Consider the following 72089-nt stretch of genomic DNA (forward strand, 5'->3'; position numbering starts at 1 on the left):
AAAATCAATTGTCACAAGGCTATCAATTATCATGATTCACCAAGTTACTATACTAAATGAGCTCTCAACCTTCAAAGGATATATTGAGTCTGTACTAAAATGAATAGGAGACTTTAACTTATGAGTGAGAACCTAAAGTGGTCATGTATCCCTAGGATTGGGTCATTGTTGATGGAGGCTAGTGACAATAGGTATTCTCAATAGAGGTACTATGATATCTCATGGGATTAAGATAGTGTGTCCCCTTGGCTGATTTAAAGGACATGTGATCATGAAATATATGACCGTAGTAATTTTTTTTAGTGGAATTTGACATATATTCCTTAAAGTTAGAGTATGTTATTTGATCAGATAATAAGTGGGATCAGTAACCCAATGATTTGAGAGGTAATCTTTATAAGTGATAACACTACCTCATTGGATTACAGACACCAACTCATAAGGAGTTTGCATGCAATGGATAGTAGGTCATGGACCCGAGCACTTGGTGTCTCGTTGTAATATATATATAGGGTATTGGAGTGCAGTTGATTCTCTATAGTGAGATATTGAGTCAATTTTAGAATTTGATTCTAAGAGAGCCAATACTTCTATGGGTCCCAATGGTCTCCACTTTGAGATCATATTCCTTTAGGGCATGGTTTATGAAGGTTGGATAGGTTTTTAGTTCACTTTTGTGCATAAGGGAATTTTGGTAATTATGCAAGGTGTGTAGGGATAAGTGAGTGGTGTCTCTTGATTGGACTAATTGATTAATTACAAGCTTGTATGGTTAATTAATCAATTAGTAACTTTTTTTAGACTAGATTAAGTGACCCAAGTCTACTTAAGCCTAGTAGGAAGCTTATAAATGCCCCTTTAGAGGTTAGAGTTTCCATGTCTTGCCATTTTCTTCCTACGGTCCAGAGAAAGAACCCTAACCTCCACGCTTGAGATCTCCACCATTTCAATGCCTAGACATAAGGAAAAGTCATCAGGCGGAAGATCATGATGTTTACGAGATCCATTACGACTTTGGAGTTATCTACATAGATTGAAATCAATCCAAGAACATTTGAATCAAAGGTATGTGGTTTTTTTCTCTAGATCCATGACTTCTGTGATATCCATATTGTTTTTTAATATCTGTTTATTCGCTACGATAGATTTAGAGGGCCTATAATAGATTTGCATGCACACTACACAATCCAGGGCATGGGAACATAGTTATCCAAGGTTTTCCCCACACCTATATGGGGTTGATTGTAATATGTCACATGGGATAAGAAAAAAGTTTTTTACGTTATTATGTACGAATTCTTCTTAACTGTATAATCACATTTTAAAGTTGTGAGGATCTCTTGAACTTGGAGTAGACAATATCTACATAGTTAAGAGCGATTCATTACATTAAGTATATTGAATTTTTTAAGTGAATGTATTAATAAGATAAATTCCTCTTTATGACAATCTCTAGATTCACCATTAATGACTTTATCTTTATTATTTAAATATATATTATATCATCCCAAATCTATAATGAACAAGGTGGGATGAAACTAGAAAATTAACTCTTATATCTATTTAAAATTTTTAGTTATATTATAATAAATATAATTTACATATTAATAAACTTATATAAATTTTTATATTTTATTTTTATGAGAAATTAACTTGTATTTTGATCTTATGCAAGGCAAGAAAAGAAAAAAATTTATTTAATTTATTTTACATGTAATTAGGGCAAGGAGGTATAATACCTTAACCAATCCAAGATTTTAAAATAAAATTTCCAAATATGGTCTTACTCTTAATATACCTATTCTTTAAGGGTGTAAAGAAGGCCAATTTGGTCAAGCTTTTGGGTAAAGAATGAGTCAAACCGATATAGTTGGTTTTATATGTGATAAAAACTTAACTGACTAGATTTGAAGTAAAAAACCTTAACCAAACCAATCTTTTGAGGTTGATTTGATTTGATTTTCATGGATTGGTTTCAATCTAACGTAATGGCCTTTTTTAGTCCTCAACTAAGTTGTAGATTTGTATTTGTTTTGAGCTTAAAGCTTATTAATTTGTGTTTATATTATACCTTAAATCTAATTTATTTTTAAAATTATATGAAACCAATTTAGATTTGATGTTAAAATATATTAAATGCATTTAGAATTAATTCGACCATAATATACAAATAATGAATTACTTTAATAGAATCTAATATTAAAAAAATTATCAAATATTAAACAAGTATATATAGCCTTTAGAATATCGTTTAGTTTGGTTTTTACTGGTTTGGAGACAAGAAAATTGAAAATTGAATTGATAAGGTCAATTTTCAAAATTCTCAAATCAAACCAACCTTTTTTATTATTGACAATTGAACTAATATGATCAGTTTTGATTGCTTTAGATTGGTTTGTCGGTTTTTTCGATTTTGCTTACACTTCTACCATTTATTAAAAACTTTATCTCTCTTCCATAACGCTTGTTCAACTGGTCGAGATTGAACCTCAACTGGTTAAGGTTCGATCGAGTTCTGGTTAAGGGGTGGTCAAGGTCCAACGGTCACCTGTCAAACATTAAATGTTAATGGCTAGTCAATCGGTTGACCCTCAGCTCAATCGGTCAAACGCCTAAAGACTAATTTAACATTTTTTCCTCTATAAAAAGGTTCCAATCTTCATTGTTTGAAGAGCTTAACTTTCATAAACCTTTCTTGAATATATTTGAGCATTGGGAGAGTGTTTTTTAGTACACCATTGTTCTAAAACTTGCATATCATTAGTGCACTTTCAATCCTAGTTTTGCTTGTACATTTAAGAAAAAATGTTGTACTAGGATTTTGTGATATTATTTTTAATTTTTTTAAATCTTTGAGATGAAGAATCTAAGTGTGAGGTATCACTTAAAGATTCTCAAGTGTGGGGTATCCCTTGAGGGGTTGTTCAAGAGTGAGATATCTCTTGAGGATTTTAAAGGGTGCTTGGAGTCAAAAGTCCAAGATGGTGGATTGGAACCATAATCCAATTGTATTGCTTGAAGGTTTGGTTTGGAAGCCTTCAATTAGTGGAACCTTAAGCTTGGAATTGAAGTTACAGGAGAGTGGACGTAGGCCAGGTTACGTCGAACCACTATAAAAATCTTGTATTTGCATTCTCTCTTTCCTACTCTTTTACTTTATATGCAATTGTTTTTATATTGTTTATTATATATTTACATATAATTGTCTCTTGTATTCACATAAATTAAATTTGCAAAAAAAGACCATCACTCTATTTACCTTTCTCTTTCTCTCTCTTCTCCCCCTCCCCCCTCCCTTCTCCTAAGGTGATTACCTTAGGTTGGATTAGCCTAATTTTTCTAACACTATGGACAGACGATCATGAAAACTATAACCACAATAGTTCCTTAAGTGAAATTTGATATATACTCTTAGAAAATTAAAGTATGTCAGTTGATTACATAATAGGAAGATTTGAGACTCAAGGACTATAGAGGTTAATAACATTCACTTCATTAGATTATGAATATCAGTTTATGGGAAGCTTGCATACAGTTGTTAGTAAGTTTTGAATCCAAGTTTCCTATTTCAATATAATATTGTAGGATATTGGAGTACAATTGACTCTCTGTAGTGAGATGTTGAGTTATCTTTAAAATTAGATTTCGAAGGGGTCAATATTTTCCTATGAATTCAAGTGGTTCTTGCTCGAGTTCATACCCCTTGATGACACATTATTTGAGGAATATTTGAGTTTTTTTATTCATATATGTGCATAATGGGATTTTAGTAAATTTGTAAAGTTGCATAAGAGCTTATGAATTGTCCTTTTAGACCGGACTAATTGATTAATTGGAGCCTAATATGGTCAATTAATTAATTATGACCTAATGGGTTAGATTAAGTGACCCAAGCTTAAAATGAGCTAGAGTCACTTAAGCTTACAAGTAAGCTTAATATAAACCCCTAAGGGTTTACGATTTGGAACTTTAGCTATTTAGTCTCTTAGAAAGAGAACACACCATTCTCACATGCCAAGGTCCAAGAGAGAGTTATCCGGTAAAAGATTGTAAAGTTTTTAAAAATAAAAATAAAAAAATTTAAAATTTTAACTTAAGAAAATCAATGTCTAAGAAAGTTATCTTTTGAAAGCAACATCATTAATGAAAATTAGGTATTTATAAAAAATTAAGCTTTCAATTTTTTTTTTTAAAAAACAACTTTGCTGAAAATTATTTATATTTTAATATTTTACTATTTCATTTCTTTCATAAATCAATTTACTAATTGTTCATGGAAAAGACAACTTTTATAAAAAGAGTTTTATTATTCATATTAAAGTTGTTTTTTTCAAAGTTATATGGAATTTGTATTTTCCTCTGTTAAAAGTATAAGCATTTGGCACAAGACCTAATTGCATTTTGTTATTTCAATGTAAATATGAATTATATGGGAGTTCTCACTTGAACAACATGGTCAAAACCAATTTAGAATACAAGTGCATTTCACATTATTTTTATTTGAAGTGCATTTAGTAAATGCTTTTTCATGAAATGTTGTATGAAGTTTTTTCTCCAAAAAAAAATTGATTTTTCAACATTATAAATAATTTTTAAAAATTTTAAAAGTGTTTCCTAAATTTTCCGACACTTGATTTTTTTTTTCAAAAACACTTTTTAGGCTAAAAGTATTTTTTAAAAACACTATTAAATGGATTCTAAGAATATATTTGATAGTCATTTTATAAAACGTTTTTAATTTTTCTAACATTTGAATGATAAAAAATTTCAAGTGTTAAATTTTTAAAAAGTGTTTCTAAAATTACTATCAAATGAATTTTAAGTTTGACAGTAATTCTAAAAAACGCTTCTAATATTTTTAGTACTTAATTTTTTTTTAACCGAAAAGTTATTTTTAAGTGTTAAAAAAAGACTAAAAACCTTCTTAAAATAACTGATAAATAAACTCTTAAATTCCTTATACTTCTACAAATAACCCTTTTTAATTTTTTTTTTCAATTTGAAATTTTGGAATAACCCATTTGATAAAAAAATTATCCGTTTTAGGTCTCTTTTAAAACTTATATTCAATATGATATTTTTTCCATTTCCATCATGTGAGTGCCACATCATCTTTCCACAAAAATAAAGTCTCAATTGATAATTGAGATTTTAGTTAAAAAATAAAATCGTAATTGCCAATTGAGACTTTAGTTCAAAAACGAAACCTTAATTGTTAATTAAGGTTTTATGTTAAAAAATGAAATTGCAATTAACACCTAGGTTTCATGTTTTAATTGAAGTCTCAATTTACAATTGAGGTTTTGACTCTTATGTGATAATGAAAAAATCATTTTAAATATAAGTTTGGCAAAGTGATTAAATTAATTTTTTTTTGGTAAGGGTAGTTTGGCCCAAAACTCTTCGATTTGCCTTGGATACTAAAAATAAAAAATGCCCCGGATGCCAACCAAATTACTATTCATATAAATATTTTATTACAATTTATTTTCCCCATCTCGCTGGCACGTGCATCGGCTCTTTTTTGTGAAGCAAGAAGTTGCTCTCTCACAAAGTGTCACGTGGCGAGAAGATATTCGAAGCTTGTGTATTTCCTGAGAGTTGTGCTTCTCTGCCACACACAAGCCCTATACCTGTGCCTTCAGCTGCTGCTACTCCTATGAACTCGTTGATTCTACAAACTTCACTCCAACCTGCCTTGTAAGTGCCTTAATATATATTTCTGTGGTTTCTATTTCTGTGTTGAGAAACCAATAAATTTTTGCGCTTTCAATTGCTGCATAGATTGGTATTGATTTCGTTTTATGTTTTAGGTTGTTTGTTATTGGAACTTCAAGTTAGTTCACCATATGTTTGAATAAATGCCAATTCCAAAAAAGGCGTTGTAATTTTGGTACTAGTTTGAACTAAAGATTTTCAAATGACGCGTTTCACGGACGCCCGTTTCTGGGTTTTATTCATTATTGAAGAATTAAGTAAAGGTGGGTGGTTTGAGGAAGAATGGGGTAGGACTAATGCGAACCAAGGGAATGTATTTTTATCATTTTGGCCCATGCAATAGTGGGGTTTGTGCCTCCTGTTCATTCGCCTAATTCACTGCAAATGTAGTGCACCCTTAATGTTGGGAATTCATCTTGAGTTCTTATTTTGGTTGGGTTTCTTTTTATGGAGTTTTTCTTTATATTTGGGAAGGTTATACTCTATCTTCCAGAGAGTTTCCCAGGACAGTGGAATTTATCTAGTGATTTTGGTAGGCTGTTGACGAATTTTTAAGTTTTTTGAAGAACTTTTTTTCACCCACCCTTCCTTTAATTTAAAATTGTTGCACCAACTTTCTAGTGGTTTGTGTTGTGCATTCCATTGCATGTTCCTCCTTTTTTTACTCTTAATTTTATTTTTTCAATTTTCTCACTGTTGGAGTTAATGCTTTGTGTATTTTGAAACGAACCAACAGACCAAGAAGCAAGGAATCCCAAGTTCTCTTGTTTGGTTTGAAATGAAAAATATTAAGGAAAATGGAATATAATAAAAGTTATTTAAAAACTTTACATTTTCAGTTTTGTTTGTTCTCTATGTGAAAGGGGAATAAACTTGGAGAAGGATTGAAAGAAAAATTTATTGAACTCCAGATTATCTCTTTACATCCTTCACATTTTATTTCTTTCATTTTTCCTTTCATTGATGTTGTGTATCATACATTTTGTGATCTAAATGGAGCCTAAGGATGGTTTATTTGCTCCTGAGAGTAGCAGGTGAATTGGAAGAGTTTAGACTTCCAAAGTTAGTACTTTAATCCTTTTTCTTCAACTAAAAAAATGGCATTGTATTTTGGTTATTCAGCTCATACATTTTCAAGAAGGGTTCACTTGATATAATTGTATATATGAATGTCTATTTGTTTGTTTCTTTATTTATTTACTTATATTTATATGGTGGAATATTTTATGGTAGGTCATGACAATGGTGATATTGTTGTTAGAAATGGGGGAGGTTGGTTTGGCTGCTGAAGACTTATTGCTAAGAACACTCTTGGTAGTGATGGTCATGCTGAAAATAGACTTGGCTTCAGTTCGTTTCTCTTGTGTTTATATTTTATGCCCAGAGGGGCTATAGACAAATTTAAAAATTAGAAATGTCCATACATCTAAAGATGGAAACACTGTCAACCTGGTTCAAAGGTGAAATAGGTTAGAAACCTGCACAAACACAACTCAACACAGCCTTTATTTTAACTGCATGGATCGGCTGCATGAATTCGTTTTTGCTATACAACTATATCCAGGGTCATATCTTCTGTTAGGGATAATCATATTGTTCTGAACAACCTATGCTGATGTCATTCTTGGCTTACTTGGCCTTAAATATAGGCCAAATAACTCATCCATACAAATGCATTTGCAGGTCCTTGTTGAACTTGTTAAATCATCTTAAAATTATATGCAGGAGGTGATGACAACTAGAACAGAAGTAAAAGATAGGGGTACATAGGGAGCTGGAAGATGGGATTTTCTTTAGGGCTTGACAATTATGGTGTTCTCTACTGTAGTAAAATATTGTGGTGGATCTTCTCAATCATCGATGTAGGTAGGTTTTGATTAAAATACATTAAAGCCTTGTTTGGGTAGTTTCTTGCTTCTGGCTTTAGTTGAAAGCTAAAGGTGAAGTTGGAACCATAATTTCAACAGAGGCAACCCTGATATTACGAAAGTTCCATTGGAAAGTAAACAGATTCCTGGTGAAGCCAAAAAAAGTTTCCATGAAAAGCGAGAATTTTCTTGCTGCCCTATTATGCTCTTTTTCAAGCTAAAACCTTTTCAATAATATATCCAAATACTGGTTTTTAAAAAACTATTTGAATTATTAAAAGCTTTTTAAAAGCTCTCTCTCTTTTTTTTTTGATTGGTAAATTTTTGTCCCCATTTTAAAAGCTTTTTAATAATATAGAAAGCCCTTATTGGGCTTAAGGAAGAGCTTCTGGCTTTCAAAAAGCCAATCCAAGCAGGGCCTATGTTTTCTTTCTCTTGTATTTGCATTCAATGTTTTCTAGTTATTGTATTACTGGTCTTATATAATCTGCTGTTGGGCTGGGTTGTAACACAAGGGCCATAATTTGGTCTATACTTGCTCATATGTAAAGGAGAACAAAACAGAAACATAAGAATGATCAAGGAAAGGAACCCCTGGTTTGAAATGTTTGCTTTTTAGCATAAAGTTGTTATATGCTTAAGCATATTTTCCAATAATCATGTTGAACTATTCTGCATATACTACTGGAATTCAGTGCTGTATAGAGTGTTCAAAAGTTAACAACTTGATCCCAGCTTCATGGATTTTGAATCTGTATCTCAATTTTGGGAAGAAGACATTCTTGGTTTTAGGTTCAACCCCCATCATAGCTTTGTGGACTACATGTAGGCGAATTTCTAAGAGATCGTTACAAAGTGTTAAGGAATATCTCCTAACATGGTTATTTCATGGTGAATTCAGTGTCCAAGTCCTGAGAGATCTTAGTCATGTCTGAAAAATATTCTAACTAGAGCATGCTGTCAAATTGTTTTTGATACATAATATAATGCACTTGTTTTCTGTACATGTATTACCTGTACATGCCTCATGTCAAGAGTATACTGGAATACATGAATGGTACACTATGGTACAATGCTATCAAAAAATTTATAAAATTGATGAATGCCTATACTTACGTCTTTTAACCATATTGTCCTTTAGGAAATTGATTATACATTGTTTTGTACAATTGTACTTTTTCTTGCATATATTATGGTTGATGTATGGAAACATTTTTTTTTGTATTTATTTATTATTATTATGTAAAAGCTTACAATAAATGATAAGATATAATTCTAATGCAACAATAAAGTAAAACAACATAGGATATGATCTATGAATTGAAAACTATGATCTAGAGGCATTGATTAACTCAGTTTCTTGGAACATGCATCAATTACTCAGTTGCTTCACATTTGATACTAGCAAATAATATGCTACATTAATTTTCAATGCCTATTTGTAGCAACTTCACTCTTTGTTAAACATGGGTTTGTCACACTTTAGTGGCCTTCCATCCTTGATTGTAGTACTGTTGTATATCAAGCAGTTCTGTTTGAATTCATGAGATTTCTAATTTAGTATGTTTACTTTCTTAAAAAGTTTTCAATATGGAGTGCCATATGATAGGTATTTCAAGGTAAACATCTTCAATGTGCACTTGAGAACTGAATTTACTTTCCGTTTTTAGAAAGTAATCTTGCCTTTTCTGCTATATAAAGTTAATATTATACAAAAGCGTTAGAAAAGGTAAAACCTAGGTGTGGTGGTAAAGATGAAGCACCCATTACATTTAGGAAATTACAGAAATTCAATGAAAAATCAAAACATCAACGGTGCAGGATATACCACCCTTGGCATCTTAAATTGCATACAAAAATCTCAACAATTTCTTTGAGCTTGATTACATAGTTTTTAACTCGCTCAAAGATTTCTCTGTTCCTTTCGTTTTAACATGCACCAGAGACCTTCTTCTATTGCTACTGATCAATTATCATGCGAGCTTTCTAGCAACTTTCTGATCAATGTCAGATGCAATGAAAATCCCAAAGAGCACTAAAAGTAGCCCACAAATACTAGGCAATTGGACAATGTATCAAAAGATTGATTAACTGAGTTGTTACTTGATTTGCACATACACATGCAATTTGCCATGCTCCATCCACTACATTAAAAGGGATCAATAGTCAAAATCTTCTCTCAAACTGCTCTTCAAACAAAGAAGAAACTTTTTGGAGGAATTAAATCTCAAATCTCTGATGCTGGTAGTGATGCAAAACCACCATCCTTTAGAAGCTTCCAATCTCAAGCCTTCCTCCCCTACTCAGGTAGGCTGAATGCCATATGTGGCCTTTATATACTCCACCACCATGCCCAACTCTTAATCCCGAAACTCCCTCATAGAATGTGGATTTTGATGTGCAATAGTCCACATGCTTCTTCATTTCATGACTTCCTGTGGTGTTCTGGGAATCTCACCTATAGAGGGCAAGTCCTACAACATTCATCATGTTAAAATTTTATTCCTTGCCCATTGCTCAGCAAGAAGGAAACAGATATGGAGAACTCCTGAATCTTGTGCATAAATCTTTCATGACAAATCTGGGGAATTACCTTCTAAACTTAAACAAATGTTTTGTTATATTTTGATCGTTTGATAATAGTTTACTGGCTTCTCTGCCTTCTGCTCTAATTCTCTTAACCAAGCCTTTACTTATTGTTCGGAAAGGTAAAAGTTATATGGATATCAATTTAGCAATATTATTAATATCTTTACCTTCCGCACCCCTCTTCTGCTTTGCTTTTGATAGGGGTTGTCCTGAAAATCAAGTGTCATGGTTTTCATGGAAATCAACAAATTTAGATTGGGAGGATGTGCGTGGTCTTCGATGTAATGTGACTCGCTGGAATTTAAGGGTGGGCTCTCAAAAGTGTGCTCTTACATGTCAAGCTTTTGTTGGGAAGCAGTCCATGCACCAGAAATTGTGGAGAACATATTCTATGCCCATTAATTTGGATAAGGAATCTTCATCACCATTTTCGCAAGATTATTCAAGTGATAATGAAAATGCTTCTGAAGATTCACCTGAGGAACTTCTTGACCAACCGCTGGGCAGTGATGAGGTAAAGTTTTACTAACTTTACTTTTTATTTTTTATTTTATTTTTATACTGCATTGGAGGTAGGGTGTTGTTTCTGTGATGTTGCTTGCCTTGGTTTTGTAACTCTATATGGCTTGTCTCATTTTCCCTTGCTTACTAAGACATGTCAATCTTGGATCTTCGAAAAATGCTCCTTTACCAAACTGGTTGTGGACTTGGCGACAAGTTTGGTCTATTTCTTGATTGGTGCTGAGAAAGGATATGATTGAGTAGTACTCTGTAATCATGGATTATTTTCTTATCTAGGACTTCTCCCTTTGTTACTTGTGTTGCTCAAGAGTAGAAATAATCTGCCTTGTGTACTCTCTCTCTCTCTCTCTTCTCTCTCAATTTCTCCCTCCCTCCCTTGGGAATTATCTGCTGATATACTTATTTTTTTTTTTTGATGAATAAAGAGAAATATATTAATAAAAAGAGGCACTTCAAGGAAGCACCCCAACGTGTACAGGAGGTATACAAAAAAGAGAGAAAAAAACCTTTACCCATGGCCTAACCAATCAACAAAATCTACAATGAAAGTGGGACCAGAAACAAAAAACCCCCTGGTCCACGCCCACAGATTACAAAGTAAAACCGATTTACACCCTTGAATCTAATGCTCTACATTTTCAAAAGGCCTACTATTTCTTTCCTTCCGAACAATCCAAAAAAGGCACAAGGGAACTGAATGCCACACTTTCTTCCTTTCCTTTCCCACACAAGGCCCCAACCACCCTAATAACGCCTCTCTTATTGAAGAGGGGAGCACCCAAGAAACTCCAAAGAGGAAGAAAAGTAAGCTCCATAAACTTCTGGCCAACCCACAATGCAAGAGAATGTGATCAATAGATTCTTCCTCTACCAAACACAAATAGCATCTATTAGCCAAGGAGAACCCTCTTTTCTGAAGACGATCCAAGGTTATGGACTTTTTCCACGTGGCCTCCCAAGTAAAAAAACTTACCCTCGGAGGCACCAAAGAATTCCAAATGATGCTTGTAGGAAATTCTTCACGTCTTTCCGGATCCAATGCCTTGTAAAGAGACTTAACTGAGAATCTTCCGTCCTTTGCCTTAGTCCAAATTACTTCATCTTCCACATCACTATAAACCCTCCTCCCTTGCAACCTCAAAAGAAGGCGTTCCACCTCGATCACCTCCCAATCATTAATTCGCCTAGAGAACCTAGGAGCCCACACTCCCCCTCCAGAATGACTTACAATATGTGCATCTTGTAAATAAGTTATATATGACTTACTTATTTATTTACAAGATTCACATATATAACCATATCTGCATCATGCATCCATAAATATGTGTAATTGCTAGTTTAGATAAAATAAGTTAAAGGCTATGTTACATGCACTTGGATACACATTTTGGTGTACGTCTTTAGTAGTTGCATTCTTTTGTCCTTCCAATTCTAGGACACTGGTAGAGAAGCCCTGTTTGGGAGGTTTTCTCAAATGCAAAAAGTAGCATTTGAAGGTTGAAGGCAAGTTGTAAGAGTGTTTGGATTGGATCCTAAACCACAGGATCCATATTTCCTGATGTAATTTATCTGCGTTTTGAAGAAGCTGGAAGGTACAAGCTTTTCCTCAAACATGATGTAGGAAACATACTTTATTTAATTATAAATTTTTAGAAATGTCTTAATTATCTTTATATTTGATAGAAACATTTATAAAATATAGTGCCCAAACATAAACTTAATCGCATTGCAGTAGTAATTTCTTTTACTTCTTTTTCTATTGTTAAATGTGGAAGTTAAACACCATCCCAAACAAGCTATATAGCCTAGCCATGGTAATATCTGCTGATGTTAGTACACTTATTTGTTTACAAGATTCACAGATGTAACCACATCTTAATCATGCGTCCACCTATATATGTAATTCTTGATCTAGACAAAATAAGTCCAAAGCTATGTTATGCACTTGGATACACATCTGGATGTCAGTTTGTGCCTAGCAGTTGCATTCTTTTGTCCTTCAAATCCTACAACACTGGTAGATAACCTAGTTATGATGAAAAGAAGTTTTCTGCATGACATGGCATTCTACACTTATAAATATCACTCATCTTGACATTATTATGTGATATGCTGACGTGGTAAGAAATTATAATTTGGAAAGTAACAATTTAGCAAGGCATTCTTCTCTTTCTTTGTTGGACATTCACATTGTATACTTATTAAATTAGGATTGTGCCAATATATAAATTTAGACCCATGTCTGCATTGCATACCTGAAATGTAGTATGTGCTTATCAATTTCTATAATTTTAAAAGCAAATGCTGTAATATACAGGCATTTCTCTTTGTTCTTGTTTGTCATGAAATTTGTCTCCGTTTCCCCCTTTATTATAACTAGTGACATTTTTTTGAAGGTAATATGTGACTGAACCCACCCCATATACCTTATGATTGTAGAGTAGCACAAGAACCAGCTTAACTATGCTTTCACCCATAGCGGTTCCTTTTCACGTTGATTTTATTAACTATGGTGCAAAATTTCGTAACAGTTGAAAACACTGCTGGTTGATTCTGAAAGAACGAAACTTATTAAGAAACTTAGTGAAGCCAATCAACAGAATCGAATCCTCAAACGACAGGTGTGTATAGATTTCGTCTGGACTATTGTTTCTTCTAACTAATTTATTATGCAATTTCATATTCATAAATGCTCAGCACCCACATTACAATATTTACCTTATTTTAATGGATTTCAACATGCAATAAAAACTATTATGCAATATTGCCTGTATCATGCAGGATGCCTATACCATGAACATGATGCCTAAATTAATTTTTGCACGGCCTAATGGTGGAGAATCAAACATTGAAAAACTTCCTCTTTTGCTGCAATGGGCAAGCCCTTTAAATGATTATTTCTCTAGGATTTTTCCATTTCTTAGAGGGAGAAGGATTTTCTGATACCTAGCATGCCAATCTGGAAATTTAATATTTTGGAACCTCAACCCCATCATGATAGGGAAATTTATAACTTCACTTCCCTCCGAACTCTGAAAAATTTTCTCCTAACAAAGTACCAAAATGGTAGTCGGTGGTTGCTTCACAGTAGAGGTGTGTTTAATAGGCTTCTAACTTTTGAAGCCTCAATTATCTTTTATCTAATTAACTTGATCTAGAAACCCAACATTCCACCTAATATTGAAGTTGTTGCTTAGCTGTTGGTCTATAACAAAGTAAATCCTAATGTTAATTTTTAAGCCAAGAGATTGTTACAAATCCCTCAACTTGGACATACATACTTACATACGTGCATATATATATATATATATATAAAATATATGCACAACAAAAAGAGTCGGTTGACATTTTATTTATCAATATCCTTTCTGCTATGTAGTATGCTATACCTTCTTTTCTTGGCAGGCATTCCCTAGTAGCTCCAAGGGAGATTATTTGGTGCTTGTAAATACCTTAGGAGGGCTAATGAAGAATGAGACAATTAAATTGCATGTTTTCCTCACTTGTGCTCTTTTATCCACCGTTTAAGGAATTTGGTTTGAGAGAAAAGCTAGTGTTTCTTATGAGAAGGATGTGCCCTTAGAGATCTAGGATCATTCCTTCTGCATGGCCCCTTGGGACTTAATAACTAGAGTTTGAGGAAATCTTTCCCAGTATTATTATGATAGACTGAATTAGTGTTTGACAATATAATTTTTATTGTTAAGGGAAAATTACACTTACCATTCTTGATGATTCTAATGCCTCCTGTGGTTTTAAATGTTACATAGACACCCCATTAAGTTTTGGTCAACTAACATGAAACATGAAACATGATTGCTGCATGTGTCATGGAACCATTTACTGAGGCAAGTTTTTTCTAAACTCAGCCCTTCTTTTTTGCTGGAAAATGCCCCAAATTTTTATTTTCAAACTAAACGTAATTCAGCTTGTAACCAAACAAACCAAATAAAAAAATTGTAACCAAACAAAGAGGTACATTAGGATTAGCTCCAAATCATTAATTAAGCTGACTATTAATTAACCCTAAATCATTCCTAAATTTTCTTCTCCTTCCCCAAAATTCCATCCGAACCTTACCTTTTGAAACTAGGATCAAATAATCAAATGGCGGAATTCACTTCTTCTACCTCATAGCATAATACAATTAAAACTGTAATTAAGAATTTAAAGGAAAACAAAAAAGAAAAATAGTAGGTACCTCCCTGGCTGTCCAACTGTGACTGCATCTGAGCCATAGGTTGAATTACGTTTTTATATTTAAAAATATTAATAATTTTATTTATAAATTTATATTTGTTTTGTATTTAATTATTATATAAAAAACATAGTAAGAAAATTAAAATTTATTTATTTATATAATTTTATATTAATCTATTTATAATATATAATATATAAAAGAATGTCTTATTTATTTATATAATTTTATATTAATCTATTTATAATATATAATATATAAAAGAATGTCTATGTATGCATATATGTGCACTGACACTCCGTTGTCCCAATGTTTCAATCACCTTTTTGTCCTTGCTGTGAATAGAGATGCTACGATTGAGGAGATGTGGGATCAGGATTCGGGTCAAGGAGATTGGAATCTTGTCTTTGTGAGAGACTTCAATGATTGGGAGTTGGATATGGTTGGGGAGCTGCTTCACACTTTGAGGGGCCATAGGCCCTCCAGGGAGGATGATTCAGTTATGTGGAGACAGGGAAGAAAGGGTTTGTTCAGAGTCAAAGAAGCGTATAGGCTGCTAGACAAGCCTAATGCCATAATTTTTCCCGCAAGGAGAATATGGGTGGATAGGGTGCCAACTAAAGTATGTTTTTTTGCTTGGGAGGCTACGTGGGGGAAGGTGCTTACTCTGGATAGACTACAGTTAAGAGGGGTGCAACTCCCAAACTGTTGTTTTTTGTGTGGTTGTGCAGAAGAGAATGTAAATCATATTCTTTTACACTGTATAGTGACTAGAGCCCTATGGGACATTATTTTTGGGTTGATAGATGTTAAGTGGGTCCTCCCAGAAACTGTAAAGGAGACTCTTATCTCTTGGAGGGGCTCATTCGTAGGGAAGAAAAGGAAACAGATTTGGAAATCCATTCCGTTATGTATTTTTTGGACGGTTTGGAAGGAGAGGAATAGGTTAGCCTTTAGGGGGGGTGAGTTGAATATTCAGAAACTAAAGAATTCTTTTGTCTGTAATTTGTGGAATTGGGCCAAAGTGTATTTAGGTGAGGAGTCTGTCTCCCTTATAGGTTTTTTGGAGTGGATAGCTTCCACTTAAGGGGAGGTAGTTCTCTTTGGTCCTTTTTCTCTTTTTGAGGCTTTTGCCGTTTTGTATACTCCCTGTATGCTTTGTGGCGATTAGCCTTTTTTAATGCATATCCTATTTACTTATCAAAAAAAAAAAAAAAAAAATATAATTTTATGTGCATGTTTAATAGCAAGACACGTTTAAGGTCTCTGGTTCAAATCCCTTCATCTACTTGTGTAAGTGGTTTTTCTATTTAGCATTAAAAAGGTCATCCCACGGAAATTGAAGAGAAAGTAATGCCATATTTAATAGGCAAGTGCCCCAAGAAAAGCCACAATTGACTTTGGGCTCAGGTCTGCAAGTGCCTGTATTCTACATTTGGATGGACCACTCATTTGGTTCCATGGTCTGAACAGATTCATTCTGCCATTTATGATCTTTTTTCATACATATTCTAAGTGTCCCACTTGTGAACTTCTGCTTTTAGCTATAACTGGTTGTTAGAGATTGTTCATTCTGTGATAGTGTGAATTTTCAAAGTGCTATGGGATTGATTCATTACTTACAGTGCCATGCTTCATTAACTTTATCCCTTCTAAGGTGTTAATGTTAAAACTTTAAGATCTCTCTAGAGGTCCTGTGTCCTTAATCATTGTTGTTTATTTGCCATGGATGTTTGATTGTCTGTTCCACTGATGCTAGTGAGAGAGTTAGAGGTAAACTTAAACTTAATCCACATGTTCTTAAGTATATTTTGTTGGCATGTTTCTGTTATTTAGAAAGGATACAACTGTTACCAACCCTCTTTGAAGAAAGGTTTTTAGCTTAAATGTTTACCTTGTTGAGTCTACTGCCTACTGCATCCTCACTGCTCAACATGTTTGTAGAGGAGAGTGCAAGGTAAGAGTTTCTTATTCTCCTTGCCCTCATTGTACAACACTTTTGCCGAGGAGAGTGATAGGGAAGAGTTGTCTCATGTAGTTCCTTGCATCTTTTTCTCCTCAATGCGTGACACTTCTGTAGAGAGCGCAAGGGAGGAATTGTTTCATGTAATTCCTTTCCTTGAACCAGTTTTTACCATTTTTCTGGTTTGTTTTGATTGTTGTCTGCAATCTCAGCTACACACACACCACAAAAAAAAAAAAAAAAAAAAAAAAAAAAATTGTAGAAAGGCATAGATGTTTCAATGAGTCTGTGTTAGGTGTTTGAGAGGTAAGGTCACTGAGGCTCTTCGACCTCCATGTCAATCATATTCTTCAGATCCAGCCCTTATTGCCTCAAATATTTATTCTTCCATTTCTCCTTTATTAAATTATTGTTTTCATTGGAAACAAATATTTCATTACCATGCAATTGGTAAATACGAAGAAGGATGAGAAATCCTTTCCTAAGAACACAATCAATTGTACAAAATCTGCCCTAAAGAAAGAAAATAAGTTTGTACTGCTCTAGAAAACAAAACTAACTGCAGAAACTGAAGGCGGTTAAGTATCTATCCAAAAATCACTTGAAACATCTTAGCGAGGTACAAAATTCCCCACAAAAGAAGTCAATGCTTTGCTCCCCACTTCGCTAAGTGCATGTCACGTGATTTGCTAAGCAAGGAACAAAAAGAACACCCTAACTCTGAAGTAATATAAAAAATTGGGCAAAACCACTTACCAGACTTCCCTGAACCTGTTTCTTTCTCAGTCAATAAGACCGTGAAGGGGTAAAATTTACCCATTAATTAATTGTATGCATAAATAATGGAGAAGTCATAAGATGACGTGTGTCCAAAAGTGGCTAAATTAGAAATTGTGACATGTCACAGGACTTATGATGCAAGACACATCTAGCAGATAGAACTCCAATGGGATTTATGTCCTTTGAAATCAAATGATATCTCATGTCATAAAGCATATGAGCTAAGACACCTAGGGTATATCAAGAGTTGCCATGTGGTATTGGGTCCCTTAAGATAAAAAAAAGAAGGGGAATTCCATGTGTCACATTGGGGGGGGGGGGGGGGGGGGGGGGCACAGAAATTTAAGCCAAATAAAAATTGATTATTTAATTAATTAAAGTGTGATTGCTAGTTAATTAACTTGATAATTAAAAAATAAATAATCATCTTAATAATTGTAATTGTCCCTAAAAATTATGGGTAGTATTTGAGGTTCAAGACAAGCCAAAAGTGAAATAGCAGGACCTCCTACTAAGCCTTCAAATTATACTTCAGCAGATTTAAAATGGGCATGCCTTCAAGTTTCTCCAAGTTCTTCAAGATTGTTTTTAAGATTTTTCTAGATTCTTCAAGTTTCATCAAGTTCTTCAAGGTTTCAAGCTTGGGATTTGAAGCTTTTTGTAGATCGAGATTGAATATTCAGAGGTTTTCAAGAACAAATTCAAAAGTGGTAGATCCTCAATTCCAAATTCAAGTCCAAAGCATTTTTTTTAATCCATAATTACAAACTATAGTGATCGAGTAGACATTTTCATATTTTCTAAGGGAGAATAAGGGGATAGATTAGACATTACAAATTTCCAATTTTTTCAACTATTTTAATTAACAAGAAATCTTTGTGTATACAAAGACAGTAGCAAAATCTTCCTCCACTGGAAGGTCGGAAAGATCCGTGGTGTTGGCCTGCTTTAGACCCTCCAACAAGGACAAAATCTCAGTCTAAAGTCTAAATCCTCTCCAGTAGGTCTAGAGAATGCCTTTTATCATTATACCAAAATTAAAATTTTACTGATACATGTTGACTATCGTTCAAATTGCAGATGCTATTCCTAGTTTCAGATATTTTGCAAAAGTAGTCAAGGGAAAAATGGGCATTCTTCTAGAGAAATAAAGAAATCAAAACTAGTTTACTATAATGTGTCATGTGCAAACCTTACTTATGGCCAATTTGTATAGTGTACCCTGTTTGATTGAAAAGTTATGCTGTTACCTGGTTGATCCCTTGACGATTGATTGGAGCAGGATTCAAACTCTGGTATCATGATTTGAAGGATACACCTTTTAGCCTTTGGGATCTGAAACCAAGGCGTATTGAATGACAAACTCTCTGTTAGAATTTTCAGTTAGGAAAACCACCTTTCTACTGACACCATATTTTAATATTTGTTCTCTACAGTTGTACATAAAGGAAGATGCACTGGTTAACTTCAAAAGCGAACTGGCTGTCATGGAACTTGAAGTTCAGGTCTACATCTTTAATAACTGTTTCATCATCCTTGTCTTTGTATTACTCAGTGTAGGATATGAATATCTTCTTGTCATTTGCTTTATTAATTGGTACATCTTATTGTAGTTGTTAACTCGTAAAACATATAGTGTATTGCTTTTCTATTTTTTAATCGTGTATCGTAAGTTTTTTTATATAGTGAAAAATAAATAAATAAATATATATCTATATACACTATTGAAAGTATGAAGTGTGAAGTAATATATAACCAATTTTATGAAAGATAGTGGAATCTAAAGAGTTAAACTATATCATATCATATAAAACATAGAATATTAGTGTTTTGACAAGTTTAAATTAACAAAATATGACTTTAATATACAGATTCATCACATAATCCACAAATATAAAATTTTTAAATTGTTTGGCTATGATTTTTAGTTACAAATTCTAACTAGGCATATGCAGTTATTGTGTTGTTGATTGATATATTTATATATATATATATATAGTTCCAATTTTATCATGTTTGTCATCCTTTCTTCCCCATTGAAAAAGAAATTAAAAAAAATCTAATATATTAAGTAAAATAATTTTATTCCATAATTACTATCATTTTCAATGTCAACATTTAAACCATTCAAATGAAAATTCTTCAATATTCGTTGTAAAAATAAACTTACTGACTTCTAATCTAGAATTTGACAACAAAAATATAGCTTTTCATATAAGATTATTTTACCTATGTCTTCTTTTTATGTTCAATTTTTAATCTTTTAGTACATTTTAAACAATTAATATAATAAATTCTTTTTTTTTTTTTTTTTAAATTTGATTTTTCTTAAAAATTATGGAAAATAATTGAAGATATATGTATCATTGTATTGTTATATCATGTATTGTATCGTGTATCTTATATGTACCATAAGATATGCTTTAAGATAAGATATATATTGCTATAAGTATCAATTTCTATAAGAGATTTATCGTATCATGTATCACAAGTTTTTAACAACCATTCATCTTATTGTGAAAAATGGTTAATATACTATTATTATATGATTATGCTACATGAATATATTTTTTTTGGTTTGCCATATCTAACAAAATTCAAATTACTTATGACAAGTCACTTAGTCCAAACTTTCTCAAAGATCACTATTCTTGGTTCTGAGGTTGGCTTTATCAAACCTATTGGTTAGTTATTTGTAACTCAGGATTACAATAATTAAAGATCTTTTTGGAAGGACCAGAGAATCCTAGTATTGATTATTATGTCATAGGGAGCACAATGATCAAGTTTGGCTGCTGAAACCGATATTGTGTAATTGGTCAGTACTTGTTCTTTTGGCTGATGGTATTATTCAGAAACTACTAACGTTTAGGCCTTATCTGACTTAAAGATATTCCTCTGCTGCTATCATGCTGCAAACCTATATGGCCATGCCAAGCACACCTGCTTTTTCCATGCTAATAATGTAGCTGCTGTGATCTGGACTATTTGGCAGGATAGAAATGCTTAATTTTTATTAAAGGTGGAGATCCATGGAGGCTTGGGACTTTGGTTTTATTTGTATACTTCTTTGTGGATCCCTAAACATAGATACCTTTGTTGATATCCAGCTTATTAATGCTAGGTTGAAATCTCATGCCTAGATCCAAGAAGTTGATGGGGAGAATCAACCTAAGTTGTTTTCAAAACCTCCAGTAGGCTCTATTTAAGTTTAATTTTGATAGATTTTCCTTGGGTAATCCAAGACAAATTGGAACTGGAGTGTTTGTTTTAGATATCATTATGGTACAATGCTTAGAGCATTTTCAAAATAGGTGGGAAAGAGTATAACTATTAAGGTAGATTCAAGTTCTTTGAGGGATTGTTGCAAACCAAAGCTTTGAGATCTTTGAATTTATAGGTGGAGGGTGACTCAACTATTGTCATTTCGTGGGTGTCCGAGAGGAAATGAGGTCCAAGGAAGTATGAAGGGTGGATCCATCAAGTTACCAATCTAGCAAGCAACCTGATATGTCTTTTTTTTCTCTCTCCTTTCTTAGGCTTGCTGTGTTGCTAACCAAGAAAAATGGGTTAGTTAACTAAAAGGAGGGCTATTTTCAGTCAAATCTTTCTATTCAGTCTTGGAACCCAGAAGGTCAATTCCCTTTCCAATGAACATTATTTGGAATCTGTGACTCCCTATCTAAAGTGAGCTTTTCACTTAGGAAGCCAGTTGGAGAAAAGTTGACTGTAGATCAACTCTAGAAAAGAGGGCGGGTGCTAGTGAATATATGTTTTCTTTGTAAACTTGAGGGGGGTCCATTGATCGTATTCTACTTCAATGCACTAAAGCACGAATTCTATGGCAACTGGTGTCCAAACTTGTCTCCATACCTTTTTACAAGAGAGACTCCACAGGTTTCAGATGTCATTGTCCTTGCTCATAGGTGATACATTTGATATCCACATTGCTCTTTTTGTCAGGAAAGTAATGACCTTGAGCACATATTGATTGAACTAAGAGTAAAGCAAAAGGGAGATGTTTGTTGTAGAAAATAATTTTTATGGTGAGCATCAAAAGGATTGATCTAAATTATCATATTCCCTACTAAGACAGGAGATACTGGTGATATTTGTGGAACCTTGAGTCTGGTGTTTTCCAATTACTCCCCCAAAAATAGTTATAATTTTTGCGCTAATAAGAATCACCACCCAGGCAAAGAATTGAAGTGTTATGAAACCTACCTCCATGAATGATTTTAGCAAATTGAAGAATTAAGAGTTATGAAACGAGTTTCATCATAGATATACCAGTATCAAAAGGTTTAAATCCCATTTGCTTGCCATGGATCTATAAGACCTAAAGAGTCTGTTTCAGTGGGTCCTGATCCTCCAAGAAAATAGCCTGATTCAACTTACCTTTGAATTCTGCATTTGCATTAGAGAGGAAGTTTCCTGATATCAAGAAAGGTATTTAGTACTCGGGAATAGGAGATAGTTAAGTTTTTGATATTGATAAAACTTGGAAAATTGACTGAAATTTATTTGAAAACAAAAAAAAATATAGATTTAACTTCAACAAGTGTTAATCAAGACAGGAATTCATTCTTTAGATTAAAAAATAATGCAAAATACCTGTATGCATGTTATATATGTGTTATGCAAAGTGCAAAAAGTGTTTGCTATCACCCATACATAGAGCACCGATCGTCATACGTTTTCTAAATGTCATACCATGATCACCATGATAAGATACAATCTTTTTACACATTAGAAACATGGAAAAATCAAACAAGAACCAGATGAAGTTCCTTGTGGCTTTGGATATGTCCATTTATTGGGAAAGAGACCTTGACCATGAAGAGATCTTGAGATATGTGGAGAAGGGATCTCATCCTTCTTGAGGAGACGGAAGACCATTACTTAGAATCTGTCTGCAATTGTACGTTCCCTCATCAACTTATAAAGTAGATTCCACAGAATTCATTGTGCAGATGCTTGGTTTTTCTGGGCAGTATCAAGTCAATGGCTCTCTATTTTTTTTTTTATCTTTTATTTTTATCTCATGACAGAACAACATGCAAATTATTTTTCATCTTATTTGTTACTCACTATTATTTTTATTGCCAGGCTTTGGTTTCACTGGCCCGAAGAAATAGCTAAATCTGGAATCCCAAAAGGTTCAAGAAAGATTAATGGGAAATACATTCAGAGTCATCTCCATTCTCGGCTAGAAGGTATGATTAACCTGCCACGTTTCTTTGAATGAACAACCCTCTCTATCGTAATTAAGCATTGTCACTTTATCTTTGTACTTCCATATGATGATTTTAAGTGGTGAGACTGACGAGGCATATTGTAGGATATTAAAGCTACATTTAGATCTTGGAAGGAATAATGAAAGAAAAGGAAAATGCGGAAATTACTAAGAATGGATTTATTTTCCAATCTATTTTCAGAATTTTCATTTTCTCCTCGTTCTTTCAGATACTTAAATGGAACTCATGGATTTTAGCCTTTCTTTTGCCTATATTGTTGTGGGTATGACGGACGTCAGGATCAATATGGACTTCCAAAATAGTATTCTATGGGTTTGATTTGAAATATGATAGGTTTTTGCACACGAACTTGGCAATATATACTTTATTAGGTATCTCAAGGCAATCAGGTACTCTCCTTGATAAGATACTGCAATTTTTAGAACTTTCAAATGCTTTATTAAATGTGTCAGCAATCTTCAATTTTGCTTTATACAGTACACCCCTGTAGTCTTAACATAAACTGTGTTGGATTTTTCCATTTAAAGCTGTACATGAAAAATTGAAGGAACAGATAAAAGATGTAGATGCTGCGCAATCCAAGGAGGTTTCCATAATCTGGTGTGGCATGGCAGAGGTATGTTGCAGAAAGATCTTAACCTCACACTTCAGTTCTATCTTCACTCATGAAAATAGATTTTTTCTTTGTTTATGTTTGCTTAGTTTGCCCTGTGGAAATTTAAGTCACCAAGAAGAAAAAGAAAAAAAATGGAATTTAATGTTGAGCTTAGGTTATTGCAAAGTAAAAGTCAAGCCATAACCTAGAAATGCTTTAGGCAATGCGATATAAATAAATAACACACAGATCGATGATTTTCAATTGGACTTGGTAATTCAACCAATAGGTTCACAGATTTATCTTGATTCAGTCACTCCTATAACCTCAAACCTCAAGTTTGAACATAAATTGAGAACCCTGAACTGAGTTAAATCTTTAAAAAAAGATTATGACCCCAAACTCCCACCCATGCTAGGATGATGAGAGACTGCCGATAAAATAATAAAAAATAAATAAAAATAAGCATAAAACCAAATAAATATATAATAAATAATAAATTAATAAATGTAAGAAAAAAATGTTGTGAAATTAGAAATGAGATACTCCACCCTCTATCTCAATTTTGGACTGTTTTATGGTTGCCTTCAACCCTTGACTTTCCACAATTTTTTTTTTGATAAGTAAAAAAGAACTGCATTAAGGCGATGGAAAAATGTTCTCCTGGGGATGGAACAAGTATGGTCAGGTATGATGCTCAAACAAACATGAAGTATAATTTGAAGTGCTTTTAGTTGAAAAGCCTCATCCAACGGAGGCTGTTTACGCTGTCTTGCGAGAAGCAGAAGATCGAAGTGTTGCACCAATTAATGAGTTGTGATGGGAACATGGAGGTGTTAGTGAACAGAACTTCCGTTATTGAATTTCTCTGGCAGTAGTGTTTGTGTTTTGAATCTTGTTTGAAAAAGATGATTCGTAATCAGTCGGTTGTAGTGGAGAGAAAGGTTTTCCAGGTGAAGTCTGAAGATTGCAATGGAGGAACGTGGATTTCAATAACAGAGAGAAGTCGAGGTTTTGTGGTTTCTTTAGGTTTTGGAGAGGAGTAGACGGGTTGGTTAGTGGAGCAGTTAGAGAAAGCTGTGGATTTGGAGGCTTCCAGGGGTTTCATTCGAAAAATGAGGGGCAAGACTAGGATTCATCTGATGGAGATATGTTTTAATAGCAGAGGGAGATATATGAAAATCACAGAATATGTTGCAAAGAGAAAACCTTTGGTCTTAGTTGTTCCAAGAGGTGTTAATGGCTGTGGGTGGAAAATCTTAGGAAGGTGATTGTTTCAGTCCAAGAGTTCTCTGTTCAAGCTAAAAGAGATTCGAAGGAGAAGCAAAAAAAGCCTCAAGAGAGCAAAGGAATGTACAGAGGTGAGAGGTCCTATGCTGATGTGGTTGCAGAGAAAGGAACGAGGAATGGTGCAGAGATGCCAGTTGGAAAATGGCCAAGAGCTGTGGTTTGTGAAAGCAAAAGAAAAATACGAGACGGGTGTGAGGTTGGAAAAGCTATAGCGAGAAGGGTGGGGATGAAAGGAATGGTGTCTGTAACACCCATTTCTGCTTACAAAGGGTGTTTTTTTGTGGAATCTGCAAGGAAAGCTCAGTGGATTCAAGATCAAGGGAGCTTCACAGCGAGAGGAGAGGTTATTGCTCTGAGGAGATGGTCACCAAAAGAGAACTCAGTTGTTAATGGAAAATTTAGACGGGGGTGGTTGGAACTAAGAGGTCTCCCTTTCCACCTGTGGGATGAGGTGCAGTTGAGACACATTTTGCAGCAGTGGGGGAGGGTAACGAAGGTGGCGAGGAAATCATTGAAGCTTGTTGATTTGACGAAGGTAACATTGTGGGTGGAGATGCTTCCAAATGTCATGCTTCCAGCGCTATTAGAGGTAGAAGATGGAGATTGGACATACATGGTTGCAGTTACAGTCACCGGAGAAGATGACGGAGAAGACTCTATCAGGCCTAAGTCGAATCGCAGCAAGGACGAGCTGAGGTCAGCCGGGGGTTGCGTCTTTTAGAAGCCACAGAACGTTGAGGGGCTACGAGCTATTGACAGGACCATTGAGTGCCATAGCTGGATGCCTCGTCATCGTTCCCATTTTCGTTCTTCAGATTCAAAATCGGCTAAGGGGGAGAAAGGAAAGGGAAGGTGGATGTTGGGCCCAACGGCGGGAAGCAACATCTGGCCAACACTAGACGCCTTTGAAGCCCTTTCTGATTGGGCCCAATTTGGGGCGAAAGATTTTGGGCCCCTAGCGGGTCCAGCCCATAAAGGATCCTCTAATGGCGGCCCAGATGCATCTTCGTCTTCAAAGCTCCTAAGACCAGGGCTCACTGCAAAGAATAAAATGCCGAAAGGTCTTCTTCAAGTGTCATCAAAGCCGAAAGGATCTTCAGTCTCCGTAAGGCGTAGAGCAAGAAGTGGGCCGCCGAGATTTGAGGAGGTGTCTTCTACCCCGAAGCGAAACTTAGAAGGAGGTGGCTCACTGGAGACAAATCGAGACACTTCTTGGGGCAAATCTCACTCCAGAAAGAGCGATCTCTCCACTGGTTTTGAAACATCCAAAGTTTCTACCGGCGAGACAGAGGGAGAAGAGGGGGTTCTGCAATGCAAATTGATCAATGAGGTGCGTACTCCTTTCTCAGCTGTATCTGAGTGAGATCTTCCTCTGTCTGGGGCTTTTGAGCCAAATTTTATTCCCGAAAACCTCTGTTTCTTTGGTTCACCCTTTCTCGCTGTCAGTCTTTTTCTTCGATTCCGTTGGAGTCAAGCTACGCCGTTCAACGTGGTTCCGTTTTATCTCTCCTGTGGTGAATAACAACCATCGTGGTGGTGCGTCCTGTTCGGAAGGTGTGGTGGTTCCCCTAGAACCTCTAACCGAAAATTTAAAGACCGGCCTCTCCTTAGGGAAACTCTCAGCAACCCTGAGGTGCGTGGTGTCTCAGGTGAGGCTTCGTTCCCAGTGCTAGAACCTTCCACCCTCCCGTTGGAAGGTTTTCAGGTTGAGGGGCTTACGCCTCGGAAGATGGTCAAGGTTCAGTCGGTTCTGGAGAGTTTGAGGGTTAAAATTGTCAGGGATAATGGAAAAGGTGTGGAAAGAGAGAACAAGAGTGCTCTCTCTGCGGACAAGGTTTATTCCAGAAGAAAGAAGAAAAATGACTCTGGAACTCGAGGAGAGGATTAGTTCTGGGTGTGGGTTGTTTTTTGTTTTCATGAACCTTGACCATCTTCCGAGGCGTAAGCCCCTCAACTTGAAAACCTTCCAACGGGTTGTGTCCAAAAATGACCCTTGCCATTTTTGGAGTTCAGTGGGTGTTCCCAGAGTTAGTTAAAGAGGTGTTACTTAGCTGGAGGGGTTCTTTTATGGGGAAAAAAAGAAAAAAGATCTGGAATTCCATTCCGTTGTGCATATTTTGGACGGTTTGGAAGGAAAGGAATAGGTTAGCTTTCGGGGGGGGGGGGGGGGGGTGTCGTTAGATATTCAGAAATTCAAAAATTTTTTTGTATGTAACTTGTGGAGTTGGGCTAGGGTGTACATTGGTGAGGAAACCTATTCTCTCTTATGCTTTTTGGAGTGGCTTGCGGCCACTTGAGGGTGGGTGAGGTTTTTCCCCTCTTTTCTTTCAGCTCTTTGTTTTGGGCTTTTGTGTATACCCCCTGTATACAAGCGGCTTCTTAGCTTTTTCTAATATATTTTGTTGATTATCTATCAAAAAAAAATATTAACAAGTGTTGAAAGAGAGAGAGAGAAAACCTTAATTCTCATTCATATATATGATTAACTTCTTACAATAGAGAAATATATATACAAGGCTAGGTTGAACTAACTACCATATATGTGACCTATATTAAGAAAGGAAAGAAAGATTGTATACTATAAATACATTATATTCAACACTCCCCTTCAAGCTGGAGCATATATGTCATATGCACCAAGCTTGTTACAAATGTATTTAATCCTAGGATCTCTAAGAGATTTAGTGAAGATGTTTGCTAGTTGATCATTTGAGTTAACAAAACTTGTAGCAACACACCCTAATGCGATCTTCTCTCTAATGAAGTGACGGTCAACTTCAATATGCTTGGTCCTTTCATGAAAGACTGGATTGGATGCAATATGTAATGCGGCCTGATTGTCACAGACTAGCTTTATCTGTTCATCTTTTCCAAATCTCAATTCCTGAAGGAGTTGCCTCAACCATATGAGTTCACATGTTGCCAAAGCCATAGCTCGATACTCAGCTTCGGCGCTTGATCTGGCCACTACTACATCTTGTTTCTTACTCTTCCAGATATTAAGTTACCTCCAATAAAAACACAATACCCTGAGGTGGAACGTCTATCTGAGGGTAAACCAGCCCAGTCTGCATCTGTGTAACCAACAATTTGGGTATGACCTCTGTCTTCATACAACATGCCTTGGCCTGGTGTTCTTTCAATATATCGAAGAATGCGGATCACAACATTCCAATGGTTGTCACATGGTGGCTATAGAAATTGACTAATCACACTCATAGGAAAAGAGATGTCTGGTCGAGTGATGGTGAGGTAGTTTAGTTTGCCTACAAGTCGTCGATATCTCCTAGGATCTCTTATAGGCTCCTCCTGTCCTGGTACAAGTTTGACATTTGGATTCATAGGAGTGTCAACAGGTTTACATTCTAACATACCTGTTTCTTTCAAGATGTCTAAGGCATACTTCCTTTGTGACATAACCACACCTGAACTGGATTAAACTATTTCAAGTCCTAGAAAGTACTTGAGTTTGCCCAAGTCTCTTGTTTGAAAGTGGTTGAAAAGGTGTTGCTTTAGTCTTTAGATACCCTCCTGATCACTGCCTGTAATGACAATGTCATCCACATAAACTACCAAATAGATGCATTGGCTCGAAGAGTTATGATGATAGAAAACTGAATGATCTGCTTCACCCTGAAGCATTCCAAACTCTTGAACAATTGAACTAAAACGCCTAAACCATGCTCGAGGAGACTGTTTCAAGCCATATAGAGAACGACGTAACTTGCACACTAAACCAGACTCCCCCTGAGCAACAAAACTAGGTGGTTGCTCCATATACACTTCCTCGAGAAGTTCACCATGAAGGAAAACATTCTTAATATCCAACTGATAAAAAGGCCAATGACACACTGCTGCCATGGAGAGAAATAAGCGAACATAAGCAATCTTGGCAATAGGAGAGAAGGTGTCACCATAGTCACAACCATAAATCTGAGTATAACCTTTAGCAACCAAGCGGGCCTTAAGGCGATCAACCTGACCATCAAGACCAACTTTAACAGTGTAGACCCAATGACATCCAACTGTAGATTTACCAGGAGGTAAAGAAACAAGATCCCATGTGCCATTGGAGTGCAGAGCAGCCATTTCATCAACCATTGCTTGTCGCCACCCAGGATGAGAAAGTGCCTCACTAGTGCTTTTAGGAAGAGAAACAGAGGATAAAGTAGAGACAAAGGTAGAATAGGATGGAGATAATCGATGGTAGCTCAAAAAATTATAAATAGGATGAGGATTACGAGTAGATCGATTACCTTTCCGAAGAGCAATAGGCAAATGGTCAGTAGATGACAGGGGCGGGGTAGGAGAAATCGGTGGGACAGGAGGTGAGTTATCAGGTACCTCAGCTGAAGAGAGAGGAGGAGTAACAGCACGATGTCGACGATGATAAACCTGAAGAGGGCGAGAGAGCGCATTTGAAGGGGGGGATATATGGGGAAGTGACAATACTTCAGAAATGGGAAGAGATTCAGAGGATGAGAAGAATGGAGAGTCCTCAAAGAAGGTGACATTAGCGGAGAGAAAATAACGATGAGTGTCAGGGAAATAACAACGATAACCCTTCTAAAGTCGAGACTATCCCAAGAAGATGCATTTCGTAGCCTTGGCGGAGAGCTTGTCTTGTCCAGGTGTGAGAGTATGAACAAAACAAGTATAACCAAAGACACGAGGAGGAAGGAAATAAAGAGGTTGGGTAGGAAAAAGGAGGGAATGAGGGATTTGGTCATGTAATATAGATGAGGGCATACGATTAATCAAGTAACAGGCTGTAAGAACAACATCCCCCCAAAAACGAAAAGGAACATGACTATGGAGAAGGAGGGTACGAGCTGTCTCAACAAGATGTCGATTTTTACGTTCAGTAACCCCATTTTGTTGAGGAGTATGAGCACAAGATGACTGATGGAGGATCCCATGTTGGGACATAAAAGAGGTAAAGGGTGTAGAAAAATATTCCTGAGCATTGTCACTGCGTAACACTCAAATAGAAACATTGAATTGTGTTTGGATTTCAGCATAAAATTTCTGGAAAATAGAGAATAACTCAGCTCGATTTTTCATAAAAATAACCAAGTATATCTTGAATAGTCAATGAAAGTGACAAAATACTGAAATCCTAAAGTAGATGCGGTCCGACATGGACCCCAAATATCAGTGTGGACAAGTTCAAAAGGAGACTTTGCCCGATTATTCAAATGCTTTGGGAACGAGACACGAGTATGTTTCCCAAGTTGACACGACTCATATGCAAGTGACGACAAAGTGGAAAAAACGAGGGACCATCTCTGGAACTTGGAGAGACTAGGATGACCCAGACGACTGTGAATGAGAAGAGAAGCATTGGTGGAAATGCAAGCTGCAGGAGATGAAGGTGATGTGAGGTGATAGAGGCCTTGAGACTCACGCCCTATACCAATCGTCTTCCCCGTACTTTGGTCCTGCAAGATCATAGATTTATCAGAAAAAGTGGTAGAACAGTTAAAAGTGCGAGTTATATTGCTGATGAAAAATAAGATTAAAAGGACACTCAGGGGCATAAAGGACAGAATGGAGAGGTAGGGAAGGGAGAGGATGAGCCAAACCAATACCTTTAGCCATAGTTTGGGAACCATTAGCTAAAGTAACAGTAGGTAAGGCAGAGGTAGTAGTAATAGAGGAGAAAATGTGTTTATTACCAGAGATATGATCCAGAATCTAGAATCCATTGGCCAAGAGAAGGAGACTGAGTAAAGCAGACAAAGACATTACCGGTCTGGGCAACAGAAGCAATAAAAGCTGATGTGGTTGCCTGATATCGGAGATAGGCATCATAATCACTACCAATCAATTTTTCCGATGTGATAGTAGGAGATCCAGAGATGACGGATGTAAAAATAGGATTTTTAGTCGCCATATCCACTTCACCTAAGATTGAATCATGTTTGGATTGAAGAGAGCCCTAAAGGGAGGTCGGATCACAGTTGTGGAAGAGGAACCTAGTATATCGGGACCCAAACAAAGTAGAAAAGTGATTGGAGATGAAAAAGAGGCCTTAAGGCACACACAAGTCTCGGCCAAGGAAGGGAGCTGCCGTCAGAGGCCGGAGGAGGCTGAAAGAAGACCCGTGGAGGCTGAAATGCCAAAAAAATGGAGAAGTAGGGTTCAGAGAGGACTGACGGAGGCTTAGAAGTGCAAGACAGCGCTAGACGAGCCTGCTGGTAGAAGCTTGGCACTAGAAAGTGGGCCACGCGCCCTCACGCGCCTGTGCATGGGATTCAGGCTGTCGGAGAAAAACGGCTCGTGGATCTGTTTTTTTGGCTTCGGTGCTTTGAGAAAAGTTGGAGATCTCCTCTTTGTGCTCCTGATGATGTGGTCGGTGTCGGAAAATATCACCGAAAAAAAAGAGTCGTCGGAAAAGTCTCCAGAAAATATCGTCGGAAAAATGTTGACGGTGATGAGGGTTTTCTAACCACGATATGGTTGATCGGAAAGCTTTGGGAGATGAAAAAGGTGACCGGAATGAAACACGGTCACTAGATGGATTCCTGGAATTAATTACACGGGTAAACCAAAAAGAATAAAGTTTTCTCCCTTGGCTCTGATACCATGTTGAAAGAGAGAGAGAGAGAGAAACCTTAATTCTCATTCATATATATGATTAACTTCTTACAATAAAGAAATATATATACAAGGCTAGGTTGAACTAACTACCATATATGTGACCTATATTAAGAAAGGAAAGAAAGATTGTACACTATAAATACATTATATTCAACAAGAAGTTATTAATCTATCACATATTGAATAAATGATTTAAAACTGGTTCTTGAACCCAAATCTGACCTGTTTCTTTTCCGCACTTCTTAACATTATTAGAAGGTATTGTTTTTTTCCCTTAAATGAGAAAGATAGTTGAGCTTTGTGTGTGTGTGTGTGTGTGTATGTGGGCATATGGGTGAGTGTGTAACTCTCTCTAAGCATGCATGCACACACACATGTAACTCTTTCTGGGCATGCACGCACACATACATTGAGTTATCTTTTTCAAGTAAAGTCTAGTTACCAAATTAGTTCTATCTGCCCAACTTAAAAGCTCAGTTTGTGATGAAAACTGAAAAACTAGTGTAGCTACTAACTATCTAAGTAGATTACAACCTACTCCACACACTGTTAGAGCAAAGATCTCTTAAAGGAGAAATCTCAGAAAAATCTTTTGCATAAACTGAAAACTAGAAAGTCTTGGATAACCATTTAGCATATTTCTTTTGGAAAAAAAATAATAATGAAAGTCCTTAAAATAAGTAGGTTCTTCCCTTTAATAATGTTAACCCTCAACTACTTAACAATGGTTTCTAAGATACAATTAGTAGCCTTTATATATTCATTTACTATAGTTCTAGTAAAAAAAAAAAAAAAGAAAATAAAAAAGGACTTAACCTTTTGATTTCTAATTTAATAACAAACTCTTCTCATGCAATCCTTTGACTATTCAAACTTGCTATCAATTCGCTGATAATGATTGCTTCAGTTTAGTTAGTTTTGAAGTTCCTTAAGCTGTAGATTCTTTTCGTGAATTTCTATTTCACCAGATGCGATTTGACATCACATAGGTTTATATCTATTAGAATTTGGAATATGTATAAATTACTTGCATAGCACTAGAATTATTCAATTTGATTGTAAGGTCTAGTTTTAGTCTTTAAAGCAACAGTCTCTGATGTCAATTGATTGTTACCCTTTTAATGATAACTCGATTTTTCTTTTGCTTTTCCCAAAACGAAGCAAATATAAAGGGTAGATTTCATCTTCCAATTCTAGGGAAAATAAAATGTGATGTAAACCAAGTGCGATAACAAGTTGGTAGCAGATTGCTGACTGATACCAATCTGATGTAAACCAAGTGTGGTAACAAGTTGGTGGCAGATTGCTGACCTCACACAATATGCAGCAGTGGAGGGACTGGAAGATGCCACAAGGTTGACTCCTTAATTGCATCCCCCCTCAAAGACTTTCATATTCTCGGCTTTCAACCACCTATTAATGTTTTATAGAAATTTTATAGTATTCGTTATACTTCCTAGAATGATTTAATGATTTTAGATAACCTAGATTGACTCTTTGACTACCTACTTAATAACACCTAAGTCAAAGAAAATAGAAAGACTTCAAAAAAAATAAAAATAAAAAATGCGTCTATCATTCTCCCCCGATTATAGAGAGAACTCGTCTCCGAATGAGTTGCTATTTTTGCAGCTTGACACTTATCAGCATCTATCTTCATAAACTCATTTTCCTTCACCAAAGAATTTTCACAATCTGGTTTCCCCTACCCATTGGACAAGAAACCTATAGTATGAACCTGCTCTTGTTTTAACTTCTCGCACTTGGATCACCCTTTCAACATCTACTTCTTCACACCAGGCTCGACCCTTTGCTTCTGCCCCAGCATCATATGATTCCCTTGGTAAATCTCCATGAAAAGTATAAAGATTTGATACATTGAATATGGGAGATATGTTTAATCCTTGTGGAAATGCCACCTCATAAGCATTTTCCCCAAACTTGCGCAATATTTTGCAAAGGCCCCACTTCTTGCTCATTAACTTATGATAAGTGCCAGCAGGGATCCTTTCTGTCCATAAGAACACCATGACCCAATCTCCAACTTAGTATTCTTTGAATCACCTATGTTGGTTTGTAGCTTCTTTATAGTGCTTATTCATCAAACACTTTTCCGAATCTCCTTTAAATTCTCTGCAAAGGCAATACCATCATCGCTAACTTGTGGGTGGCTGTGGATCTGTATAATGAACAGTTATAGACAAATTCAGCTTGTGGTAAAATTAAGTCCCATTGCCTAATGTTGTTCTTTGAAAGAAATCTCAACAAATTACCGAGGCTACGATTTACTACTTCTGTTTGGCCATCTGTTTGCGGATGAAATCACTACTAAACTATAGTTTTGTAGCCAATAACTTCCACGAAGTTCTCCAAAAAATGGCTAAGGAACTTTACAGGTCTGTTTGGTAATTGTTTTAAAAAACAGTTTTTGAAAACTATTCTTTGATTGTTGTAGAACAAAAATCTGTTTGGGAACTTAACATATTTTTAATCTTTTTTTAATATTTTTAAAATATTTTTTTATATCTTGTATTTTATTTTTAATCATTTTACATGTTTGTATACTTATTTTTTAAAATAGCTCTTAGAAAACAATTGAAAACAATAGAAAACAATTAAAAGATGTTATTTTTAAAACACCTTGTTTTTAACAAAAAACAAAAAATAATTTTTGATTGTCAAACATGTTTTCCTGTTTTTTGGTTCTAGAGAACAAAAAACTGTTTTTCAAAACAATTGCCAAACAGATCCTACATCTCTATCAAATGTGATTATTTTGGGCACTCCATGTAGTCGAACCACTGCCCAAAAGAAAAGATTTGCAACATGGGTTGCATCAAGGGCCTTTTTACATGCTATAAAATGTGTCATTCTAGAAAACCTCTCAACCACAGCAAATACTGGATCTGCACCTCTTGTTGCATGAGGCAATCCTAATATAAAATCCACACTAACTTCCATCCAAGGGACTGTAGGTACTGGTAGAGGGTTTTATAAGCCAGTATATTTTTTCTGGCCCTTGGAAACTTGGCATACACGGCATCTATCTACATGCCTACACACATCTCGTCACAAGGTAGGCCAAAATTACCTTTCAGAAACTAAATTCAGTGTCTTATTTCTGCCAAAATGTCCCCCTAAACCACCACCATGCAATTCTCCAATCAATAGCTCCTTCAAAGAACCTTCAGGTATGCACAATCTAACTCCCTTGAACAGATAACCATCATTAAAGACCAATTCTGCAAGTACCCCGCTATCTTTGGCATCATATTTCTCAAGCACTTCTGGGAAAAATGAGTCTTTCATGTACTGCTCCTTGATAGCCTCCAGCCCAACCACACTGTTAGTCATTGTTTGCAATAAATAAACCCCTTCTACATAACGCATCAGCCACCCTGTTTTGTGAACCAGCCTTGTATCTAAGTGTGAACGTGTATTTTTGCAAGTATGCCACCCACTTTGCATGTCTATGGTTCAGCTTTTGTTGCGAGTTGAGGAACTTCAAAGCCTCATGGTCTGAATGTAGAATGAACTCCCTCTGAATTAACTAATGACGCCAAAACTTCAAAGCTTGAACAATAGCATAAAATGCAACATCGTAATTTGAATAATTCTGCCGACTCCCATTAAGTTTTTCACTAAAGTATGCAATTGGCCACCCCTCTTGATTTAAGACACCCCCGATTCCAACTTTGGATGCATTACTCAAAGACCTTATCAAGATCTAGTAAAGCTAGAACTGGTGCTTGTGTCATCCTTCTCTTAATCTCTTGGAAACTTTTCTCAGCTTGAGAGTTCCATCATCTGTATTGGCCCCCCTTAAGGCACTCTGTAATTGGTGCCATTAAAATGCTGAAATTCTTAATAAATCTCCTATAAAATGTGGCCAAACCATGAAAACTTCTAGTTTCAGTTAAGGTTTTTGGAGTGGGCAAACTTGTAATAGCTTCAACCTTGGCTGGATCAACATTTTAAGCCCTTTGCTGAAACTATAAATCCCAGAAACTCCAATCTATCCACCATAAAGACACACTCCTTTATGTTGGCATAAAGCTGATTTTCCCTAAGAAGCTATAACACAAACCTCAAATGCTGAACATGAGTCTTGGAATCTTTGCTATAAATCAGCATGTCATCAAAATAAACTACAACAAACTTTCCATGCATGGTTTAAGAACCTGGTTTATAAATCTCATAACAGTGGTCAGGGCATTTGAAAGACCAAACAGCATGACCAACAACGATTCATAGAGTCCATCCTTGGTCTTGAATGTTGTTTTTCACTCATTCCCTTCCCGAATCCTTATTTGATGGTAGCCACTTTTCAAGTCAATTTTTGAGAAAATCTAAGAACCTACTAACATATCCAGCATGTCATCCAACCTTGGTATTGGAAATCTATATTTAATAGTGATCTTATTTATAACTCTGCTGTCAACACACATTCTCCAAGTTCCATCCTTCTTTGGTGTGAGAAGAGCTGGGTAGCACATGGATTTAAACCCTCTTGAAGAAAGCCTTTCTTAAGAAGCTCCACAACTTGTCTATGAAGCTCCTAATGTTCTTTCGGGCTGATTCTATAGTGAGGCAGATTTGGAAGAGTGGCCCCTGGCACAAAATCAATGTGGTACTGTATTTTCCTTGGAGGAGGTGACCCATTAGGCAATTCAGTAGGCTTTACATCTATACACTGATCTAACAATCCCTACACACTTTTTGGTACCATCTGAGGCTTGATGTCTTCTTTTCTGACGGGCATAAATAATTTCAGCCTCCTTACTTTCCTCCACAAAGTCGCTTAAATTCAAAAACGAAACTTGTTTTCTTTCTTGGCAGCCACCTGATCTCTCATTGGTTTCAACACAAACTTCTTTCCCAAGTAAAAAGAAAAGGTATTCTTGTCATCATGGTGGACTGTTTTCCTATCAAATTGCCATGGACAACCTAGAAGAATGTGGCATGCATCCATTGGTACTACAGTACACCTCCTCTTTAAAAGAATCCCCAATTGAAAAGTTCACAAGGCACTTTGATGACACAAGTACTTCATTTCCTTTGTTGAACCAAAGAATGCTATATGGTTGTGGATGCTTCTCCATTTTCAGCTTTAGTTTGTCTACCATCTCTTGAGAAACCAGGTTCTCACTGCTCCCACCATCAATAATGAAATTACAAAGTTTACCTCCTGAGGTGCAACTTGTTCTAAAGATATTCTTGTGAAGCCAATCATTCTTTTCTTGAACAGGAGGTGCAAGCATGGACTGCCAAATGAGCAGCACATCACCTACCATGTCACCTTTGATCCCCTCTTCTTCATCATTAGTACACTAGTAGCTTCACTTTTCCCAGGTTGTTTTTCCTCCTCTTCAATTACAAAGTTTTATTTATAATCTTCCTCTTGATCTTCTGCAAAATTAACTTGAACTTCAAGTTTTCTCTTTGGACATTCATTAGATTGATGCCCAAACTCTGCACACCTGTAGTACTTCATCAATTTTTTTTCCTTGAGCATTGTTGTATGTTTGAACTGTATTTCCACCTGTTCTTGTGGGGGCCTTTCTTTGTCCTCCTTGGTTAATATTATTTGTTTTCCTAGTTGTTGCCCTACTACATTCAGGTCCAGATTTCTTGGAAGAACCCCAAATAAATTGAGCTTCAACTTTAAGAGCAAGTTGATAAGCATCACTAACCTTGTATGGACGTTGGAGGCTCACTTGATCTTGGATTGCTAATCTAAGACCATTCATATGATGATTGAATTTCTGGTTTTCAGTTTCAATCAAGTTGCTTCTCAATGTCAACTGATGGAACTCGTGTATACTCTTTCACAGTCTTGTCACACTACCACAAATTCTGCACCCTTTGATACAATGTTTGCTCATAGTCTCGAGGCAAAAATTGTGCTTTCAGCTTATCTTTCATCTTGCTCCAACTTCTGATTTTTCCTTTACCCCTCATTTCTCTGTCATTTTGATAATGTTTCCACCAAGTAGAAGCTGCTCCTCTCAACTTTGCTCCAACAAGATTAACTTTCCTCTCCTCTGGCACTTCTTTCCAATCAAAATAGGTTTTAATGCTGTCAAGCCAGTCCACAAACTCTTCCAGTTCCATCCCACCATCAAATTCTGAAATTTGAGCTTGTACACTGTACTCCCTTGAATTTGTAGGGCCTGTACAATGCAATCTTCCCATCATTAAGGTCTCATATTTCATTGCACTGGTCTCCTTACATTGTTTGCTCTGTCATCAAAAGAGCTGTCACTTTCTTTCAGATAACTGATAGAGTGCCTCTTCCTCTTCCCTTGAATGATCTGGGTCACGATTACGACCATTGCCACGATTACCAGTTACTTGTTCAAATGCAGCAGCCAGTTGTTGGATTTGCTCCTGCAGCTCTTGAAACATCTCCATTGTGACATAATTCCCACCTCTACATCCTCTATGTCCACGTGCATTCCTTGCAGCCATAGCTTCCCAATATTCAGACCTTTTCGCTCTGATACCAATCTAATGTAAACCAAGTGCGGTAACAAGTTGGTGGCAGATTGCTGACCTCTCCCGCAATATGCGGCGGTGAGGGACTGGAAGATGCCACAAGGTTGACTCCTCAAACCTAATCTTCCTCCAATGCTGGAAACAGCCCTTCTTGTCAAGAGAAAATCTGGAAAAAAAAAAAAAAGGAAAAAAGATCTCTTTCCCTTTTCTTTCTTCGTCCCTTTTGTTTTTTTCAAAGAAAAAAAAAATTAAAAAATTGATTACATCCCCCATCTGAGACCTTCATATTCTCAGCTTTCAACCACCTATTTATGTTTTATGGAAAGTCTATGATATTCCTTATACTTTCTAGAATGATTTAATGTTTTTATATAACCTAGATTGACCCTTTGACTACCTACTTAATAACAACCAAGTCAAAGAAAATAGAAAGACTTCAAAAAAAAAAAAAAAATACAAAAATACAAAAATGCTTCCATCAAAATGGCACAATCCTTTGCCTTGTGGCATTGACAAACCCTTTGATATATTAGGATAAAGCTGAATTATCAAGTTTTTGGTTGGATTGTGTGGAAGGAACTGAAGAAAGAACATATTTTGGATATAATATCATATTTCTTTTCTTGTTTTTATTTTTTGTTTTGTTATTATTGTTATAATTCTTTTGTCTTTTTTGGTGGGCAAAAGAGTGTGCAAGTAATGGGCACCTTTGATGGTTGGAGTCAAGGAGAGCACTTGTCACCAGAGTACACTGGTTCTTTCACTAAATTCTCGACAACGTTAATGCTTAGACCTGGACGGTACCATTTCACCTTTTTCTTTTCTTTTTTTTCATCGTCTTGTTATCTTCATGATCCTCATCTTCTTTTAACCTAATTTTGCATTTCAAAGGTATGAGATCAAGTTTTTGGTGGATGGAGAATGGCAGCTATCGCCAGAATTTCCTACTGTTGGTGAGGGTTTAATGGAAAATAACCTACTGATAGTGAAATAACTCGAGTTCTGTAGGTAGTTCTTGTCACCCTTTAATATGCAGAGCAATTGATAATTCAGCCTTCCCACTTTAAGTTGCTTTGATTTGAGTATATATTTCTTCTTAGTTATCGTTTGATCTCGTCTTTAGTTTTGTAGAAAATCTGTAAAACAGAGAATTTTCAGGCCATTTTAGTAGATAAAAGAAAAGGGGGGCAGAATCCAGTCCTGCATTACATTTTTAAAGTATTGGGCCAATCTTTTATTGCTTATTTATATTGTTTAGGAGCAGTAACAAGGTTTTAAGTTTTAAGTTTTTTTACTTAGATAGTTATTGTTTTCCTAATTCTGCTGCTCTGACAAGCGAACTGCTCAAAATTTTGAATCAATTTTGTTTGGTTTTATGAGCCTTTACATTTTGTTCATAAATAGTTGTCAAAATTTGGGATTTTATTTATTTATTTGGGTTTGTTTTTTGTGAGGGACTTTGAGATGGAATGAGTTTAGTGTAACTAGAATGGTCTTTGATAATCTATCTTGATGGGATATCTTCCATACTATCTTTTCTTGCTTTCTTTTATCTCCTTTCCTAGCTCTAAATGCTGCAACTTAGCATCATCCACAAATTTAGGAATGTTGAGACTTCTTTCTGAAATAATAGGGTAAGATTGTCCTACAACTTTGCAAGAATTTTGACTTGAGAAAGTAGCTGTCGAACTTATTCCAATTCCAAGATCTTGGGTTGAATGGATACATCGAATCAATATCGATTTGATGCGAATGTGAAGGCTAAAGTCTTACTTTTGGAATCTAGCTTGGGAATTAAAATTTAGGAGATGCTCCTCTTAGAAAATTGAGTGCAGCAGGAATGAGGAGTTGGGTGTTGAAAGATGCTTAAGCGACAAATTAAGAAAAAGTAGAACAAAAAATGAACAGAGCAGGCTAAATGCAGCAACGGTTGAGGATAGGATGCGGCCGAATCATTTGGCATTATTGGGAGAGAGGGATTGGAGACATGGAGATTTTAGTCTAAGGTAGCATATCCTACTGATTAGGGTAAGAATAAACTCATAGCCTGATATCAAAAGAAAAATATTGTCAATTTTGAGTGATGTACTTTAATTAAACTATTACCAGATTAATCTGATTTAATGCAATTCACTTGGAAGGCAAAATCTGAGACAAAATTATTTCAATTATCCAGAAGCTCAGCTATTTCTCTCAAAGGATCTCTCACCATTCTAAGGAGTTTGAATTGTTCTAATACAATTGCTAATTTGCAAATCACCTAGCATCTATTGATAGACATGACATGAAAATTTTCTTTTTATTTATTTATTTTAAATAGAAATGAATTCGATGATTTTAATTTTGTGTTTGGATGTATATAAGAATGTCAGAGTGAAATAATTATTTATTTTAGTTTCATATTAAATAAAGGGGATGAGGATGAAATAAATGAATAAATTGACAATAATATTTATACAAATAATTTTTTATTTTCATTTTTGAAAAAACTGTCATGCTATAAATAGTTTAAAATAATTTTTTAATTTCATTTATAAAAAGGGACACCTTTGAAAGTATTTGTAGATAAATAATAAGAACCCATTTGGACTTGCAATTTGAAAACAATTATTTTTTTTAAAAATTAATACTTGGTTTTTGTTCTTGATAATCAACAGTTTTTAAGTAGCATTCCTCTACTGACTTGATCATGAATGACTTAAATAATAAATAAATCCTATTACCTGTGTTGATTTTGTTGTGCAGAGGCTTTAGGCCAAGCAAAGGCCTGATTGCAAAATGGTTGGTTATGACTTATGACAATAAAAGAAACTCATGTATGCGAAGAGGATAAACAAATTATCGTCCTTCTTCTTGATTCTTTGTTTTCTCAAGCCCATTCTCAACCACTCATTCTCAGTCCATTGAAGGCACAATGCCACAATCACTCTTAGCCCATCCTAGGCCCATTCTCAATCATTCATTCCTACCCTCTAGTCACTCTCGGTGGTCCAATATGATTTTAGCCCTCTTCCTCTCCTAAGCCCATGTGCTTTCTTTTTTTTTTTTTACCTTCATTTTAGTTTTAATGGTGCATTTTGTTCTACTCTTGTGGGGAAAAAAGATGAGGGAAGGTTGAATTGGAAAAACAGAAAGAGATGAAATTTTTTAGTTAGCAGGAAGAGGGAATTAGTGGTCAAGTGAAGAAAGGAAGGTAATAGAATGAAGATTTTGAGAGGAGGTTGACTAAGGAAAAGGAAAAGGAAAAGAAGAGGGGAGCATAAAGAAAGAAAGGAAGATTTGTAGGGTATCTTGCTGACTTTTTAACTTCGTTTTATATCAATGTTAACAAAAATTAGAAAATCATTTTTATCAACTAATTTTGTAAGGTTATAAATTAAACAAAAAATTTATTGATTTATTTTGTTTTTTATTTTATTATTATTATTATTTTCTATTAATTCTTTAAATTGGGAATTTATTTCATTGATCAATTTTCTACAGTTCTGTAACTTGGACCAAATTTTATTCTATAAATTGATATTTTGTGAATTGATGTTAATAAAATCAAAACTGAGTTGTATAAATTAAGCTCCAAATCAGAAGTTTACTCTATCAATTGACTTGTATAAATTTTTTATTAAAAAAACTTGAATCTTGTTTTTTAAATTGATTATTTATAAAATTTAAAATATTGTTGTTTAATTAGATATCATTTATACAAATAGGAGCATGCAATTCACCATGCTTCTTTGATATATATGTTTTATAATATGTCATTGTCCACTTTTGATATTGTATCCATAAATTAATTAAATGAATGTCAAATTTCCTTTGTTCATTAATAGAGACTGAATTAGTCTTGGGCTTAAATAGGTGTTATGACTTATCATCGTGTTTTCTTGATAGCTAACTTGATAGTTGAATTCATTCTTCATTTGCAAATTAGCTTTTCCTAAATGGAACCGGATATGTATGAGAATTCCAAAATCTTTTCAAAAACCAAAATAATTTTTATTTTTATTTTTTACAAAAAAAAAAGAAAAATAAAAACTATTTATAATAAAATTGTCTCACCATCAAGTGGGGATTGGTGTAAAAATGAGGGTCGACAAATGATTTATCCTATATTTTTTCATAAAGAAAAACAATTCCTTTATGCTATATTTGGTTTTCAGAAAATTTGATAGAAAATGCAAGAGAAAAAAAATAGCTTTAAAATTAATAAATTATTTTTATATACAGTAACCCATTTCCCTTATCTTAATTCTTCCATATAAAAATTAAATAATTTTAAAAAGCATAAGTTCTAATTAATTTTAATAATATTATATTTTCTTTGGTATTTTCCAAAGCACAACCAAAATCATTTTTCTTAATATTTTTTTTTCCTTTTCTTACTATTTTTTAGGCACCATAACCTTAGTTACCCATGTATATAATTTATGTATACTACATTGGCTTTTCTCAATAGATGCATATCCTCCTTTTCATCTTCTTTTTTCCATGGATGTATGTGGACCCCGCATTTCGTGCTCAATGCGTTTCCCACTCGATGGCGAAACTCGCTTTTTGATTTGAAAATTTGATTTTTTTTTTTTATTGTTTGAAAAATGACTTGGAGTCGCCACTTATTTTTGTTTTATTTTTAAAGGGTAAACAAAATAAGAAAGAAAACCCTAAGTGTGACTCCTTATTTTGGAAAAGACTATCTACGAAAAACCGGATCGGGTTCGGGGGTCAGGTTACTTATCGGGAAGGTACAGTAAAGACCGTAGCACCCCTCTAAGTCCCTAAAGTCGGGTCTCTACTAATAAAAATGAGGTTGATGTGGCAATGATGAGGAAATCAATGAATACCCAGAGCAATTATGCACGTATGAGAATTAAAACAAGCATAAGGAGTGACCATGATGTGAGAAAATATGTACCTGGGTGGCGAACCAATATGCGCTATCAAGAGAGGGGGTTAGTGCACAATAATGAATATAAAATATAGCCCGCGAGTCACTAAACAGATAAAGAATCATCAACAGCATACATGGCGTTTCATTCAAATTTAGTTTTATTTTGATGAAAATTTATTTGATGTTGGGCCCCCACCAAAGCCCATTTTATTTTGCATGAATTAATTCCAATAACTCCATTACTTGAAATTACGGAAATTAATTCTTGCTTATTTTAAAACATTTCAAAAACAGAGGAAGTATGAAAATTACTTGACAAAAAGAAAAGTGGCAACAAAAATTCCTTTTTAATTGGGAAGTCAGAGTTTTAAGACCTAAAAATTCCAAGGAGGAAATATAGGAGAATTGGGATTATTTGAAAATCAGATTTTTGAGAAAATGCTTGCAAAATGGGATTGGGAGCAATGGTTAAAACAGAGAATGAGGAAATAAAAGGTGAGGACTCATGGTCAAAGGCTGCATGTCCAAGGTGGCCATGCAAAAAGTGCGGTCTCCTGTAGCTTCTCTTCCCTGTAGCCAACCCATTTTCAAAAGTCATCATTCCATCTTTCAGATTTACGTCCAGGACTCTTTTATTGCATGGATGAACAGCCTTCCATCTTTCCAAATAGCGTCCATTTCCAGTAGCTTTTATCTGGCTCAAACATAGAGGGGGCAGCCTATCGCCTTGATCCAAACCCGTGGCTACCTCGCCTGTGGGCTGTTACATTTGACATATCGGGCACGGATCAATAGGAACAACTGGTGTAAGACTGTAACGAGGTGATGCAAGGGTCAGGTGAGTCGTAGATGAATCCAAAACTGAAAGAAAGTGGGTTGTTGCAGCATCTGGAGAGTGTAGTAGCTATCAGTGATTTCTCAAGATGCAATGGCTCATCTATAGTATCAGGAACTTGGTGCTGCAACTTAGCCGACCCATTTGATTAACAAGAAGGTGAAGATGCGGGCAAAGATGAACTGGAAGAGGTAGCAACAGGTTGAGGAGTCGCGGGTAATGTCGGGAAGGGCACAACAGCAAGCCATAGCGGTGAAGAAAAGACAAGAGGGTTAGAGAAAGTGCTCAAATGAGGAATAGGGCTGCCAGTTTTAATCACTTTGACTAGTGATAGCAAGTTTGGAGCTCTGGATGAAAGGGAAAGAATATAGCTGAAACCCAATTTTCCTATTACCACTCAGCAGCTTATAGCCGGAATAATCCCTGCAACATCACTTTTTCTTTCAAACGAGGCAGATGGGTGGAACAAGAAAAGACGGGTTTGAATCCCTCTAAACAACCTGGAAGCCATCTCACTGATTACTCAACTCAATTCGAATATCCAGCCACATCAAAACTGTCCCAAAAGGCCCGATCAGGAGGCTATGACAGCAACGAGCGAGGCAGCACCATCACCAGGTGCAGCAAATGCAGCCGCGGAAGGACTTGGCACCAGCAACATTACCCATTTGTGAGTGGAGCAGTGGAGATACCTTAGGCGGCACCCTTTGCAAAGGTTTAAGGATGGCGTCAGTTTCATGCACTCCTCGTAAAATAACATTAGTCCCCTCCTCTATAAGGCTTTCATCTTCTCCATTTCCCTCACATCTAAATGAAGGCAAAAATGTTGTTTCTTCTTCATCGGGACAAAGGACTTCATCAGAGCTTGAATGCTTCTCGCCATTGTCTAGGAATTTCTGAGATACATCACAAGCTCCCTTATTGCCACTTTCGGTGCAAAAACCAGTGTGAGTGATCAAGCAGCAACTTTCTTGGATGTTACAGAATTGACAATCACAGCAAATTCAGGACCCTTTAAGGAAGCACCGCCAACAAGAAACCCATCAATATCCTCTTGTTTGGCGAGCTCTGAACAATTGCTCCCATTCACTGAACCTCCATAAATAATTCGTGTTTTAGAAGCAACTTCAGCTGAGACATTCTTTTTAAGTCAATCACGAACAGCTATGTGTACTTCCTGTGCCTGTAGGGGTGTGGCCACTTTACCAGTTCCAATAGCCCAAACCGGCTCATATGCAATAACTACATCATCCCAACTGGGTACAGCATCTGCAAAAGCCTTCATTTGCTGAAAACAGACATCAAAAGTTCTTCCTACTTCCCTTTCTTATAACAGTTCTCCAATACAAGCTATTACTTGAAGACCTTGGCTCAAGGCATAAGCAACTTTCTTTCCTATGAACTGATCATCTTCACCAATAACATGTCTCCTCTCAGAGTGCCCAAAGATAACCCAGTTGCAGCCAATGTCTTTCAATTATTCCACACTGATTTCTCCTGTGAAAGCACCACCTTTCCCAACCCAAGAATTCTGAGCAGATATCTCAATCCGAATCTGTTAATGAATTCTTTACCTGGTCAAGGTAAACAAATGGAGGTGCTACAACGACATCGACATCAGCCTCCAATTTTGCACTGTTCAAGTCAGAAACAAGCTTACTGATGGAGTCTTTTGTCCCATTACACTTCCAAAAACTGTAAGTGCAGGTCGCCTGCCAACATCAACTTGTTGCACAAAGGGCGTAAGGTTGTTTGGGATGCCATGAGGATCCTCAACAATATGGCCACTAGGATGTGCACCAGCCGGGTTGAAGTATCTCAGCAACACTAATTTCTATTCAGAATCTGAACGGTAAATATCACGGCATATATCTTCAATAACAAGCTTGGCTCGTCCATCTGGATTTGCAGCATAATATTAGAGATACCTTCCCTTAGATTTTCCCCAAAAGCTCCTTAAATATCTTCAAGACATCCTTTGCTTGCCCAGAACCCCATGTTAATAATTCCACATAGCTCGATGTTTATTTCCCAGTCTGGACCAATCAATAGGATTTCTGATTGCCTACCAAAACGGCCTTCACCTTGACTATAGCATGTTGAAAGATTCTCTCCCTGATGTAACAAGAAGATCCAACCTGGCTATCACCCAGAGGCTTCTTGAATTTAGTAACTGTTTTCAGCAACGTTGGAGACGTTTTCCTCGGGAGTCCACTACAAAGAAAAACTAGTGCCATGGAGATGAATATTGATTGATCGCTTGCACTAAGGACTGCGACTGCCCTTCTTGGAGGATAAGCTTTGGAACAAGATTAGACTTATTAGTTTCGCTCCAAGAATCTAGTATTATTCCTGCAGAAAATGTAACAAAGATCTGCATTGCAGACTTTATGCTTGCTTCAGTTGACAATCGGCTCTGTAGTTCAGAATCAAAAGTAGCAGCAACATGCCCATTTGAGAGAGAACTTTTCTGATGATGTTCTCTTTCCAATCTGACAAACTCACTTCCAGCGACCACAGCACTGATGCCCCTGACCAAGCAATGGATATTGTTGTTGAAGCCACCAGTATCCCCATTGAAGGCAGTGGAGCTCCAGGTAATGGATGTCATGAAGGCAGCAAATAAATATGGTAACAAGCTCCAAGAACCAATCATTTGCGCCTCCAACTTCTTCTAAAATCATTCTCACCCACTCAGAATCATGATCACTAACTAAATTAACACCGTTTTCCACCACCCTCATCCTCCTTATTTCCTTCTTTTCAGGTATTTCATCTGGTAGATGCTTAACAACCCCAGCTAATAATGAATATATTAAGGGCACACCTTCTTCAAGAACAGCTCCAGCAGTTTCTGCCAGAATAGCTGCAATTCCCTTCTTCTCAACAAGGATGCGGCATGTATCAGCACTTTGAAGAATTGTTTCAAGAGGACGAGCAACATTGTTTATGCATTCTGGAAGGAAAGATTCAATATTAGCCAATGAAGCATCGGATGAGGACTTTATGTATTGCTCAGAGCTTTCCATCTTGGATGATTCCTTATCATCTGATGCAACTAAATTCCTGTCTTCAGCATCAGTTTCCAGCTAGGTACTGCATGTATCACCAACACAACTATCGAGGTCTAGGCTATCACAAGTGTTTTCCTCTGGTCGTGCATGAGAGAGAAAGGTGGTTTATAGGCTTTAAAGAAAAGATGACATGCATGGGAGGTTATGAAAGGTAAACATGGAAATGGGTATGAGATGGGCAATGAGTGGACTGGCAGAAGGCTTTGGGATCAGCGCCATTGGATTGGCATCTGGACATAGAAAATGGGTGCCTGCTCATAGTATTAGGGATTGGCTGCACTGTATTAGAGGACTCTCCCTTATGATGCATGGGTCTTCCTATTGTGTAAACATGGCCTGAGGTAGTAAGCAACTGTCAGACTATGCCCACAGGCAAGTCGACCAAAGTTGGGATCAATAGGAGCAGCCACACAGGTAGGCACAACTTTTGCCTCCTTGTCACCATGGCCAAATCGACCTTTATCACTATCTCCCCATGTAAACAGCTTTCCTGATGAGCAGTTGCTGGAACTAGGATTCCCAACCATGATTTCTACAACTAAGCCAAACACCACAAGTTGATATCACAGTGCGCAATTTGCTTATCTCAGGGCTTATTTGGCAAATGTCGAAAAGTTGCTGAAGAAGGATCTTCCACATAGGGTGAAACAGAATATCCCATTTTCTTAGTGAAGCTGTTCCCGTTAACATGATGTGGCGATAACTCCTGCTGCTCATTCAATATATAGCCACTTCCAGCAGAGAACCTCGAGGTTTCAGTGCTTTTATGCAAGGATGAACTAGCCAAAGGGAGACCCCAAGATAAGTAAGTGCAACTGGTTGTTCATACTCTGAGAAGATTCTCTGAGTAATCCCTGCAGAAGCAAACCATATGAGAACAACAGTTCCAATCGGGCACAACCCAACTTTGTACTTCCAACCCAAAATGCTCAGCCATAGAACCCAGTTGGCACATTTAACTATTTCCACAAATGGAGATTTATAGAAGTGAACAAAACCCAGATCCGAGAAAGCTTCGTTGATCCCCACAGCTCCTCCAGACAAAAATGAGTGCCCATTGGAATGGAGCAGCCGAGACGGTATTAACAAGGTGTTCAAGTCACTGTGACACCTCTGGGAGTATGGAAGATCGGGATGATATCAAGGTATGGACATTAGCAGTCCTTGTTGCATTACTTTTTGCACATAAACCACTTTTTGGTGATAATGTCTTCACCTAGAGAAGAAAATGGAGGAAGTGGATAAAATCTGCACAATGAGTAGACCCTCTCCCTTTGATAAACTTCTCATGGTACAATGCCTGAAACAGAAAGGCCAAGTGGCTACAGCGACAGGTGATAGTGCAAATGACGCACTGACATTAACAGAAACCAACAAGACTTTCCATGAGGATTCAAGGCAACGAAGTAGCAAAGGTGAATCCAGATATCCTCATCTTCGTTGATAGTTTGAGTATCCCCAGTTTATGTCATCCTTTGGCGCCCAACTCAAAAATGACTCTAGAAACAACCATCTCCCTCATTTATTAACGAAGTCTAGGCGGCTCTCCCAACTGAGAATCTATCCTCTGTAATTCCTTGCTTCGATAGGCAGAGATGAGAAGAGAAATGCACCCTAGGTACGGGTACCAGAAACAGGATAGACAACAAGAACAGAGTGCAAATAATGGGAATAAAAATGAACTCATATATCAATCAATGAGCTCATACGTGGGTGGGTGAAATCAAATGAATACCAGATAAAAATCAGAACATGGCTACAAAATATCTCTTGGGAGACTGAAATAGAGCCAAACGAGTCCTCAAAAAAAACATCAAAGAAGGAGATATGAGCATGCTTACTCCCAACCAACAAAAATCATCCAAGAATCAACAAAACAAGAGAAGAAAAGCTTACCAGTTGAAGCGAATGAGAAATCCACAATAAACATACCTGAAAATAATCCTCTTCAGCTAGGTTGGCCAGAAATCAGCAAGTCATCCTCCTTCTTCAGCTGACCTCCCTCCCAAAAATATCTCACTGTAATTCCCCTCAAAACGTCTTTCCTCTCTCTGGCTCAAAGAAGGAAAAACCTCCCAGAAAACTCCACTCTCCTCTTACCCCCCTCTTCTGTTTTTTTCCCCAGCTCCCTTTTTCCTTTCCAAAATCCCTCAGACCAGCCTCCGTGAGCCTCCTCTCTAGTTGCTCTTTCTCACCAAAAATAACCAAACAAAAGCTCCTCTGCCCAAAAGATCCTTGTCACCTTCCTATTCTAGGCCTAAAAATATCTCTAACGGCAGTCTCCTGGACCACCTCCTCTCTGCAGCTACCAGCCACCTCTCCCACAGAAAAACACTCCTCTTCCAACCGTCTGCAGCTTTCTCTTTGGAATCTTATTGCCATGTGTCGACCTCTCATTGATCCTCCAAACCACTAGCCTGATTCCTCACCAACCAACCAGGAATGAACACGTGGCTCCTTGAGATCGTGACACTTGGCAAAATTGGGCTGCACAAAAACGAGCCCTAAATGGGGGTCTACAATGTCTTTTTTATTTTTTATTTTTTATGATTTGGATGGATGACTCAAAATAACTATGAAATTGTAAAAATGAACTCTCCCTTTAATTTTGTTGAGAAATAACCCTCTTTGGACTCTTTTATCCATTTTGACTTTGTTTGTAATTAAAGCCACAAATTATGCTCTAATGGCATATATAGGAATGAATTATAAAAGTGTAAAGACTCGATTCACCCAACTTAACTTGAATTGTTGCTAAGACCCTAACCATAGATTTAACATATATCTTGAGCTAAATCTTAGGTCTAAAGGATGAAAATGATGCAAGTTGAAAAAGTCATTTTTAGTCATGGTAGAGAAGAGACTAGATATGCTTAGAATGAGTTCCAAGAATTTGAAACATAAGAAAAGTTTCAATAGATGAAAATGGAGCAATTCATAGCATGAAAGATAAGAAATGAAGGTTATGGAAAGAGTTGAAACGCAAGCGAACATGAGAAAGAAAGTTAAAGGATATAGCTTGAAGTTCAAACATTCTAAGTGAAACTCAAAATTTGATAGCAACATATACTATGAATTTGAGGTGAAATCTAGAGTACTTTTTGATGGGAAAATCTTGGATCTCTCCATTTCCCAAGTCCAGATCAAGTTAAAAACATGCTTAAACATCCTATGCTTTTTCTAAATCCTATGCATAAAAAAAAAAAAAAGTCATTTTTAAACTTAATATGGATTCAAAAAATGCTAATGATAAATGTACCTTAGATTTAGATGTTCTCAGATTGAATCCACATGGTGAAGATGAAAAACAAAGTTGAAGAAGTCTCATAAACCCAAAGTTTTCCACCCAATGACTTGAACCTTGACCTTGATACACTTCCGGTGGGGATGGAAGAGAAGGTGGAGGTTATGACTCTCTCTTTCTCTAAATATGGAAAATAGCTCTCTAGAAAAATCTATGGAAACCCTAACCCCTAAGGGGGATTTATAGGATTTATTGCTAGACTTAAGTGACTTGAGCCCACTTAAGGCTTAGGTCCTTTAATCTGGCCCAAAACAGGTCCTAATTGATTAATTAATCTTACATGACTTATTAATTAATCAATTAGCTAAATCCAGAGACCTTGTTTACTTATTCCTGTATAACCTTATGTAATTACTAAAACACCCTTATGCACAAAAGTGAACCTAAAACCAATTTGATCCTAAAAACCCTTGCCAACAAGGTACATGAGCTCAGAGCAGGGACCATTAGAACCAAGAGAAGTATTGAATCCCTCATAATCCAATTTTGAAGTTGATTTAACATTCCACTATAGATAATCATTTGAACTTTGGTATCCTATGTAAATAATAATGAAACACTATGTGTTAGGGTCTATGACCTATTACCCATTGTGTTTAGTCTCCCCATGAGCTAGTGTCCATACTCTAATAAGGTGAAAGCTATCAACCTTTCAAAACTACTTCTACTATCCTTAAGTTACAGATCCTTTTATTGTGTGTTCAACTAACATATCTTGGCTTTATAAGAGTATAATGTCAAGTTCTACTTAAGGAACTACTATACACAGTTTCCATGAACACATCTCCATAGGATCACCAAAGGGGACACTTTGTCTCAATTCTATGAGATATCATGATGCCTCTATTGAGAGTGCCTATTGCTACTAACTTCCATCAATAGTAACCCAATCCATAAAGAGTATATGATCAACTTACGATCTCAAATCATTGCTAACTTTAGCATAAACTTAATATTCTCTCAAGGTTGAGAAACAACACAATGAATCAACTTGGTGAAATCATGACTACTTGATAGCCTTAAGTTATAACTCATTGTAGGTCCTATCCAATGTGTAACCATACACACTAGTGCACTCATAATGGGAAACCCATCCCGATGGTCAAAACCAAATATCTCTCCAATTAGGAGGTGGTGCTTTATAACCTCTAATGGGTTGCATAGACCCATGAAGCAACTGTGAACAAGTCATTTATTTGCAAGGAACTCATGACTTGGATCTTCTGTGCAACTCCTAATACACTTAAGTCATATACAATGCAAAAGATGCAGGGTAAAGTGCTTACAAGATATAATGCATGAAAATAGGATAGACAAAATTGAACCAAAACTTTATTAAATAAATAATAAAACTGCACATGTTTATTACATCATGTCATGTTTTTAATGGCCTTATCCTAACACTCCCCAAGGTCATTTTTAAGCTTGCTATATATATCGTTTCGAAGCTCATGAAGTTAGGAATTGAACGCTTCAAAAAATTGAAGCTAAAACAAGGAAGATATGGGTGATTGAAGAGAATTGTGCAAAGAGAAACCAAAGCAGTGTCAATTTCAAATGCTCATGTGAATTTTTGCATGAATGTGTGAAATGGATCAAAGAACTAATTTTTTCTTTTTTTCTTTTCGGGGAAAAACTTTTTTATCTTCTTTTTACTTTCATTTTTTAGGAGAATGACATTTCCAATTATGAATTAAGAAAATATAACACCCCTAAACATTAGTATGGATATATGAGTCTCACAAAACCATCAACCTATAGTAAGGTGTATTAACTAATTTTTATGTGAAAATAATTAGTTTAAGAAATTATTTTGGATGCATAAAACATAATAGATATAAACACTAAAAAAAAGAAGACATAACAATGATTTTATTCTTTCATTGATCATACCATAACACTTTTGATATGAGCCTAAGTCACCTTTTGAATTATTTTTTATTACGATCTTCAACTCACTATTCTTATATAGTGAATGGGTCACTTGTGTGGTGCATGTTGTTATAAGTAAAACAACCAAAATATAATAATAAGAGTATGGCTTGAGACCTTAACCTTATAAAAGAGATTTGTAACTCTTAGTCTTCCTATCATAGACTACAGAGGAGTTATACTTTTCATTTATGAACATTATGCCCAAATTAATGAATAATGGTGGGTTACCAACTTAAATGCATTTATATAATTGCGTAAGTTACTTTTTTCTATCTTCCCCCATTACTCATAAACTTTATGTACAAAATTGTTATAATAAAGCCTTAGAAAGCATGACATGATATAATAGTTTAGATTCATTAATAAAGTTATTTATTATGTTTCTTGGTTTCCCTTCATTATGTCATTTGCGTTATCTGAGCATATATGCCTATATGATCATTTGCATTATACATGACTTGGGTGTATTAGGAGTTGTACAAATGATATAAGTCATGGATTCCTTGCAAGATGATAAGTTGTTCACAGTTAGTTAATAGATTTGGGAAATCCAGTAGAGATTATAATGCACTACCTCCTAATTGGAACAATGATTTGTCTTGGACATTAGGATGAGTATCTCATGGTGAGTGTACTAGTGTATATGGTTACACATTGGGCAAAACCTACGATGAATTGTGATGTAAGACTATTAATTGTCATGATCTATCAAGCTCATATGTTGCATGGACTTTCAACCTTGAGATGATATTAAGTTAATGCCAAAATCAAGAAGATACTTTAACTTATGGATGAGACCCTAATATGGTCATATATCTCTATGGATTGGGTCATTATTAATGAAGGCTAGTGATAATAAATATTCATAATAGAGGCACCATGATATCTCATGATATTGAGACAATATATCCCTACAGGTGATCTAAAGGACATATGATCTAGAAGACTATAACCATAGCAATTCCTTTAGTGGAATCTTGACATATGCTCTTTAGAGCTAGAGTATGTCAATTGATCACATAATAGATAGAATCTGTAACTCAAAGAGTGGAGAGATAATCTTGATAGTTACATAACCTTGTTAGATTACAGACATACAATGGATAATAGGGTACAAACCCAAGCTATGCTTGTTTCAATTACATAGGATATCGAGCATAGTTGATTCTTTTTAGCGGAGTATTAAATCAACTTCAAAATTGGATTATGAGGGAGCCAATATTTTTCTATGAGCCTTAATAGTCCTTGCTCTAACTCCTCATTCATAAAGGCACACTTATTTTGAAGGATTCAAGTTTCTAATTCATAAGTGTGTATAAAGGCATTTTAGTAAAAATGCAAAGTTGCACTAGATTTTATAAATTGTCTTTCTGGCATGGGCTAATTAATTCATTGGAGCCTATTAAGGCTAATTAATTAATTAGGATTTAATTGGACTAGATTAGGTGACCCAAGCCTAATTTGGGCTCAAGTCACTTAAGCCCATGAGGAGTCTTATAAATACCCCTGTTCGGGGTTAGGGTTTCACTTTTGCTTGTCATTTTCTAAAGAAAGCCTCTAAAGAGAAACCCTAACCACCCTTTAGAGAGAAAAACCCACACTTTTCTCATGCCTAGCTTCATAGGAGGAGAGATCAGGTGGAAGGACACTAGGTAGCGAGCTTTACTATGTTTTCGACAACTTTGGATTTGATCTTCACCACACAAATTTGATCTAGGAACATCTAGATCTCGGTATGAGTTTTTTTTTTTTTTTTTCTGGATTCATTAATCTTAATTGTTTTTAAAAGCCATGTTTTTGCTATGATTATTTTCTAGAGAACCCTAGGATAGATGCATGTACCCTATTAAATCTAAGGTTAGGGAACGAAGCAATCCTGAGTTCTCAGCAAAAATAAATTTCTTAATAATAAGGTTACAATAGTTGTAACACTACATTCATGTAAATGAGAATTCCCTAAATTCTCATTTATAATTTTAGTCTTCTATATACAAGACTCTTTGATGTTCTATCAATTGGTTTACCCATCTATCATCGATATATTCTTAATTATGAATAACCTACTATTATGGAATAAATAAAAAAAAAAGCTAACAATCTCCCACTTAGATTGTATAATTATATTTATAATAGATTAAAAACATAATATGACCACAACAATTTCTCAAAAAAATTGGCATCTCTTATGTTAAGATTATGTTTCATATACCACTAATGCCAAATCATTAAAATGATTGTATCACACAATGATCCAATATTCTTCAAAGATTGTAGTGCTAGCACCTCCACTAACATGAATAGATGACTTTTATAATATTAGCAACATTATGGTGATAATGCTAATTCATCCACAAAATGGTCCCATTAACTCTTAATCATCTAGATTGTGCACAAAATTGATGTATAAAAGTAATATAATTATAATCATCAATATATCATAATGAAGAACTCTATTTACATTATAATGTGATCACATACATTACACTCTTAATCATTCTAAAATTGACCAACTTGTCATTAAGCCCATGCATGCAACATAATCCTTAATAAACTTACGTGGAATCCCTTTAGTAAAATGATCTGCCAACACGAGTGTATTTTCAATATGTTTAATAGAGACAACTATATTTTGAACTCACTTCCTTACAACCAAATACTTAAAATCAATGTGTTTTAATCCTCTTGTAGTTTTATTTTAATTATTTTTTTTTTTGAAGATTTACACAACAATGTTATTATCACAGTATATTCTCAATGGTCTCATTATCGAATCAACAACATGTAGCCTTAAGACAATTTTTTCAACCATATTGCATGACATGTGACTTTGTAATATGCTATATATCCTACCTCCAATGTTAAAGAAGCTATAAATGATTATTTATGACTTTTTTTTTTTTCATGAAATAGGTTCATCAAATAGCATAAAAATATAGTTAGATGTATGTCTTATAGTATCTTTATAGTCAGCATAATCAGAAACAAAATAACCAATAATCCCTAGATTATTTTTTCTTTTGCATGTAAGCATGTAGTCCTTAGTGCTGGGGAACCTTGGATTACTCTATTCTTATGCCCTGGATCTTGTAGGTGCATGCATCTATCCCTAGAGATCTTTAGATCTAACACAATAGAAAAAAAAAGGATTCAAAAACCAAAAATAATACGGATCTAAGGATTAAAACTCATACTTGTGATCTAGATGTTCCTAGATCGAAATCCATCCAATGAAGAATGTGTTTGAATACTTCAAAGGTCTCATACACCTAAGGTCTTCGGCCCAATGACTCAAACCATATCCATGGCACTCCAAAGAGTGGACTTTGAAAATGTGGATGCCTAGACTCTCACTCTCTCTCTGGATCTAGAAGACAATAGTTAAATGGCCATTAGAAAACCCTAACCTCATAAAAGGGGTAATTATAGGGTTCCCCTACTATGATTAAGTTTCTTAAGCCCTGTTAACCCACAAATTTCACGATGCATTCCTACTCGATTGGCGAGACTTGCTTTTGGTTAAAATAAAAAATTGATTTTTATAAAAAGTTGGAGTCGCCACTTACTTTTATTTATTTTTAAAGGGGAAAACAAGTAAGAATAAAACCCCTAAAAGGACTCCTGATTTTTGTGGAAAAGCTATCTGCGAAAAACTTAAGTTTGGGTCCGGGGATCAGGTTACCTATCAAGAAGGTACCTCCAAAGAAGTAGCACCTCTCTAAGCCCTAACAAGGTCTCTACTAGCTTAGTTGAGGGAAATATGACAATTAATCAGTTGATTACAAATACCTAGATAAGTTAAGGTGATTTCAAAAACTCTGTTAATTCTAACATGCCAAACAAGGATTCAAACCACCATCATAAAGAAAGGATAATATGCATACCTAGATCTATAACTTAAATGCTATCATAAAACACCAAAGTTAGTTCAAGTATTATATTACTCAACATGCATTTTATCAAAGGAAATCAAATGAACCTCAAGGCACCCAAAGTCAATATCAAACAAGGATATAGTTCTTAATGACATACATATTAATGGAACTTTAAAATGGGAAGATAGAGAGCATACCTATGTAGCAAGCGTCAGTGATTCTATAAAAATGAGGTTAATTCACCATTAATAATGATAAGATTAAAGAATAAAAAATAAAAAATAACTAAACCTATATATATACACTTTAAAATGGGAAGATAGAGAGCGTACCTGTGTAGCTAGCGTCAGTGATTCTATAAAAATGAGGTTAATTCACCAATAATAATGATAAGATTAAAGAATAATAAATAAAAAAAATAACTAAACCTATATATATATATACACTTAGCATGTCTCAAGTCAAGGAAAGTTCACAAGTATGATCAAAAGTGATTAAATTATCAAAAGCCAAGGAGATATCATTAAAAGAGTGGAATATCAGTTCACAATATAAACTCCAAATAAATATCAAGAAAGGTTATCTCACCAAAATAAAAATTAGGTAACATCTTTAATATGTCTAGATAAACATCCAATAGGCCAAATTAATCGATTGTATTCCAATCAATAACAAATTTATTCACAAAGGGGTTACCTCATAGAAAAAAGTCAGCAAACGATTAGAATAGAAGACTGTACAAAATAAATCTAAAACAAATACCTAGAAGTTAAGTTTTATCAAGAAAATTTTTAGAGAACATCTCCTATATGTCTAGTTGATCATCTAAGTGACCAAATTAATTAACCAACCCTCATTTAGTACCAGATTTCATGATGATGATAATAGGTCCAGAACAGAGCATCTTTTAGAGGTATTCAACAATTGATTTTTACAATTAACTTATAGATGTCATAAAATTATAAACAAATTCACACAACTATCTTAATGTGTCTATTTTATATTAAAAATAATCTCAAGAGATAACACAGTCATAATATATTTAAAAAATAAATAAACATATCTTAGCTCTAGAAGAGCACTCATGCAGTGGGTGCAAGAATAAAAAATTATATCTTTTATTTTAGAAATTATTTATTAATATTTTATATATCAAAAATTAAATTAAGAGGTCTAGATTAATAGAAAAATGTTCAAAGAAATTAAAGAGATCATTTAGTAATTTAATTTTGTAAAACAAAACTGAGTGTCAAAAATAGAGTGAAAACTGAACCTTCTGAAAAATATCTCCTAATTGGAGAACCATATTTGACCCAAGAAAGATTCTAAAATCAAGTTCAAGGAGTTTGGAATGTCCTAGAATAGTTAGAAAAATTTAAAAGGGTTTCTAAGTTGTTAGATTTCAATTTACAGATGTAGAAGTACAGTGCACTATAATGAAAAATTCTAAACTAACTAAAACGAATTAAGATAAATCAAGACAAATTTCAAAATAAAAACTGCATCACCTAGGAGCCAATTTACCAAAAATATAAGAAATATTCAAACTAAAAGAATGGAATCAAGCCAAATCAAAGCATGAACTATAACACCAAGGATCGATTAAATTAATGATGAAAAATCATAAATGGACCTAAACTAATAGAACCAATTAAACTAAACTAAAACAAGAATTTAAAAAGAGAACTTACCTTCCACCATGTAAGAGAGGCTCTTGTTAGAACGCTCTTAATCCTTCCAATCTGATGCTTTATATGCTGCATGTTCTAAAAGAAAATCCTGAGACATCCTCAAAGTGGCAGCTTGTTTTCATTTTCTTTGCATGGTATGGTTGCCCTCAAAATTCATCAAAAATGTGGATGGCTCTTGTAGAGGAGCGAGATGGATGGGAGGAGCGAAGGGGTGTTGCTTGAGGGACAAGAAAAACTTGAGGGGAAAATCAACTGTAGAAAAAGAAAAGCTTGAGGGAAAGAATCAGAGGAAGAGAGGTGAGTCGAATGGGTTTTGTTGGTTTTGCAAAGAGAATGAGAGCTCAAAGCCAAGTGAGTTTCTCTTGAGAGGAGTTTTTTCAGGTAAGGACCTTGTATTCACCATTGTTCCTATTCATTATCTTCTCCATCTTGCTTTTGGATGTTATTGTTTGTTTTGGGTGTGGATATCAGGCCATATGTTTAGCTTTTATTGATCTTTGGAACGACTATGGATTTGTTGTCATTGTTTTATCTTATATTTTTTTTGGTTTTGCTAGAGAATAACTTGACTTTGTTTTAGTTCCACTATGATATATCTCAGAATTCACATCCCTGATTCTTATATGAACTTATGGTCTCTCAACCAGCTTGCAAGCCCGTGGATAACTCATGAAATGAGGCTTTGTTTAAGGCCCTTTTGGTTCACTTACTCTTGTTTTTTGTTTTTTTAATGTTCCTTGTTTTATTGTTTCTCTACTTCTGGTATCCGTCTGTGGTACACTTGGATTTATGCATTTCCACCTGAGGGTGCTCGATCTTCATTTGGTCGGTGTCCTATGCTAGTAGAGCTGCTGGATTTGCAAATCAAAGTCATGGACATGGAGGGTATGGTGGAAGTGAGGGATCTTACGAAAATCCAACTGGTTATGGTTCTGTTGGAAGTGGTCCAAATAGAAGTATTGGTGGGGAAGACTTACAGAATGAGAAGATCCTCCACTCTATTAAAAGGCTTATCAAGAAAACCTCTCTAGATATTCTTTTGTATCTTGATACGTTGGACAAGCATAGCAATGATTTTGGGTGACATGTAGTTGTTGCGCACACCAACTGAGATATTTGGGCTATCAATATAGTGCAATGCAGTTGTGGTTCTAACTCATGCAGCATTTACTTAACCATTCTTATCCCTCTCCTTTGTACTCATCATTGGCAGTTTCCCCCACACAATCTCACCACCTTCCCATCCTACTAACATTCATGCCTCATCATACCCATCACTATTCCTATCTTCATCTTTCAATACCCATCAAACCCATTTCCCTCACTACCTTCCACCATCTATTCCACCATTCATCCATTACTTGTTTATTTTCTATATTCCCTCGTACATGAAGTTCCATGCACATTGCTTCCTTCATTTCACCATCCTTCTAATCTTCATACCCCAACACACCCATCACCATACATATATCTCCATCCTTCATCCTATCATCAAATCCACTTCTCTCACTACCTCACATTTTGTCAAAGTATCTAGCACGGTCTGTTCTGAAGTCAAAGGACATGAGACCATATATTTCTCTTCCCATCAATGGTTCATTGCAAGAAACAAACCATGTCTCAGGATCTGCATCGACCTTTTTTGTTGGCGGGTTTTCCATCTTGGAAATAGGCAAGAATTTAGTGTAGTTGGATTTGACAGCAGGCTTTAACAAGACTATAATAACCATTTTCGGGAATATAGATGTTGATATCCATTGGCATTAGCAGGATTCTATAATGATCAGTCATATGCATAAAGAAGACTTTGGGATTGGTGGGCTTGCAAAATATGACGTCAAAGTTATATAGGCCCAAGAAATTCAAAGATAAAGTGATGATCTCACCCCGATGCACGTTAGCACCACTGATCCTTTGCCTCACCTAAGCATCAAGGACACTCCCATTGAAACTTCTTCTGCCCAGTACATATTGCAACAATACATAGTTGTCTCTAGAGGACAAAAACTGCAGAACTCAATTCGAAATGCTTATGCCATGGGAAAGTTGAAGATGATAGCTTATGAGTTTGAGATTGTAACTAGGGTTTTGAAGAACCGGGATGCCTCAAAAGATGCATATTCAGGTGGGTTTGTGCTCTGGTAGATGAATCCAAACATGTGGTATGTTGAACTTGCAGTTGGAGGTAGCAAGGTTCATGCTAGCTGCAATGGCAAGCTTGTCTGGAGGCACACACCCTGGCTTGGAGCACATTCTGCAAAGGGCCCTGTTAGGCCATCACATCGAGTTCTTTAGGGTCTTGATCCAATGACCACTGCTAGTATGTTTGCTGATGCAAGATGCATTAGAGAAAGGAATATCAATTGTGAGGATTGCTTTATCATCAAGCTATGTGCTGACCCTCAGACATTGAATGCTAGGAGTGAAGGCCCAACAGAGATCATAAGACATGTTTTGTTTGACTACTTCAGCCAGAAAACGAGTCTTCTTGTTCACGTGAAGGGTTCTCATTTTACCCGCATCCAATCCAATGGTGGAGATGTTGTTTACTAGGAAACCATAATCAATTCATTCCTGGAATATTATAGGCCAGTTGAAGAGATCATGGTAGCTCACTGTAGGTGTTCAATAGTGACCCTTTTCAGGTTTGGAGATGATGGTAGCTACAATCACCAACCTTATAGTGCAGTACTAGTGACACCCCGACTCTTACAAGGCCATGCATGGCCACCATTCCTTGGCCCATTTTTAAAGCCCACGTCCTTTAAAAATTGGTTTTTTTGAAAATCCAGTTTTCAAATAATTTAATTCATAACTTCTCATTCCTCTTTAATGTTTAAGTTCATCAAAAATTTCATTTTTCAATAAAATTTTGCTGCCATTTTCTTTCTGGTAAGCATCATTTCACATTTCTCCCTTGTTTTTTAAAAATATTTTTAAAATAAGCATGAATTTAATTTTGTAGTTCCAACTAATGGAATTTATGGAATTGATTCATGCAAAATAAATTGGGTTTTGGTGGGGGCCCAACACCAGTGAATGTTTTCTTCTAAAAATAAATTTGAGTGAAGTGTGACATCTGTCAATGATGATTTCTTGCTTTGTTTAGTGACATGTGTGACATACTTTGTGTTCATTATTGTGCACTAACCTTATTTCATGATAGCACATTAGTGTTTGTTGCTAAGGTACACTCACACTCTCACTCTGACTATCCTCTATGCATGTTTTGGTTTCCAATGTGTGATCATTTTGGTATCTCTTAATCAACTAGTTAATTGTCATGTCTGCTTCATTTTATTTAGTAACGACCCATTTTAGGGGCTTGAAGGGTGCTACGGTCTTTACCGTACCTCCCCAATAAGTAACCTAACCCTCGAACCTTGATTTGGTTTTTCACAAACCATCTTTTCCATATAAGTAGTCACACTTAGGGTTTTCTTTCTTATTTTGTTTTCCTTTAAAAAAATAAAACAAAAATAAGTGGTGACTCCAAGTCATTTTCTAAAAAAATAAATCTTTTTCAAATAAAAAGCGAGTTCGCCATCGAGTGGAAGCGCATGAATAGAAATTTGGGGTCCACAAAATGTTGACTCCATTGGGGATCACTAGAAGGTCAAGCTTGAACTTAAGATGAGGCAAATGTGGCGTTTGATTGGTCGATCAGTGGGTACCTACCTCTCTTTGTGCTTCGGTTTGCTTGACTGTTGATTACACATTGAGAGTTCTTGATATCATTATTCTTGATGCATGCTTGGTTATCGTATTCGTTTGAGGCATTGGCATGTTGATTATATTGATTGATCCTTTTGCTTATCCTCATATATTGACTCTCTTTGTTGTATGATCACTCTGCTCACCTTGACATGTACATTACTCTTATTGCTTATCTCGTTCATCTTGACATGATTGTTATTGAGCATGTTATTCTTGCTAGATATTCATCTCGATTAGCTTGTGTGTGGACATGGATGATATACTTGCGCTTTGCTTGACTACCTGTTGCATGACTGCTCTTTTCCTGCGTGATTGCATATTTCTTGTTTGTGTGGATCAACACATCTATCCTCTTACCTCCAACCCTCTGGTTTTGGTCATTTCCTTCATTTTGGCTTTTACTTTTGTAAGCATGAGGCCTTGTCTGTGCTTGTTTTTCTGACCGAGCTAGAGGTTAGGAGTAGGGTCTAGCAACGGACTATATTGATGTTTGGGAGCATTCTGGAGGAGGTCGACACATTGATGCTAATTGGAGTCCAATCTTCGAAGACTTGTACAACTTAGAGTTAGGTTTCATGGATATTTGTGTGACTAGTGTGTTTCTGTTTCTACTTTAGCTTCATAGGGTTTTCGGATGCACCCATACCACTCATTGTGCACTTTAGTCGACTATTGAGTGTTGAGAGTTACAATAGCTTTCAACATAGGAAACCTCCTGGGATGTTGAGGTAGTGCATGTGTGGAGGTGATGACCACCTTGCATGAAAGTACCCCGTCTCTTCAGAGGCGTGTAGAGGGTTGCATACCGCTGGAGGATATGATCGCTTTTGCTAGGGATCTTTTAAAGTCCACCATTCTCCTTTTAAAACCACATTGACCTTATAGGTTGAGCCTCAAATCCTTCGACTAGAATTCTCCCCTACACGTGGGTGCATTTGAGGGCCTTTAAAGGCTCTTTGGTTACAGTTTGGGTCCAGTACTCCCTCATTTGGTCTTCAATTGAGAGTGCACAGAGATCAGTATGAGTTTGAATTACAGTTGGATAGTCCTTCTACACTTTGATACCTTGCTCATTTCAGTTCAGATTAACATTTCATCCGTATTTTCCCCATTCCATACCTTTATTCCGCTCTTCATGCTTTCTAGGATCGATTTTTTGTTTTCAGTCTGGATTTACCATCTTGGGTAAGAGTAGAGGAGAGATTAGTTCATTTTTACGAGAGATCAAACATGGATCAATAGGTTGTCACAGTTGATTAGTTCACGGCCGCCATGGCTTCTATTCAGGAGGCCTTAGCCAGTTTCAAGCAGGAGATAAGCAGCTAGCAGAGTAGACTGCTCGTAATTTAGGATGAGACCCCTTATGATTCATTGCTGCCTCCACCACCACCACCTGGTCTTATAGTGCCACAGGCCCTACCCTATATACTACATGGTCATTCTGAGGTTGCCCCACCTGTAGTAGTATAGACCACAATCATTGAGGATACTCATGCACACATAAACCATATTGAGCAGTGTATTAGACAATTGAGGGTATCTGACAGTTTTGTGGCTTGGGATGATCTTGAGGGTATACTAGTGGCTAGTTTACCGACCAAGTTTAGGATGCCCAACATTGAGAGGTACATGGGCTTTGGTTGTCCTCGCATTCACCTCCGACTTAACAGTATAGTAATGAGGGCCCATGGGTTAGATGAGTCACAGATGATCACCCTAGTCCCATTATCTCTGAGTGGAGTGGTCCAACGTTGGTTCACATATTTGGAGTCCTCACGACGACGAACATGGGACGAATTAACTTAGGAGTTTTTGCGGCAGTTTTCATTTAATACTGTCGTAGATGTGTTGAGGAGAGAGCTTGAGGCTTTGAGATAGAGATCAGATGAGTCCATTTCTTTCTTCATCTCCCGTTGGCATGGAAAAATAGCAGAGATTGTTGATAGACCATCTGAGAGAGATCAAATACAGATGGTTTTGAGGAGTCTGTAGCCTAGGATTGCTAGACACATGGTTGAAGTACCATTTACAGACTTTGGTTCTTTGGTTTTAGCTTTGTATGATGTTGAGGATGGCATTTCGAGAGGATTATGGACAAATTCTTCCCCTACTAATGCTAAGGGGAAGAAACCATTTGGATGGCAGAGATCAACTGATGTGGGCACTATCACTTCTACTAGTCAAAGGCCTACTAAGTGTTGTCATCCAGTTCCACAGCCTACTAGGACTCACCCTTCCTATCCTCTTCAACAGTATAGGTCACGAGCACTTTCTTAGCCGTATGATCAGACACACTTGCCTCCCACACTAGCACTGCCTTATTATGCCGTATAGGGCATAGAGAGACCTCCAACTTCATATCCTATCCCATTACAGCCATGCTATGCAGCACAGTTTGCAGCGAAACCCCTAGCTTCCTATCCCAGACCTAGAGCTCCGTAGACTTCTGTTCCTTTTGCTTTGAAAACGTAGAGACAATTTCACAGTTGGGTATGCCGTTGAGCCAGGCTCTTCGGAAGCTCACAGAGGCTAGGTTGTTGACAACTCTTACTTCCAGGCCATTGCATCAGCCTATTCTGCCATAATTCAGGATGGATTTACATTACGCATATTATCAGGGGCCAGGTCACGAGACTGATCGATGTACTGCTCTGAGACATGCCATCCAGGATTTGATTGATCAGGGTTTGGTTCACTTAGGTCAGCCAAGTGTAACCACTAACCCATTACCGACCCATACTACACACACAATTCCCCCCCCTCCCCCCCCCCCCCCCCCCCCCCCCCCCCCCCCCGACGGATGGCATACATTTCATTGACTTTGTTGAGCTTGATGATCATATCCACATGCTGAGTTGGGATGAATCAGAGCCAAAGCCTATAGTAGCGGATGTGATTTATGAGGTAGGTGGGGTGACCTTAGGCCCACGGATTCCTACACCATTCAGATTGGTTCCCGATGTGCCACTAATACAGTCGACTATAGTCGAGGAATTGATTTTCCTATGTTATAGTGTTCAAACTCCATTTGTTTTGATTTCGGATGTTGATGAGGTTCATACTCCATATGTTGATGATGTTCATATCCCAGATATACAGTATGTTATTCGCGGAGGTAGGGTAGTATGATAGTAACCCCCCACAGCTGCTATATCCTTGGAGGGTACATCCTCTCATAAAAAGGTCAGGAGAAAGGATGATGAGATCCTGAGACAGTTACAAAGCACCCAGGCTCGTATATCTATTTAAAGCTTATGGACATTTCTAGCACTAGTAGAGATGCATTGATTCGGGCTTTGAGTCAGATTAGAGTCGAGACTACCACTACTCCCGAGGGGTTGATTCACATGATGACGGCTGGCAAAGCCACTTACATAGTTTTTTCTGATGATGACTTGCCACCTAAGGGTTCAGACCATACACATCATTTGTATATCTCAGTTGGTTATTCAGGCCACCGAGTCCCATATGTCCTTTTAGACAATGACCCGGCCTTGAACGTCTACCCATTAGGTACTGCCATTACCCTCGGTTATGCACCTTCAGACTTTGGTCCCTCTACTCAGATAGTTAGAGCATATGATAACACTAAGAGGGAGGTCATGGGAATTTTGGAGATCGAGCTATTGACAGGTCCAACCACATTTCCTACTCTGTTCTAGGTTTTGAGGATTCCTACATCTTTTAACCTGCTATTGGGCTGACCTTGGATTCATAGAGCTGGAGCCATTCCTTCTTTCTTTCATCAGAATGTGAAATTCATTCATGATGAGCAGGTCGTCATAGTGCAGTCTATTGGAGATATGTTTGCTTCTTCTGAGCTAGTATTTTAGATTAGTCACAGTGAGGATGACCTATTTCCGACTGGGTTCACATTTAATGAGGTGCAAACTCTAGAGATTGAGGATTTTTACCTAAAGTTTGTGGCTATGTCATTTGATCATCACGACAACACAATGGTACTTGACATGATGAGGAGTATGTCTTATATTCTTGGCATGGGATTAGGATGACGTCAGCATGGACCCAGTGAGTTTATAGCTATCCCTGATCATGATGTACCATTTGGACTCGAGTTCATTCATATTGAGGCCGATTATCGATATGTGGCGCAATTGCACAAGGAGGTAGTGAGAGCCCGATTGACTCACACACCATTTGACTATCTCGTTTGCCCATATAACATGAGCTTGGCGGACTACATTGTGAGGGCACTAGAGCTACAAATGTCTTCAGATGGGATTATTGATGGGTTCAACACTGTTCAGCAGGTCGAGCTTCAGTGTCTTGTCCATGAGCTGCAGCTGAGTAATGGAGCTCCTAGCATTTCCGCGTCTGCATTAGCTGCCCCATCATCTCCAGATCTATGAGTCTCATGACACTCTATTTCCTGGATGAGATCGATGAGCATGGGACATTTGCCCGAGATTGGGGACATGGTTGATGGAGTTGTTCCATACAACGAGTACATTGATGAGATGCTTGCGATGAGTATGAGTCAGATTGATAGGATAGTTCAGCCTGAGCTTGTTTCACCATTTGATCTCTTTGCGGTGTCTGCTATTGAGGTTGCCGAGAAGATCCAAACTTCTCATGCTTTAGAGTTTTCAGATGATGTTATAGCTGTTGATGATTTGTTTGAGGACGCTATTGGCCTAGTTGAGGGAGCGTCTGACTTTGTGGACCCTCTTCTTTCATTTGATGTTTTATTGGGATTTGTCTCCCTTTCTGACGATGTTCATGACTCTTCATTTATGGATTTGAGCATTTTCAAGTATTTTCCTATCTCTTGTTATATCACTTTACCTTCACCTACATTAGAGATATTTGATATAGATGATGAGATTGCATGACATGATTCAGATGATGACTCATTTTCTGCTTCTTACTCGGGCCCTATTGATTAGAGAGTTTCACCTGCTATAGGAGATACAGAGGTTATTGATTTTAGTACAACAGGTTAGCTTAAGGAGCTGAGGATCAAATTATAATTATCTACAGATGAGAGAGATAGCAGTCCAATTACTTAGGTCATATTTGGACGTTTTCGAATGGTCTTATGAGGACATCCCAGGTCGTGATCCATCTATAGTTCAGCATCGCTTATCACTTCTTCCCCATGCCAGACTGGTGAAGCAGAAGTTCAGACGATTGCACCCTCACTGGAGTTTGTAGGTGAATGAGGAGATTTAGAAGCAACTCAGTGTGGGATTTTTATCAGTGGTTGAGTATCCCGAGTGGCTGGCCAATGTCGTTCTTGTTCCCAAAAAGGACAGTAAGGTGAGAGTCTGTGTTGATTTATGAGATCTTAACAAGGCCAATCCTAAGGATGATTTTCCTCTCCCACACATTGACATGGTAGTTGATAGTACGGTAGGTCATTCAATGTTGTGCTTTATGGATGGGTTTTTTGGGTATAGTCAAATTCTGATGGCTTTAGAGGATATGGGAAAAACGTCTTTCATTACCGAGTGAGGTACTTATTGCTATAGAGTCATGCCATTCGGGTTGAAGAATGCAGGAGTTATCTATCAGAGAGCTGCGACTACCCTCTTCCATGACATGATGCATCGAGATGTCGAGGTTTATGTAAACGACATGATAGTGAAATCCCAAGATAGTGCAGATCACCTAGTAGCACTAAAGAGATTCTTTGAGAGGATCGGACAGTTTAGATTGAGATTGAATCCTAAGAAGTGCACTTTTGGAGTGACTTTTGGGAAGTTACTAGGATACATGGTCAGTAAGAGAGGCATAGAGGCGGATCTAGAAAATATCAGATCTATCCTTGACATGCTTGCATTGAAGACTGAGAGAGAAATCAAAGGCTTCTTGGGTAGACTTCTGTACATCAATAAATTCATTGTCGAATTGATAGACATCTGTGACCCTATTTTTCTACTCTTGAAGAAGAGTCAACCTACTATTTGGGATGATAAAATGCTAGCGCGCATTTGAGAGGATTAGAGAGTACTTGTTGTCACCTTCAATCTTGGTGCCTCCAACACCAGGCCGTCCTTTACTCCTATACTTTTCAGTTTCAGACATAGCCTTGGGATGCATGTTAGCTCAGCTTGATGATTTAGGAAAGGAGTGAGCCATTTTTTATTTAAGTAAGAGGATGTTAGATTATGAGACGAGATATGTCATGATTGAGCGCTTCTGCTTGGCATTGGTTTGGACTACTCGGAGATTGAGACATTACATGACCGAGTACTCTGTGCACTTGATATCCTGTCTAGATCCTTTAAGATATTTGTTTGAATGGCCCGCTTTGGTTGGTCGACTCATGAGATGGTTGGTACTCTTGACTAGGTTTGATATTCATTATGTTACTCAAAAGTCTATCAAAGGGAGGTTGCATATCACATATCCTCATTACCAATTTTTGATGGTAGGGTTATTGATGACAACTTCCTGGATGAGGATATTGTTGTTGTGACTAGTTTGTCAGGTTGGCATATGTACTTTGATGGTGCAACCAACCATTCAGGATACGGGATAGGTGTTTTGTTGATATCCCCTCATGGAGACCATATTCCTAGATCTGTTCGTTTGGCATTCACTAATCGACACCCTACAATCAACAATATTGTTGAGTATGAGGCTTGGATTCTTGGTTTAGAGACAATCCTTAAGCTCAAGATTTGACAGATGGAGGTGTTTGGTGACTCCAATCTGGTATGGAGATAGATTCAGGGCGAGTGGAAGACTAGAGATGTGAAGCTTAGGCCTTACCACACATACTTTGAGCTATTAGTTGGGAGATTTGATAATTTGAGGTATACATATTTGCCTAAAGTGTAGAACCAGTTTGCTGATGCTCTAGCTACTCTAACTTCCATGATTAATATTCCTACGGATACCATTGTTCTCCATTTGCTGATTAAGTCGAGATATGTTTCTACCTATTGTTGCTTGATTGATGAGGCAGATTTAGATGATGGTTTGCCTTGGTACCATGACATATACCAGTTTTTTAGACTTATTGCATATCTTGAGGCCGCCATGGCCAAGGATAAGAGAGCATTGAGACAGTTGGTCACCCAATTTGTGATTTGTGGGAAGACATTGTATAAACGATCAGCTAATGGGATGTTACTATTGTGCTTAGACCGTGCTTCTGTCAATCGAGTGATGAGAGAGATTCATGCAGGAGTTTGTGGACCACATATGAGAGGACATATGAGAGGACATATGTTAGCCCGTAAGATCACGAGGACTGACTATTTTTTATATATAGACCTTTGCTAGCCCATTGAGCCTCACATGTGCATTATAACCCTTATTTCTTATTACCTTGCTCACATTTTGCACCGGGGTAAGGGTCTTTTAGTGTATGCATGCATTGTTTAGGAAACTCATGATCCTTAGACCTACAAGCACATCTTCCTCATTATTTTTTTCTGTCATCACGCTATCACACTTCATCATGGGTTCTTCATCTCCTCTTCTTTATTCTATTTGTTACTTGTTCTACTTCATCTTCTTCTACCTTGAGTGGTGATCATCTTCAGTTCATTACATGGAGGATAATCATGTCATTTCCACTATCTATCCCACAGACATTAATCCAGAGATTCTTAATTTGAGAATGTCATCTCATCAGCGAGAGTTTATGCTACATCAACATTTGAGAGTATGTTTATCCATTTATGACCTCATCTTTAGAGTTTCTTTGTTTATGTTTAGAGTATGTCCATTTGTATATATGTAAAAAAAATGAAATAAAAAAGAAAAGAAAAATAATAAGCACATATGTGTAGTATTCTCCATCATTGAGTGTGTATGTTGATGTTTGATGGTAACTTTATTGAGTATGCTTGTTGATGGGAGTTCGTATGTGAGCTTTCTGAGACCTTCCTTTCTTTGTATTCACTTTGTTGTATATTTTGAGAGTGAGATGAGTGACCTTCTCTTAGGAGCTCTAGGTTATTGTCTCTTCCATCATTACGTTCATTGTTGATATGACTTCATTTCATGTTTGATTTGAGCGGATCATTACTCCTCTTCGTGTTCTTTGCTTCATCATCATTCTTATTTTTGCTTTTGATTCATTCTCTTCGTTTCACCTCTTGTTCTTTTCTTACAGCAACCCATTCCAAGTTTGATACTCTCTTTGGATCATCATTACACATCTCATTACCAATTTGATCTGCTTCATTGTCTCACTATTGGCATTATAACCACATTGGGCATCCTTAGGTTCATGACTCACGAGATTTTCTATACATGTTGTATTTTATACATGAGAGCATGGGTTTTGATCATTGGGTATTTAAGCCTAGTTTTCCTTCATTTTTATCACCCTATCACCCTAGCCTACGTTACGTCCCGTGTCTTGAGACCACCTTGAGGCCATGGGATCAGATGTCATATTCTACAACCCCTACTTGGACAAGTGTTTGAGGTTTGGTTGATATTTAGATATCATCATGTTTCTTCTTCTCGGAGATGCCTTTTTGATGTTTGGAATCAATTTTGCTATGGATTTGGAATATTGGGAACTCACATTTGATGATGAATGATTTGATGTTGTCCGATTTTCTGATCTACCACACATCAGGCGTCATATTGGGGCATATTTCATATCGATTGAGATTTATAGATCTTTTGGAGTTGCATGATCACCCCAACTTACGAGATACATGCTGAGACGATGACCTGTTTGTTATCTTATCATGATCCTTTAGTGGAGCCTCTCTTGAGCCATTCAGTCAGACCCACACTTTTCGGCATTTGGATGTCATCGTGCTTTTCCTTTTGGGATACACCTCTTTGATCTATGGGTCCGATTCAGTTATGGACATGGATGACTAGGATTGCATATTTGATGGTGGATGATTTGATGTCATCTGATTTTTCGACCTATCCCACATCTGATTCCATACTGGGGTATATTTCCTCTTTGGTTGAGATTTGTAGATTCCCTATTGATTTGCATGATCATCCCCAGTTATGAGATACACATCGAGCTGATGATTTGCTTTCATTTTGTCCTGATTCTCAAGTGGAGCCTTTCTTGAGTCATTCAGTTAGGCTCATACTTTCTGATATTGTCATGATTCTTTGATGGAGTTATCTCAGGTGCATAGACTCCCATATCATTATTTCAGTGGAGTACATGTCAGATCTCTTATACATCCCCATTAAGTTATTCTCGAGTTATCAGGACATACTGGATGCACTAGTTGCTATACTGGGGCATATTTCCCTTTTTTAGCTGTGGAGATGATTGTTTTCTCATAGACCTGTCACAGTCTTCATTACTCGACCAAGAGATATTTATTTGCACTATTGGTCATTGTTTCGATGATTTTTACCGAGATGAGCCTCCAGATGAGCACAACCTTCGAGTTTTGACTGTCTCACTATCATGACTCTTCAGTAGATTGTTCTGTTGAGATTGTGGTAGTTCCTCTAATGGACTATTCTCTTAAGACTGCCCAGTGGATCATTCATTTGAGATGACGATGGATTCCTCCAGTAGAGCAATTCGATTTAAAGACGTTTGACTTATTGTGACACTTCGTCAGGCATTGTGATTTAGTTAGATGGGTAGTGACACTATTTATAGTCGATTTGAGTAATCCGACTCACTAGCGAAGCATATTTTGAGACTCATGGAGTATCTTTTAGACCTTTTCAGGGGATTGAGAATTGTGGTGGCATGCTACATAGGGGCATATTTCCCCCCCCCCCCATCATTTCCTTGTAGCTTTGTGTTTAGAGTCTCCGTCTATTCTCAATTATGACATTCAGAGTCGTTCTTTTTAGTTTTGGCGTTTGGAGCCACCATCTATTTTTCAGTTTGGCATTTAGAGCTTCCATTTCCTTACAACTTGACATTCAGAGCCACCATCTTCTTATAGTTTGGCATTCAGAGCCACCATCTATTCTTAGTTTTAGAATTCAGAGCCACCATCTCTTGTCAATTTTGGTGTTTAGAGCCACAATCTCTTTTCAGTTTAGCATTTAGAGCCACCGTCTCTTTTTAGTTTGGTGTTCAGAGCCAATATCCCTTCTTAGTTATGGTGTTCAAAGCCATCATCTGTTCTCAGTTATGGCATTCAGAGCAACCATCTTTTTTTAGTTTGGCGTTGAGAGCCAACATCCCTTTTTAGTTATGGCGTTTAGAACCACCATATCTTCTCAGTTATGACGTTTAAAGCCACCATCTCTTCTCAGTTATGGAGTTCAAAGCCACCATTTTTTTTCAGTTTGGCGTTCGAGCCACCATCCCTTCTTAGTTATGGCATTCAGAGCCACCATCTCCTTTTTAGTTTGGTATTCAGAGCCACCATCTCTTCTTAGTTTTAGCAGCCACCATCTCTTTTCTGTTTGGCGTTCAGAGCCACCATCTCTTTATAGTTTGGTGTTCAGAGCCACCATCTCCTTATAGTTTGGTGTTAAGATCCACCATCTCTTCTTAGTTTTAGCATTCAAAGCCATCTCTTCTCAGTTTTGGCGTTCAGAGCTGCCATCTCTTTTCAGTTTGGTGTTCAGAGCCACCATCTCTTTACAGCTTGGCATTTAGAACCACAATCTCTTTTTAGTTTGGCATTCAAAGCCACCATCTCTTTTTAGTTTTGGCATTTAGAGCCACCATCTCTTTTCAGTTCGGCGTTTAGAGCCACCATATCCTTACAGTTTGGCATTCAGAGCAACCACCTCCTTACAGGTCGACGTTCAGAGTTGTATATGCAGTTTGGCGTTCAGAGCCATAACCTTAGTTTGGCGTTCAGAGCCATAACCTTAGTTTGGCGTTTAGAGCCATAACCTTAGTTTGACGTTTAGAGCTGTTGTTTGTTTTTAGTTCAACATTCAGAGCCATCATGTCTTTCTTCTATTTAACGTTCAGAGTCATATCTTCAATTTGGTGTTCAAAGTCACA

General features: G+C 36.6%; 1 protein-coding gene and 2 pseudogenes across 1 annotated transcript; 2 read left to right on the forward strand and 1 right to left on the reverse strand.

Moving 5' to 3' along the window:
* The first annotated feature begins 5552 nt into the window (after positions 1–5552).
* LOC117930164 (protein PTST, chloroplastic) lies at positions 5553–39145 on the forward strand. The gene is given in 9 exon segments (XM_034850656.1): positions 5553–5700; positions 10377–10689; positions 13229–13318; positions 19075–19143; positions 22748–22765; positions 22767–22854; positions 23424–23512; positions 38570–38682; positions 38774–39145. Coding segments are annotated over 9 exon segments (924 nt in total). The 5' UTR covers positions 5553–5659; the 3' UTR covers positions 38877–39145.
* A 5384-nt stretch (positions 39146–44529) lies between these two features.
* LOC117930468 lies at positions 44530–46631 on the reverse strand (annotated as a pseudogene).
* A 12737-nt stretch (positions 46632–59368) lies between these two features.
* LOC117930469 lies at positions 59369–65565 on the forward strand (annotated as a pseudogene).
* Positions 65566–72089: the final 6524 nt, after the last annotated feature.

The sequence above is a fragment of the Vitis riparia genome, chromosome 14, assembly GCF_004353265.1.
Source record: "Vitis riparia cultivar Riparia Gloire de Montpellier isolate 1030 chromosome 14, EGFV_Vit.rip_1.0, whole genome shotgun sequence".
In the NCBI taxonomy this organism is placed as follows: Eukaryota; Viridiplantae; Streptophyta; class Magnoliopsida; order Vitales; family Vitaceae; genus Vitis; species Vitis riparia.